Source organism: Clinocottus analis, unplaced genomic scaffold (assembly GCF_023055335.1).
Source record: "Clinocottus analis isolate CAN_PGR_092001 unplaced genomic scaffold, fCliAna1.0.p SCAF_1, whole genome shotgun sequence".
Lineage (NCBI taxonomy): Eukaryota > Metazoa > Chordata > Actinopteri > Perciformes > Cottidae > Clinocottus > Clinocottus analis.
Window position 1 is genome coordinate 20,540,176 of NW_027175820.1, and position 71,784 is coordinate 20,611,959.

Sequence of the window (71,784 nt, forward strand, 5' to 3'; positions counted from 1 at the left end):
CGCGCAAAACATGCCCGTTAGGAGCTGGCCAAATGCGTGACCTTTGCTCTTGCTGCTTGCAGCGTTCTCGAGAATCGCTCAAACAAAATACTTCACTCTCAACACAGCGCTTCCTAGTCGCGGTCGCTCAAACACCTGTGAATTACAGTTTGGTTTACGGGGAAAAACACACTAAAGTGACGTCCAGCTACTCATGATCAGAAACACCAGTAAAATACAGTCTGGACTATGGAGGGAAAAGGTATAGGCAACTAACTGCCTCAGGCTCAAAGAGCTATAGATTTATTTCAATGTTTAGATGTAAAAATTAGTGAATTATGTTATTATTCTCAGCCATCGTACCCTGAAACAAAGGCCCAGAAGCACTTGAAATATATGCAACTCAACTTTTACTCCATACTGTGTACTTCTACTTCAGGGAAACACATACATATACTGACAGAGAAAGTGCACTGGTAACATTGCAGGTTCAGATTTACTAACAACATTTTCGGAAAATAGGATTAAATATTTTTCACTTAAAAGTACAGCACTGCATTAGAATTGAAAGCTCCTCCTTAAACAGACGGTAAACAAATCTAAGCACTGATAACACATCTCTTTACGGCTTGAAAGACACAACTGACTGCAGGACATAACGCTTACTGAGTGCTATTACAGTTTTTTTACCAACTTTTTTTTTATTTCAGTGATTATTGGATATTAATTGAAGACAGTGCTGACTGCTTGTTGCTCTCTGATGCTCCTTGTACTTGCCTTTAGAATTATTATAATTAAGTGTCAAATCCTTTAAATACATTGTGCATAATACCGTCTGGCAGTTAACATCTGGAATCACAAGCGGGTAGAAGTTTAGCAGGGCTTAGCCCAAGTTTAATACAAAGCTTACTTCGCCCCCTAGCGACGATAAGGGCGGTCAAACCACGTCGCAGTACCACCGCCTCGCCGGCAGGGGGCGCTGGAGGCCTTCGTCGTGCTGCGTCGTTTACCCGGCACCTCCGTTCTTCCGCCTACACGGAGAGCCGAGAGCGCGATCAGCCGGTGCCGGATCAAAATACAAACAATGGGCAAGAAGCACAAAAAGCACAAGTCCGAAAAACACGCATATGAAGGTAATTAGGTCCGCCCACATTTCGAACACTCTTCCACCTGAACTATTTGTTGATTTGTTTTTAAATACGGTGCTGGAAACTATTGTTAGCACGGCCATAAACCTAGCTGATCAGCTAGCGTGCTACTAGGCTAGCGTTAGCTACAGGACTGATATACTTGTTTACTCCCCCTCACTTTTTCAATATGCCATAATTCGGTATGAATGCAAGGCAGGCAATGTAAGAGTACAATACAGCGTCAGCTGTCGTTGTATCGCCACTACAATGCCTGCTAGGTAAGCTAGCTGTGACAGACTATTGTTTCTAGCATCTCTCAGCTGTGAGCCATGAACAGTTACCGATCGTCAGCTCGATAATTTGTTGACTTCGTATCTGCAGAGTACGGAGAGAGACCACTGAAGCTGGTGTTGAAAGTGTCAGGAAACGAAGTGACGACGGGAAGCTCGAGTTTGGATACGTTTTATGACGAGCAGCCGGCGGACTGCGACAAACCCAAAGAGAAGAAGAAGAAAAAGAAGAAGGATAAAGAGAAGAGCTTTGGGTCTCCGGAGGAAGACAAGGGAAAGAAAAAGGTAACGCGACTGAAAGTCATAGAGCATCCCTCTTTAAGGGAGCACTTAGTTTACATGCATTGTCCTCGTGTTACATTTCCATGTTTGTTTCTGTAATTCAAGATGACAAAAAAGAAGAAAGGACCGGAAGTGAACGAGGAGGATGAACGGAGCAGAACTCCGATACGTTCAGAGCTGGATAAACAGGAAGGTAGTCTTCAATTCCCCATTGTCCGAGGTTTATGTCGACACTTTTCCTGCAAAACTTTCCCTGATGCTTTTGTTATTTTTTGCTCATAGAAAAGGAACAAACTCCTCTGCAGGAGGCTTTGAACCAGCTCATCAGGCAGCTCCAAAGGTGCAGCATTGATCATGTATTGTATATGAGATGAGTGTGTTAGTTTATTTATGAGCACTTGCACATTTAGCAGCCACTCTCCTCACAGAGTGCATGTGATTATATCGCTGACCATTAGCCTCCCTCTAACCCGACGGTAATGTTAGCACATGCCTTCTGCGGTGAATAAGTACTGTTCGTGTTTGTGTGTTTTCTCTGCAGGAAAGATCCCAGTGCATTCTTCTCCTTTCCGGTTACCGACCTCATTGCACCAGGGTACTCCATGATTATCAGACGGCCGATGGACTTTAGTACAATGAAGGACAAAGTCAAGAAGGATTGCTATCAGTCTTTAGATGAAATCAAGGTACGTGTTGGTTTAATACACATGGGTACTGTAGATGCACAGCGAGATGTTTATCTTACCAACTTTATAGTTTTAAATCAGGACTTTCAGCATTTGGATCAGGTATCTTGTGTACAATTAGGTGTGTCATATTTAAAAGGCTACAGATACATATCTAATCAACATTTAGATGAACAGTAGTATCTGATCGGGTAGATAACCAATATTTAAGGTCAAAAAGACGTGACGGAACAACCCGTAAAATAGCTTCAACTTGGGAAATGTTGAACGTGTTGGATCACTGTCAAACTAAGAGAATTCAAAACAAATGACTATAAAGCCGAAACACCCAAATGATTTGTTTGATGTGTTGTGTGTTGACGCAGATGGATTTCAGGGTTATGTGTGAAAACGCCATGATTTACAACAAACCGGAGACGATTTACCATAAAGCAGCTAGGAAGATGTTACACTCTGGACTGAAGATCCTGAACCAGGTATGAAACGGAAGATTCAGAAAAACAAATCTCTTTCAGGGATCATAACAACTAGACAGGATCGTCCTGTTGTTCACTTGAGTGTATTTAGAACATTGACTCTGATATTAACGTTCTGTCTCCTCGTAATTTAATGTGTAAAATGTTTTAAAACTACAGTTTACAGTGCTGATTAGTTCGACCTTTGTTAACAAAACAAGACAGAAAAGTCTCAAAGTTAAGCTTCTTTAAACCTCGATGGTATTTAATGCACCACATATATACATATTTCCATTTTCTACTCGATACGTTTTCTTCACTTGTTGCACCAGTGTTGTTCTTAACTTTATGTGGAGCACTGAAACAAAATGAAGTGGCATTGCTTTTGCTATAAAGCACCAGAAGAGGGCAGCAGATTGCCTCCAACTGTCGCAGCAGTCCCACCAATGGGTTCATGCAGCAGGTTTTCTTCTCCTTCCTGATCCTAAGAAAAATACAACTTTGAATCATCTTTCCAATAGGAAAGACTGGAGAGCCTGAAGCAGAGCATCGAGTTCATGTCCGGCCTCGACCCTTCTGCCAAACTGCCGGGAAAGACCGAGGACCAAGGAGGCACCGGCCTGGGTCAGAACAGAGAAGGACCCTCGACCACAGGCGCCAGCGAGAGATCCCAGACACCCGGCACTCCCAGGTCCTTTAACCGGCTGACTATAAGTTCATGTTTCTTAAAGTCACAGTCATATGCCACTTCAGCACAGCTGCTCTTAAACTCTGAGTGCCCAGATTCCAATGCGAGGAAGTGAAATGATAATCACGACTATTGGTTCACGACTTAAATTGTGCTATTTTTACACCATTCTGAAGTCTTTTTAAGTTGATCTTGAACTAAACTTTAGTTTCCAGCTTGTCTGATTCTTAAAACCATAAGATACAATAGTATTATCCTGTATTGGTCCCACAGCGGGGGATATTTGCAGTATTACAGCAGCAAAGTGGATAGTGCAACAATTGGAGACATTAGTAAGCATGTCAACACAGGTGAGGTGGAGGTAACTAAACCGCCGGACGCGGATGGAACCAGTTTCCCGCACACTGTTGGTTTTGTGTGAGCCTTTTTTCCTCTGAAACTAAAGTGAAATCGCGTTTCCACCGCTGGAGGCTGAGAATGTCAAGAATGCCTCACAGCATGCTGGGTCTTGTTCTCCCTCAAGGCTGCACGTCTTTTACGTCTGTGTTGGTGCCCAGCGCTGTAACAGAACCTTTTCAATTGAAGGCATGTGTCATTGACGGCTCGCTGTAAGAGGAACACCCGGGCAAAAAAAAAAAAACGTTTCCTGTGCTTTTTTTCTTCATTCATCCACTTTTTACCTTCCGTAATGAAGGAGTTGCTTTGTTTAAAATCATGATGGCGCTTATTGACGTCAATGAAAGGCTTCCAGGAGGAATGAAGGGAGAATGTAGGTGGTTTTTTAATGAACAGAAGCACTTGCACAGGTTTTCTCCTTGGCAGTGTTTTGCTGCAGTGTGCATGTTTTTTTTTTCTTCTCTTTTCACTTCATAAAAAAACCTTTTCATTCGGGACCGAAGTGTCTCATCTGTCTCGTCTTTCAAGTCGTGTTTCCTTTGCAGACAGGAAAAGGACTCCAAGGACGAGGCGGCAAAGGTAGAGAAAGAGCTTCAGGAGATCCGCAAGGTCATCGAGGAGTCTGGAGGAAAGCTGTCCAACCGAGTGCTGCAGTGTGATGTGAGGAAGCAGCGTGAAAACTCTTTATTTATTGTCTTTCAAATTGACATATCCACTATTAAAAAGAAATCACAAACCCTGCTCTTGAAAAATAAAGCGGCTCATGTTAAATCCCACTGTTGAGATAAGATATATACTTCTCTATTAGCTTCATATGGAAATAGATTTTTTTCATATTCTGGTCATGTGATGATGTTGGTCGATCAAACAAATGATGTTTGTCCAATGTTCTCAAGGTCCATCACAAAGTTGACCCACAACACATCTTTTTATGGGTGTTTGCTGCTATTGAGCCCTTTCATGTATTTGTTGTGTAGTTGGAGTTTGCCAGACGAAAGGCTGACGGCTCCACCACCATGACAATCCTCAACCCTGCAGATCCATCAGCAGGAGGTAGGTCCTTCTGGAATCATAGTGGAACAAACAAAATCCTAATAATTCTTTTTTTTTTTTTTTTCAATCAAAACAGGTCAAAAAGTTCACTGGTTCCAACTTTAGAAATGTGAAGAGTTGCTGCTTTTTCTCACACTTCTATTGATGAGATTGTAAACTGAACATCTTTGGATGTTAGAGCGCTGCTTGGACAGGAAAAAAAAAATGCAATTTGTAGATGTCATCTTGGACTTAGTTTGCCAATTATTAATGACTGATTTGAAAAAAAAATGCAGATGGGTCTTTAATAAATAAAGAAACTGCGGTGTGGAGATGACTTCTGACAGTTAGTTCAATGTCAGCATGTTCCCTGTTGCAGATGCCGGGTACTGTCCCGTGAAACTGGGCATGATGTCCAATCGGCTGCAGAGCGGCGTGAACAGCCTGCAGGGCTTCAGGGAGGACAAGAGGAACCGGATCACACCAGGTAACGCGCGGCTGCAGCTTAATGTTCCTGCACGTCACTAATATCAGACACTCAGCACCAGACCGATCGAGATAATAACAAGCAACCCTTCCCACAGTGTCCTACGTCAACTACGGGCCGTTCACCTCCTACGCACCCACCTACGACTCCAGCTTTGCCAACATCAGCAAGGAGGACTCTGACCTCGTCTCCTCCCTCTATGGCGAGGAGTCCGAGCCTCTGGGCTCAGACAGGTATGCGCAGCGTGACCGCGGACGCACTCGGGCTCTGTGGCATTTACACAGAACGTCACTTGAGGCATTCCATGCTGATTACTTTCCAGACTTTCCTCTTTTGCACTCGGCCGTAGACTGGGCCTCATCCCGACTTGGTTTCATCTGCTTTCTCCGCCGTGTATTCCACCGTCCCTCCAGGAGGTTCGGTCGTGGCGTCTGCGGCGTCAATATCGTCTTCTCGTTGTTCTTGGCCAAGAACGTGGTTGTGATTTTTACCCCCGCTTCTGCCTCAGAAACAATAGCTGTAAATGTTTTGTTCTCCGTGTGTTTGGCAGCTTGTCAAAGTACCTCGCCAAATCAGACGAGTACGTGTACAAACTGGCGGACAATGTTCTGGATGCGATTACGAACGGGGAGCATTCAAAATCCCTGAAGGAAGCCGAGCCGGTAAGCGTCTTATTAAACTCATCCAAGTGGGCTTTCTTTATGACCGAGTCAAACAGCAAGGGATAGAAATGTAAGATGGTGTCAACTGACTGATGGAGTTGTGTGTTGTGGTTTCTTCCGCCTATCCAGCAGGTGGAGAAGGAAACAAACACTCAAGAGGACCCGAGTGACATGGAGGTGAGAGTTGATACCCAGAAAAAGAAGAAAAAAAACCCCGTCCTGAGAGATACACGGTCTGTACAGTTCAGGGAACGAGACATCAAGTCCATAATGACAAAATATCAGCGTGTGCTGTGTAACACAAAGCCGAAGCCATCCACCCGCATCGGTGTTGGATGTGATGTGTGAAGAGGAGCTCCCGCCGCGGGGTCGTTCGGCGTACAGCACGTGTTCTCGCATTACGCCTCATGTGCGGGTACTTGATTTCATTTTGTCATTACAGACGGCCTCGGCGGGCTGTTGCTACGTCGAGCCAGCTGTGTCAACATAGCAGGGGCCAGCCTTTTTCGCTGGGATCCGTCCACGCACGGAAAGAACATTTTCCCCCCCTTTTTTTTTTTTTTTTTTGAAAAACACAGCGGTGCTACTCGCGCGAGGCCCGCTGTCAAAAGAATCCTGGAGAGGCCCGTGTTTTCTTCCAGTGCCCGCTGGCTGCGCGACTGAATCGCTCCTCAGAGCAGCGGAGGAAACCAGAGCGCGGGCCCCTGCGTCAGGCAGACAGAAACCCTCTGTCCGGGCTATTTGCTGTTCTTGGCCGCGCTCCAGCTCGCTCTCATCCCCTTCCGCGGGTTTTTTTTTCTTTTTTTCTTTTCGCTTTTGCAGCTTTTCATTAGGTTTGATTTTTAGTGGAGCGAAGAAGCAGCGTGACTGAAGGGGCTTCAAAGGGCCTGGATGCCCTTGAAGCGTCAGCTGTCTGGTGTTTTTTTTTCTTGTTTTTGAAACCCGTCTAAACGTGTCGTCTTCTCTCTCGTCTCTCGTAGGTAGCTAAACCCGAAGCGTCCAACTGCAACAGGCTGGACTTCCTGCACTCTGCCGCCGGCCTGCAGACGGCCGAGGAGCTCTCTGGGGGTAAAACTTCTGTCGGACGTAGTCTGCAACTAACACTGATTTTCATTATGGATTAGTCTTTTTGTAATATGTCTGCAGGTCTGGACAGTCTTTTTCCAGCTTCATTGAGTAACCATTTGCTCTGTCACAAAATTGTTTGCTGGAGGGAAATATCAAATGCATAGTTTTGTCCAAGCAACAGTTCCAAAGCCAAATTATTCACTTTACAATAATAGAAATAGGAAGAATTGGTAAATCCTCACATTTTGAGAAGGTGCACTTCGAGATTTTTGGGGATTTTCCACTTAATTAGTATTAACCCGCCACATAGATTAAAAAAAGATGACGCACAATAAATAGCTTCGTAGCTTATTCAGTTCAGAATCGGACAGAAAACCCCAAAAAAACCATTCAACATGTTTTCTTCGGGGTGTCATTTTGGTAATGAACGTACACGACTGAAATAACTACCCACTCTCATGGAAGATCCCAGATGGGATGTGTCCAACCCAGAGAGCAGGGCACGGGTTTCTGAACCTGGGCAGCCCTGACTGCTTTATGCGTGGTTCAAAGGAATATGTGAACAAAGACGGTCAGAATCACACCGTAAATGCTTTTTGTCATTGAAAAAAAAAGCAACCTTCATCTGAAGCAGTTCGATGAGCCATTAAGCCATCCCGCACCCCATTATGTATCCTCTTAGATGTTTCTAACAGCCTATCAAAGTTGATCCTCTCCCCTTGTGCTCTCTCTGCACTCCTACATGTTAATGTCAGGCAGAGAGGTCCACAACCGGACCGAGAGAGAATGGATGCATTGTGTTCAATATATGCAACTGAGGACCCGAGCAGCTAACGGTATGTGTGTTTCCCCCCACTCCATCTCTCCGATCTGTCACAGAGGCCCTGCACTTCCAGCAGAAATTGGACGAGACTACAAAGCTCCTGCGTGACTTGCAGGAAGCACAGAGGGAGCGTCTGAGCACTAAGCAGCCGCCTAACATGATTTGCTTGCTGGCACCAACTGCTAAGGAGCTGGAGCTGGGTAAGAGCCCCTCCCCTTTTGTTCCTGCTGGCCAACCATCGCCACCAGCTGTAGCCCTCTGACAACGTTCACATCTTAAGCAGCCACCCAACGCTGATGGGGCGGGTCTCCTTTTAGCTACGGACTGCAATTCAGTTAAGACAGCGATACGATTTTAAAATCACCAACGTAGACCTCATTCCCAGGGTTGTATTCCTCAAAGTGGCCATGCCCAAAAGCACCACACCTTAAATCTGGCGTTAGTGTGTGCTAAAAGATTTGTCACTATATGGAATAATGCACAGAGAACTCGTGCTGTTAACTATTTTGTTACTTTTGGACAGAGTCGGGCTAGCTGTCCCCCCCCCCCCCCGCTGTGCAATCATTATGCTAAGCTATGCTAACTGGCTACTAGTGGTAGATTCATATTTAATGGTATCAGTATTCTTAAAATACTCTCAGAAAGTCAAACTACTCCTGAAAGATAATGCAGAACTTCCTGTGGTGCAAAATGTTTTGGCTAAAGGTGGAATGAAAGGCAGAAATCTGTGAGTTTGAGAGTTAAACCTTGACCGCCTGTGATTGGCCCCAAAGGCCTCTTCTTGTCATGGATGTTCCCTTTTGACTCTTCCTTCGTCTGCAGCTGAGAAGGTGACGGGGAACTTGGCTGCGCTGACTGGCCAGGTGGCCCCGTGTGACGTCAGCAGTGTCTACGGCATCAGGAGGGCCATGGGCATCGCCGGTCCTCCAGAACCCTTCATTGACCTCACCACAGGTAAATACCCGCCCGGACATACTTGGAGAACAAACTACCATTCTGCTCGTCTGTGTGTTGAACACCATCAGTGATGGAATGTAACCAAGTGCATTTTATTGTTTTACAAGAGTTGATGTGCCTGTACTTTGTCTTTTATTATCATGCTCTTCTACTCTACTGCATTTCAGAGGAAAAACTGCACTTTTTATTACACTGCAGGTATCTGACATGCATGTTTTAGTTACTTCTCTAATAAAGAGTTTCCCATACAAATACTAGGAAGAGCAAAATAAGTTTTTTTTTTAAAATACAAAAAAATAGTATTTCAAGTTCATTTCCTTCTTAATCCATCTTGTTGGACGTAACGAGCATTGTGAAGGTGTCACTTTGGGCTCTGAGAACCTGTGACAGCATTTCCCTCCAATAAGGTTCATACAAACCAGTCAGTCAACCGACTAACGGAGAAAATAACCAGGAGATTAATCCATAACGCAGATAATCATAAATTGCAGTCCTTTATACTAAATAGCTTCACCTCAACCAACTCCAGGAATTCACAAGTAAATATAATCTAATGATATAATATATAATAGTATAACGGTCACAGAGAGAATTTGTCTGCATACTTTAAATGATTTAGATATATTTATACAGATTATACTTATATTGTGTTTTCTACAGTGTAATCTTAGTACTTTTACTTCAGTAAAAGATCTGAATACTGCCTCTATTACTGAATAGCATTTATATGTTGGCTTTTTGGGAAGTGAAGTCTGAACTTGACCTTACAAATACAGCGTGTCAGCAAGAACTTAGCATCCAAAACTCTTCAATGTTTCAGTTCAGGAGGCGGCTGAACCGATGGAGTCCTTGTCCGGTTGTCAAGATCCAGTTCCAGTCATCACCGTATGACGAGCCACCTTCACTGTTTGATAACTTAAGTTTTGTATGAAAAGTGCTTTTTGTGTAACATTTGTATGCATTTCAGTCATTAAACCTCTTTTTTTTAATATATACGCTTTGGCTCTTGTGAAATATTGTTTGACAAACTGCAGACTTAGGAAAACATTTATTACATTCTGGAGCTGTACAAAATTCAATGTCACATTTGTTCACATAAAGGCCAATACATTATTATTATTTTATCTAACCACAATTACAGAAAGTGATGGTTTCAAAAGATAAGGCCACAAGACGAGTCAAGTTTCAGAGACGCACAGCGCTGACATCAGTTCATCTGAGCAGGAGGCAGAAAACCCGTTGACGGCAGGCAGATTGTTGGATCACGCAGACTTAAGGACACCAAGGAGAGCGTTGCACGTTTCCCTCATTGCAGCATTTATGCAGACAAGCAGAATATGCACTTGAACAGATGATGTACATGCAGCACATGGATTTGTGTATTTCCTTTTGAAATGCAGAAACTATCGTTAAATGTGTAAAATTAAACGGTTGTTACTGACCACACAGCCGAAACAACATAAAGGATCACATGGAAAAGCAAATGTGTTGATACAGCAACGAGGATCTTCAGCAACGAGGATCTTCAGCTCGGCCAGAGAGTGAAACGTACTAATGTTATTGATGTGAACATGAAAAGAGCAAGGAAAGAGTTTTTACATTGTATTTTTATATTTATCTTCTGTACAGCCTGTTTCTGTTATTGAACCGGCTCCGTCTATCCGCCTCACATGTCATGCTCATTACACAGTAACGGAGCAGTGTGTCATCCGGTCTCAAAACAGGAAAACCAGATGGGTTTCAAATTATGATCCAAACAGAATCCATTGTTTTGTTTTTAAAGGACCAGAGGCCTTTCAAAAAAAAAAAAAAAAAATACACAACTGTATTTGGCATTAGTACAATACAATTCTTTCAAACAACATCTAAGTTAAAAGACAAAAAAAAAGTACAAAAGTGACCAATCACTAGACGTAAATGTATGTAGAAAAACTACTGACCATCTCTCCACCATGACCGCCACGTCCTGAGCCGTCCCAACAGCTGCGGAGTAGAGAGTGTTGTTTCGGTGTCATATCCACCACAAAGCAACGTCCTCCATGCGCTTCAGTTTTTCATTCATCACCATCGCAGGAAACAGCTGCATCACAGTCTGTTCTGTCTCAACACTTGTGGAGTCCATAAACTCTTGGCGTGAGTCCGTCTCCAGTTGTGTTGGCTGTGGCGGCCTGGCCTCAGCTCAGACCCATACCTTGCTGCTTGCTCATGTCGGTGCACACGAAGAAGGTTTTCAGCTCCCCTTTGCCCTTGACGTTGATGAGTCCCCGACACTCGCACGAGTAGCCCAGCTTGTGCAGCACGTCGGACGTTTCCACTGTCACCTGGAAGTGGACAAAGACAATTACAACTGCAGCTATAGAAACGAACAAAAGCCCCATTTGGAGCTGCACGTTTATAACATGGATTGGGTCTTGTTGCTCAATAGTCACATCTGGAGACACAAAGGAAAATTGCGCAGTCCCAAAATCCACAGAGGGATCAGTAACACCTGACTTCTTACTGATTACATGTCTTCATTTACGACTTCATTACTGCTGCATTGTTTTGTAGCTATAGTTGTATTGCATTTGGGAGCAGTGGCATTAGTAGACAGACACAAAGTCCTTTCAGGAGTTTCTGAAGTTGAAGCATGAATTGCTTTGCATCCATCGATGAGAGTGATGAACAGCAAGAGAGAGCAATTGCAGGGGAAAATAAAATTAAAGAAATAAAATCCCCTGTGCTTATTATATTGAACGGGAAACGTGATCTTTTCTGCTGCGGAGCCGTGCCTGCATGAACCAGGGTCGTTCACTGCGTCTGATAATTAACAGATAAGCTCACAAAATGTTGAAGGAAATATTCCTTCCAGAAAAACAGAACTTTACACCTTCTGAACTCCAGTTTCTCTCTTAACACAACCTTGTGAGTTTCATTTTTTACTGTTCCAACAATAAGCTGCTCTGGCTTGGTCGAAATAAATCCTAAATGTACAGTCAAATGAGAGAAAATGCCGTCTGTACATGCTGTTTCCCCCCCTGCCGTATCTCTCTGCTGTGCCAGCTGCCCGCTGCAGCAGCATGCTGGCGGCTCTCACTCCTTCTTTGGAGGCAGACCATTAAATTAGAACAATAATAAAATTACAAAAAAACGCTCCAAAATTGCGCCACTGGTCTTGGTTGTCTTTTGCAGTTCATCTTCAGGATCCTGAAGAGGGTCTCTGACACATCTCCATCCCAGTGAGGAGCAACACCTTTATGCTTTAATGCACACGAACTGTAGCTCTCTCTGGGCTATCGGCGGTGACAGCATCCACTGCCCACCCTCATATTTAATACAGCAGAATGATTTAGTTTCTGTTGGCATTGGAGGGCAGTTTGAGCAAATGCTCCACCAGCTTGGATTCTGCGGGGTCCTCGCCGGTCACATACTCCACGCTGCAGCCGCAGCCTCGAGTGACCTCTCTCCGGCTGCACATCTGATGAACACTGTCAAACGTACAATGTATGAAATCCTCTTTCATAACATAACATAATATCTTTCTGCACTTGGATTTTGGTAACGCAACTGGAAGCACTCGCTTACACTGATGTCACCGCCTCTGGAACATGGACAAGAAGCGCTCGTCACACTATATCCCTAATTCAGACACAATCTATTTCATTATCACTTTGCATCTAATGCGATGTTCTCATAAGTGGCTGAGGACAGGAATACGTTTTTTTTCTGTCACAAAAGCAGACAAACAAATATCGACCAGTGTCTGAAAGTGAATCTTTCTGAACCCGGAAAGAGTTTCTTGTGTTAAGCTCTGCGACACAAAGCTAAGGAGCACAATGTGAGAACTGGCATGGGACCATTTCACCGTCAACACCCCCACATGGAATAATGCTGTTTGCCTCTGTTGGGCTGTGCTGAATGTACCTGGATCTTTCCCAGCTCCCCGGTGCTCTCCATTCTGCTGGCGACGTTCACCGTGTTGCCCCAGATGTCGTACTGAGGTTTCCTTGCTCCGATCACTCCGGCAATCACTGGGCCATGATTAATGCCTGCGATGGAAGAAAAATCAAGTTTAACTCGTTGAATAATGTTATTGTGTTGAATTTAGAGAGAAAATAAGATTCTCAATGGGGAAAGAACATGTCATCCATGTACAGATCTCAGGCTGCTGTTTGCAAAAGTAAGACGTCACCGGTCAAAGAACAAGTCTGTGCCAAACTGCTTTTTAATAAACAAAAGTGGATTTTGTTTCAAAGTCACACAGTGTTTAGACTCAGCCGCTGATAAGCAGGTTGATACACGTTTCAGTGTTTATGGATGTTTTTATCTCCCAAGAAATGTAAATGTTTGAAACTTTTATGCTGTTGTCTGCTAAGAATCAACCGCCTGGTAACAACTGTGCCAGGACTGCAGACACAGAGGTTAAAGTTGGGTTATGTCTCCATTTATTGGCGCCACTTTATACATTATTTCATGTACTTAACTTAACTATCGTTATTTATGAGTGGAAATTTAGAATAAGCTCTTAAATCCTCAACATTACAAAGCAGATGCTTCACATTTCTGTCAAAGGTTGGAGAGGTTTAACTCTTCAACCTAATAATCAAGCGTCGGTAAATGTAACCGCTCTCATGGCTGGAACGCGACACAGATGCCAATCATGCCCATTGTAACCAAGGTAACCTGTTGGGTTGCCAGCCCTAACAGAGCTGGATACAATGCAGCGCAGTACACAGTCAATGAAAGGTTTGTGCTGAAGCCGACACTCACCCACACGAAGCCTGAAGCTATTGAAGGAATGTCTGTTGATGCCGTCCAACTTCCCAATCAGAGCGATGGCAAACTCCACCATGTTCCCGATCTGGGCCTGCTGCCTCTCCTTGTCCTGGAAGAACCGATTTAATAACCTCAATATGACTGCGTCAAGCTTTATGTCTGTTTTTTTATATGACAGGATGATGACTTCCTGAGAACAAGGCCAATTTGCCCCGGGTTCTGTCCCGGGTCTGACCCCGGTCTGAAGCAGCAGCTACTCCACCTGATTGTTCTCCTGACCCGGCGTCCCGCTGAGCCCTGCAGCCGCCATGTAGGTGCTGCCAATTGTCTTGATCTTCTCCACGCCGCTGAACTTTGGTTTGGACAGCAGCTGTTAGGTTAGAGAAAAACAAAAAAAAAGATTGGCTTCCTCATCCTTCCTTTCATCATTTACAGTGTTTATTCCTGTTGCTATTTACATTGCAGGGATTTAGCCATTATTCTGAAGAGTGTAGATAATAATACGGTTCTGTTTTAAGCCCAGCCGTCCACATAGTGGACATGCATCAACAGACCTACCGATAACAAATCGGGGGCTTAAAGACATCATATGATGTTATGTATCGTAAACAAGCCCTTGGTAATACATTGATGGATGATGTTTTTCTTGTCCTTATTTTGTGCTCCTGACCTCGTCAAAGTCAGCAATGATCTCATTCAGGAGCCTCAGGCACTCCAGACCCTCCTTGTTGATGTCACACTCTGTGTAAAATTCTTTGAAATCCGGCACCGAGGCGAACATCACACAAACACAGTCGTATGACTTGTAGTAGAGATCCTGTGGGGGGGAACCAAAAAATACAAAAAGCACAGTTTATAGTTTGACCCAGTATGAGACTGGACGTTGTTGGGCTTCACGTCTACTAGTTATGTTGATAATATAAGGACAACTCATAGTTTTGGGCTGAATTCTTAGAGTCAGAGTCATCAAATACTCAATTGTGAATTAGCATAAACGTTTGTAATGTTCATATTGGTAGTGTTGATAGGGCCAATTTGAATAAATAGTTACATTATTTGGCTCTATGAATACATTTTTGAATTATATCAAAATTGTAACTGCATTATAAAATAAAATACAACTATAAAATATATTCTCTTTAGGGTTATTAAACTCAACAATGAAAAAAACTCAACCCATTAGTGAAAACCTTTGGCTTGGATTACACTCTTAGGACAGGTCTGGACCACTCGTGAAATCAAAATACTAGAAAATTAATGAATGCAACAAGTTCTCCAAAATCACTCATACAAGCCACTCAAAAGCAAATCTGTTGGTTTGAGTGACTATAAGAGACCATCAAGCGGTGGGAAAATGTACCTTTCCATTGCTGAATGAAGTGAGCAAGCAATCATGTAATATTACATGAAAGGTGGTTTACTGGTTAGTCATTCATCACTCATCATATCCTCCATCATATCCCCCTCACCTCGTTCTTTTTATTTTCCCCGACAAACAGCGCTGCCACGTGTGCCGGCAGCACGTTCTCCAGCAGCAGGCGGTTCAGGTTCTCTCGGGTCTCGATCTCGTCCTGCTCTGTGCGGTTCTTATACTTTAGCAGGAAGTCCTGGCGGAAGCAGGACTCGTTCTAGCAGATAAAAACACACAGTGAGTGACAAATTAGGGAAACCGTCACATTCATTCACTGGAGCTTCCCTGGGTTTATTGCAGCGTCTTCATTTACTCATTTCCAGGAGTTCAATACGTCTCATCGACAGGAACAGTTTGTCAGTGAGAGATTCAAAATGAGGACAGAGAGGTAGGGATTGTCCTTACCTGTTGTGAGATGATGAGCATAGTGACCAGGAACAGGGTGATGTAAATGCAGCTCATCACCTGGGGGTGTTTCACGAGCCCTAACCATCTCAGGATGGTGTGATCTTCTCTGCTGTGGAACAAACGAAAACATTCATGGCTTGACTTTGCATCCATATACACAATTTCAACCATGAATATTATGTGTGAGCCGAAGTGAATAAATGGGATGCGTCTTCATGGAACTGTGACCGCCAGCTCTGATTGTCCCGTCATAAGGTGGCGCTCCTTATCAACCGACTCTCACCTGCTGCAGTTCCAGCTGTCCGTCTGCTGAGCGTAGAGAAAGTTTCCGTAGGCCACAAAGTGTTCCCGGTTGGTGCTGAGGATGATGATGTAGTACGCCGTGGAGGCCAGGGCGAGGAAGAACACTTTGAGCTCAAAGCTCACCCGGAGGAAGACTCCACATGCAACGAGCGAGAGGATACAGCAGAACACGGAGTACTGAGGAAGAGAAAGCCAAGGGATGGAGTCAAACAACAGTAACAGCAAACCTGATTAAAATGTATTTTATATGTATATAATGACCCCTATAAGCAGTATACAAACAATTAATGAAATAACATACTATCATGTAATTGTAAGCATAGGAAAGGACATTTTTATCAATGTATTTGTCTCGAGCTTTAACTCTTACCTCGTACTCAATTAAACAAATACTAGAACCTTTTGCAAATACTATTTAATCCAGTCTGATATGGAGAAAAAACATATTAAAAATTGCCATTTCTATATTGCCTATTGCTAACAAATCCATCACTCACAGGCAGGTAGAAGAACATGTCCTCTAATTCCTGCTCAAGGGAATCATTTGCGTGATGCGGGTCATCAAACGCCGTGGGGCATTCTTGCACAGTAGTCTTGACGAAGCACTGCGGGGGGATAAAAAAAGATCTGAGTGACAAGCGACCGCTGGACGGCGTGCTTTTAAAGTTTGGCATGGCAGCTATGAAGTGTGGCACCGCTAGAAATAGCGGCGTCTGTAATGGCCCACTCCACATGCGAGCGCGGTCTTACCAGGTTGAACACTGCCAGGATAACAATGACCGCAGTGGTGACGGTGGCCAGAGGGAGGCGGACGCACGGCCGCTTCACCACCGCCTCGGACACAGCTGGCAGCCACTGGCACCTCGACAGCTTCTCTGGAAACAGCCGCTGCAGAGGAGAAAAGAGAAGTGAGGAGATAGGCGGAGGAGAGGTGGAATCAAAACAGGCATGGGGAGCATGTGGTTTTTACTCATGCATCTCCAGACATCAAGTTTGAGTGAGTCACAGCCGGCTATTTCCAGTGGAGGAATCTGTCTGAGAGGAGAAAACACTCCAGGACTGATTGCCAGGTGTCATGGCCCAGGTCAGAAGGTTAGCTATTGAAAGCTACGGTGAATGCAAGGGATAGCTTTCATGACATGTTTCCATTCTCTCACTACCTAATTCTGGCTAGGTGAAGCACAGTACGCCCATCCTTTCCCCCCTGGCCTTTAATAACAAAACATTTGCCGATTGTAATCTGTTTGTGTTTGACCTCGGAGCCTCTTATAGATGTTGGATATCTTGATCCCTATTTTTGTTCTTCTCTCACAACAGATACAAACTGGAATTACTGCCTTTGCGGTTGTGTGTTTCCGCCAACGAGTCAGGTTGTGCTTAACGTCCTCATCTGTCCAAAATCTCATCACTTCCTCATTTTATTTTGTTAGACATTCGTGGGAAATTGTCATAATTTGCATAGAAATTATTTTGTTCTTTAGTCTTTATTTATTTTTTTGTGCCTTTGAACTTTGAGCACTATTATTTAAATCAGTTTGACCTCGAGTTCAAGTGGATGTTTGTGCAAGATGTAATGAAATTCCCTCCTAAGCCTTCTCTGAGATATCGCTTTTCTGAGAATGGGACAGACATGAGGTTACATTTGACCTTGACCTTTGACCTCCACATTTAAATCAGTTCATCCTGAGATATTAGAATAGAATAATGAAAACGCAATGCCTTTGGCCATGGCTCTTTGGATTTCATTATCGAAACTGATTAAAGATTAAAAATACATGCTCGAATGAAACATTTTCTTCTAATGTATATTTTAGTGTTTCTCTTTCAATGTGGAGGCTCGCTGCTTCAAATTAAAAAGAGACAAAAATGGGTGTATACATAACAAACCACCTGACCCAGAATGCCTGTATTTATTTTGAGATTCAAAACTAATTCCTTGACCTTGGAAACAGCAGTCCTAACAACAATGTTATCACAAGCACAAGAATAGCAGCTGTTTTGGAATTTGCTAAATCTTCTTTCCATTTTTGTTTTTAATTTAAATAAACTCTCATTTGTACATCGCTTGTTGGATAATACAGCCCATGCAGCGGGGGAGGAAGCAGATGGTGAGTAAAAGTACATCCTTCCTGAGGGCTTGACACTTTTATTCATCTTGTGGGGCATTCACACAACAGAAATTGAATAGCCGTTAAAGAATTTCACATTTAATTTTCACTTCCATGCACACGGAAATTGAATTCTTGAAATACCAACTTAGAGCAAAGCACTTGTCATACACATGTTGGCCTGGGCCAGCATTGCACAATTTGGGACTTAAAAAAGTGTTGCTGGAGAAATTACTATTTGTTTTTAAACTGACCCTCGACCTGCGTCCAATGTCGGTTGAGAGGTTGCTATAAAAGAGTGATGACAGATTAGCTGTGAGGCTTTTTTCCCCCCCCCAACTGAAATGCTAACCGGGACAAACTGCCCAAAAACGAGAAGACATTTGAACTTCAATCACCTGAATTTTAGTTAATATATCTCTGTAAAATGTCAACGTAAAACTTAACACACTGACCTGGAAGTGACCTGCGAAACAGATGGCCAGGGTCAGCAGCAGCACGCAGACCAACACTCCAAATGACATCCCCAACATCTGTCGACTGAGGGAGACGGGAAGAAAAAAAAATCAATCTCCCGTTTCTCCTTCTCCTAGAAACAATCATCAGCGTTTCTTCTTCCCTGCTGCTCTGCATCATAAGCGGCGACATCGATTTTTCTTTTTAATGGAACATAACAGAGGAAAGTCTGGTCATACTCACTCCTTTGTGACTAACATCTGAACCGAAAAGATGCAGAGGAAGATGAAGGTGGCACAGCCAACATAGTGTTTGAACATCGGCAAGTCCAGGGCTCGGTACTCAGAAGAGGAAAAACAGAAGTCACCTAAATCTCTTGTTCAGCGATGGAATGCTTGAATGGAAATTATGAAAATGTGGAGTGGTGAATGCTTCTAATGATCCATATGCAGATTTGTGTGAAACTAACCTGTTTTTCCAGATCTTTCTTTGGAAACCACAGAGCTAAACTGCCGCTCTCCTCAGTCTTCGACCACTGCCTGGCAAGGAAAAGGCAGTAAGGAAGAAAGAGAGCTTTAGGTGTGGGTGATATGGGCAACGTACATAGTGAACTTATGACAGCATTATGCCAACATGCTCACAATGAGAATGCTGATGTTAATCAGGCGTAATGTTTTACCGTGCTCACAATCGTACTACGGGGGGTATCAGCACGCCAACATTTCATCATGAGCACTGAACATAAAATACAGCTGAGGCCGATGGGAATGTCACTTATTAGGCAGGTATGTGGACATAACCCAAAATATTTTGTTTCATAGTAATCCATCCAGTAGTTCTCAAGATATGTCTCTCAAAAATCTAAATTACAACCTTATGGTTATGCTGGAAGAAAAGTCATGGAATAACATCTGTAGGATTCAGCATCTGGGAACTGTAAATGCCTGTGCTAAAATGTCCAGTTAATTAGCTTTCCTTTCTATCATTCGCTCAAGCTTGAGAGCTTTGAGCCACAATATCTCAGCTGGAGGAATTTCTCACACTGGCATGCTTGAATATCATTATTAATATCAAGTCATTTCCAATAAATCAAAAACCTGCTTTGTGATTCAGCGCCAATTTAAACGTTAGTCTCATTTTTCGATGCAATTTGAGTTACATTATTGTATGTAATGTGCAAAGTTCATAAAATGTGATTGGGCTTACTTGCTGCTGAGCTCGTCGATGGTGGTAGTCATCTCGTTGTGCAGCTCTTCATCAAACTTACTCTTCAGGGATTTGTTCCTGCACCGGAAATCGCAGCGACAATTAGGGAGAAGCAGACGGACAGACACTGAAACACGCACGCTGACTGGAACAGATGCTGAGAAACCAGATCGGGTCATGCGGGTTACTCAGGTCCAGTTTGGCTCTGCTTGAAGGCAACGTGGTTAATGCCATTCTGAGCATTAGTGAGAGAGGAGAAACATGGTTTGTGCCTGTGAGAGTTATGTAGAGGGAGTGTGCCGGATGCAGAGTGCTGTGTGTTAGACGACCTCTGTGGGATTCAGCTGGAGTGTGTCCGCCGTGCTTCTGCTTGGAAACCCCCCCGACAAGACTTCATCAGGAAGGAAACGCTTACACAGATGCACATATTCAGATACACACAAGCCGCAGCCAGTGATCAGTGTTAATAGGAGCATGTCAGTCCACTAACAGGTTACAGGGTTTCCCTTGGCTTATTCAAGTCATGTGTGTCCCTGAGGTAGCAGAGAGAAAAGAACAGTATGGCGCCACTGCTCAGGTTATTGTTAGGACACCAAGGCTCTCCACCAAGGCAGTAGTTCTCACCCTGCAGGCCAGGGGACACACTTTCTTTAGGATGTGGGGCTCACAGAATGATTGTAAAGGTTAGTGGAAATTATATTTGTTATTTGGGAAATTATTTGTGTGATATCTTTATTAATTATTGTAATAACTAAGACATTTGTGCCTTTTCCACTTCCCAAAAAACAACAACAATTTAACGACATTTAAATCATTGATTTTGAGAAACTGCATGAAGCAGACTGATTACTGGGTACAAATCTGCAATTTCAAGCAATGGTTAGCACTCTAATTATGTATTTAAAGTATCTAATATTTACAATTTAAACAAGTGGCTCTGAGCATGCATTCATTTGTTGTTGTTTTTCTGGGTCACAAGCCAAAAGGTTGAGAACTACTGCACCGAGGGAACAAGGACCTTGCAGGCCATGAAGGCCCCACTCACTTATAGCTGCTGAACGAAGGGGTAGGCAAGGAGAACGGTTCTTCTAGAGACTCATCAAAGCTGTCAGGGTCCAACAGTAAAACACAAACACAGATTCATCACAACAAAGAAGTGGGGAGCCTTAAACAGGGCCACTGATCAAATAATTTAGGAAATCCATCCAAAACAGTAAATAGCTACTAGATATCCGCTGTTGAACAACAGAAGCACACTCATAACTGTTACTTTTAACCACAGAAAACAATATGCCCTGCTACTTAATGTCACCAAGCGTGAGTGGGTGCACCTCATTTCCCTTCAGCCTCAGACACGTTCACTAGCTGTCGCCTGCGCTCGTGGAAAGTGAATACATGTATGAAATCAAATTTGAGATCTTTATTCTCACAAGGTGGAATGCTTCTGCTCTCACACACTTATATTTTCTAATCACATTACTCCAGCCCACAATGTGTGTGTAGGTGAGTCCAATCCACTAATCAGTAGCTGCACTTAAAATATCTTTTTACAAAAGGCTTTACTACCTGTGCCAGACGGGCAAAGAGAATCAACCATTGTGAACTACAACCATAATCATGCAACATTTGAAGTTAATAAAAGGGCTTGTTAGAGAGCTCAGCACTCACCCTGCTTTTCAGGAATGACAGCCAAAGTTATTGGGAAATGTTTTATTTGATGTTTGACTTTGAAAAATGGTAATTGGACTGTTCTTGTATAGAGCTTTTCTAGTCTTCCGCCACTTTAAGCGCCCAATTCCCCCATTCACACCCATTCATACACTGATGGCAGTGCATGAATGGGTGCCACCTGCCAGGTGCCACCTGCCCATCAGGACTATCTAACCATTAATACCCATTCACACACCGCAGAACAGCATGCAGGGTCAACTGTCTGGACACATCGACACAAGGACTAGTGGTGCCAGGGATCAAACTGCCGATCCTTTGATTGAAGGACAAGCCCGCTCTACCTACTCTAATGAGCCACAGTTGCCCATTAAGAACATATTGTCAAATGATGTTTGATTTTAAGAGTAATTTCATTCCCACTGGGATGTTCGGGAGTTTTAACGACTTAATAATGGACCATAGTCCCATGTGGATTCTGTTTGAGGGGGAAGGCAAAACGCATCATACCTCACCAATACAAAAACACAACACATCCAGCCTGATCTCTGTAAATCACTTCAGATTAGACATTCAATTGGATCTGAAACGCCTCATTTTTTAAATCAGGAATCAAATGTGAGCGGAAAGAAAATCAACAAGTTGTCTGACATGGCTGTTTGCTCCTCATTAGCACCATGATAACAGCATTATGCTGACCAGCTCGTGACATCAAACCATAAAAAAATGTCTACGCTTTCATGAAAAGCATTCATCTTATACATGATGATAATCCATAAACATGTGTGTAGCTGAACATTGCCAATAATGTAATGAGCACTTCTGTATTACATGATATTGTTAATGAAATTGTATAATGAAGCGATGACCATGTCAGATTCCAAGAGCAGATGATGAAAAACACTTGCAGCTATTGAGCAAAAGTGTTGTTACACTGTGTGTAAAAATAGTAACAGTCACCTCTCAGTGATCTTGGAGCCGGGTGCTGGCCGTAGAGGGATGTCCTGGAAAAGACAGGGACAACATCCGCTCAATATGAACAGATGATAATGTGGTTGTTGAAGACCAACCTAACGGAAACTCAAAGTCATTGTCATTGTGTACATTATTTACTTTGAGATACCCTTCAAAGACTGTGCAGTTATTCATCAAAAAGCTACAAAATCAATTGTTAATATTATTTTTATTCATGAACTTCCTCATACTGGCCTAAAGCCTTTTAACATCCTACAGCAAATAATTAACACAGCACCATGATGTATCATGTAGATTGCTGGCTTAAAAACAACAAACAACCATCTCTTTACCTTGCAGCGGGACTTGCCGTTGACAATGGCGTTTGGGCTGAAGCCCTCTCGACTCTGAAGATGGGCAAAAGGTTTGACGGCCCCCCAGGATTCCAGGTAACGGGTCATACGCACAGACGCCCTCATCTTCAGACCATCATTCCGGGGTTTAGGAGCGCTCCGGCTGTTGGATGATGGATCCTTAGACTTCATACACAAACACATGTCATTTAGCTGAGGCAAGGAAAACAGGGTGAGTATACATTCCTAAATCATGAAAGACATTAAAGAGCACTCAGGGACAGCTCTACGGCTCTGAAATCTTCCAGATGTGCTCATAGAAGTTTTTAACCGGGATCTGAATCAAGTTTTGTCGATTTTGGCAGAATTTCATCCAATTCTGCTGGATTGCTTAGAGCATGGTCACCTAAATTTGGTTGAAAGTGCACAATACATGGAAGCGTTCTGTTGAAAAGTGGGGAGAATTGTAGGCAGAGATATGAAGAAAACTATATATGAAGTGATGTTGTGCAGATGAAACTATACTTCTGTCCAGAACCCAAATAAATCTGAAATTTGCTTAGTTCAACAAGTGGGGAGAACCAATCAAATTGTGCACAATTATGATTGTTGTAAAATGAAATTACAGCAAACCATGATTCATAGCAGTTGGAATACAACATTCAAATGTTGACATGTAGGATGCAACATCATGCCAACAGAAATCAAGGAAGATGCAGACAAATACAGAACTTACCCGAGGATCAATGACCAGGTAGGTTTGGGTGTTGAGCTCTTTTAGGTAAGGGTCCCTGAGGTGGCCATTGCCGTCTTCTACTTCGTAAGCCTTGTTCAGGTGCTTCAGAGTCGCCTCTGTGATGTGGACACGTCTGACCGAGGAAAGAGCAGGAGAAAGCTTGTGATACTTTGCATAGCATGGCTCTTTCACACATTTTAAATGCCTTTAGGTATGAAAGACTGTGTATCTGTAGCATTAATATTCATCAAATGGAACATTTACAATATCTTGTAATGAAAAAAAAATAATTAATGATTATGTAAGGTTATGATAAAACAAGTAACATGTAAATTGTTATCATTGGTTTTATGCAATTCATCTTATTAGAGTTGCATTGTGTATCATCCCCCCAGCAACATTAACTTATGCAACATAGTTGCTAAAGTAAAAGTGATTTTGCTACTTTGGCTTATAAAAAGCCCCACATAATTATGATATTAAATCATCACATGATCTATAGTTGGACCCTGGTAAATACCACTATATGAAAAAATAATGACATTCACAAACTATTATACATGAATATGGACAAAGAGTTATGAAACTCATGATGTGAAATTAATACTGCCTACCCGGGAAGGCCTCCTGACTCCATGTGATTGGCCAGCGTGACATCATGCGACCACACGTCGAACTGCCACTTGCGAAGGCCAATGACACCGCAGAGCACGTTGCCTGAGTGCACGCCCACACGCATGTTGATATCCACACCTGTGGCCTCCCGTACCTGCCTGGATGATGTTTCATAGCAATACAAAAGCCCATTGTTGTCGAAATAAGTTGTTTCTGTATGCAGATCACTGTCCTTCAAGGAAATCACTATAACGTTGACAGCTCTTTCCATGTGTCGCTGTGAAGCCATATTGTATGCCTCCATGTGTCAATAGTCCTGTTGTCAACACCTGATTTAATAACATCATTCCCTGGAGCAGATTCAACATTGGCTCAGTCTTTCCAACTGGTGTAATACGCTCTTTAAAATGGCATGTCAAGTTCAACTTGTGCAATTCAAGGAAAATTACTGAGAATGCTTCACCTTTCTTGATTAACATAATTCATCTCAAAATGAAGTGTGCTCGCCACATCTCTTAAGAGTTAAATCGAGAGACACAATATGTTTCAATCAGGGTTGGTGGTAATGGATAGCAAAAACTCACTTGATGGCTTCACACATGTCCAGGCCCATCTTGACGCAGTTCTTAGCATGTTTAGGCAGAGAGACAGGCAGCCCGGACACACAGTAGTAGCAATCTCCAAGGATCTTGATTCTCATGCATTCGTTTTCCTACAAGCAATGGCAATGAGAAGAGGAGAAATATAGTTATTGGTTTGGTAAATATTCTAAAAAGCAAATATTTAAATAAAGTTGCCTGGTTGTATACACTGTGCAGATAGACAGGTTATGCCAACACATTGGAGCCAATCAATACAACCACAGTCTTGTATTACAGAGGTTTAAAGTGGCTTAGTTGTGGCTTGGTAAGAAGAGAGTGTTCAACTGCCCAGCATAGATTTTCCCAACCAGGATGAGGTTCAGCAGAAAGCTCACAACTCAAATTTCTACATTATTACTGCTGCAATCTCTTTAGGTGGTATACTGTCAACATCATTCTGCATAATGGCAAGAAGCAATTACAAACAATGGCTCACCTTGGCAATTTGGTCAAATTTTCCAAACAGTTCGTTGAGCATAATGACGAGCTCTTTGGGGGAACAGTCACTGGCCAATCGGGTGAAGCCCACAATGTCAGCATATAGAATACTGAAAGGAGGAAATAACACGATGAGAGTTCAACACGCAAAACACACTTGCATAAAAAAAGGGAAAACTAGATGTCTCATTCGCAGAGGCCGTCCTTTAATCAGAGGATCGGCGGTTCCATCCCCGGCCCCGCTAGACAGCGTTGATGTGACCTTGAGCAAGACACTTATCCCGAAAATTGCTCCTGTACCTGCGACTACAATGTATGAAAGTTAGATAGTCCTGATGTGGCACCTTGCATGGTAGCTCCTCTCATCACTGTGTGAATGATTCCTGTGAAAAGCGTCTTTGAGTATTCAGAAAAGCGCTATATAAAATCAAACCATTATTATTATTATTGCAAAAAAAAATTGTTGTTGTTTCTAGTATTAGACTACGTCGTTTAAAAACTCAACAGTTTGTAAATTTCCGAACTCTAAAATTAAACACTTTAAAGGTGTGCTACAAAAAAACGGTGACCACAGCATGCTTCAAAGTTCACATCCATGAGGGTGAGAGCTGCAGACTCCCCAAAAAGAGACATCCCAGCAACCAGTGTGCGTTATCGTTCCACTTCAACACAATGAATAACTGGTAACCACTATCCATGTAACTTCTGTCTATCTGTAATGCTGTGTGATTTACAGGCCCAGGCTGCAAACAAAAATACAGTAACTGATATTAGGAGATCAGCCCTCGTTTATTAACCTGTCAATCAACTTTACAAACGGATATGGACCACCTGGTGCACTGTTAGCAGTCAACCAGTCTGGAAAGCATTGAACCATTTGTGTCCTCCAAAGCTGGGCCTGACTGTCTCTGCACAACGTTGTCGGCCCATTATGATCCATTATGACCATTTTGGCCCATGAGTTGGGATGCAGGATTTCAGGCAAATCCTCCCATTAATCTCTCGTATACCCAATCAGTGACTCATTACAAAGCCTGTCTGGTTCAATGCTGGATCATAGCTTGGTCATCATCACAAGCTGCCTATCAGCGAACCGCAGAAGGACGCCGTTATCGCATCTAACCTCTCAAAGACCCCGACACCACCAGCTGGAAGTTCGGCAAAAGCCCAACAGAGACAGAGCACCTAACCTGCCACAGTGGGAACTAAAATTCGAACAATGAGCCTCGGAGACCATGGTCCTCACTCAGGACACGTCAGTAAGTGGGATGAACGCTGTGCATATAAACTACAGCATGATGAGAAATTACTTCTTTTTTTTTCCACCATGCAGGGCCGCCTCAGCAGCCCAGGATCCATCTGCCTTCGGGGCCCTTGTTGCATGTCCTCCCCTCACTCCCTCTCCTGCCTGTCCTTTTTGTCTCCCACTCATAAAAAGTACAATTGCCTGTCTGGTGACCAGCAGAGGGACACAGCTCCTGCACCTGTTTCACTGTCTGACTAACGGCCAGGTGCTTCATGAGACAGTACAGCTACAGACTGGCCTGACTGGGGTGATTGTAAGAATAGGTCAGCGTTGCCATCATTCAACACCTTTTTACTAAATGAACATAGTAGTATTCATGCCTTCTGTCTTCACAATGACCTCTTGATAAGAGACCACATGTTTGGTGTCCAAACCTTCTAATAGACAAGATTTTACCTCAGTGGACAATAAGCCAGTACTCTGCTGCATGTCTTGCTGTCTGTGTTGCCATTTCAGTTTCATGTTATTCTGTTCTGTCAATTAAACTGATCAGAATAGGAAATGCTCTTCAAAATCAAAGTGCCAATGCAGAGAAAATACATTTTCTATTCAAAAAAAGCCAATGAAGCCACAATGCAATTTTCCTCTCAAGAAACACTATAATGCAAGTCCTCTATTGAGCGAAAGCAGAGGCTGTATCTTGCATACATTTATCAACAAAAAAAAGAGCTGGTGAGTCATCTGCCAAAATTCAGTTAAGCTGACCCAATATCTGTCAGCACTTGCTAAATTAATAAAACCCCTCACGAAACAAAGAGCTGTGACTGGGTCACCGCTCTGAAAACAAACAGACATCATAATCTATGTCGTTACGAGAAGTGGTCCCAGAAACCTGCCTTTTGTGTGCATTTTCTAAGCATCTGTGCCTCATCTGTGTTTTATGAAGTGAAGCATGAACATAAGTGAACAACTGAGGTTTTCTATAATTAGGAATACAGATGAAGTAGACAGCTAGGGAAAAATAATTATGTGTTTTATGAAGGAACTTAGTTTGGCTGTAGTCGTCATCCCTTAACCACAACGTTTCCGGTTTGATCCCTGGTCTCCCCATAGTTCACACGTTGAAGTGTCCCTGAGCTAGACACTTCACCCCTAATTGCTCCCCGGGCGCCTCACAGGGCAGCCCACTGCTCCTTAATCAAGAACGGGTCAAATGCAGAGAAGAATTTCCCCCGCGGGGATTAAAAAAGGACACATTATTATTTATACTTTTTAAATATCAAACAAAGCAAAAAAGGAATCCACGTTCAGAAAAGACAAGACCATAACCCATTTGTCTCCTTTTTTAAAGTCGTTTTAAGTTACGTTTTCACAAAATGAGTGTCTGATTGTAGTCTCATTCTCCTGTTACCAATTGTATGCACTGCAGGTTTAGGCCACAGAAACGTGTTACTTTCAAATTATCAGGCATACTTATTGATGACTGCTCCATAAGTCATGCCTTTAAATCAAGTGCATGGTTTGACGAGCAAAATAATGACCCCATGATGAAGTGATTCTTAATAACAATGGCTATTTAATGATCAATTAACTCAAAGATCTATGGCTTTCTCTGTATTTGAAGGTGGTTTGGGGTTGTACCTGACATTCTCGTGCCTCTTAACATAAAGACTGTGGAAGTTGTTATCTTTGACCAGTCGCTGTTGTTCTTCTTTGTCTTTACAGTCTTGCAAGCGCTCCATGATGGCGAGCTTCATCTTCATGGAGATGTAGACTGGCAGCACAGACTGCAGCAGGTTCTCCTGCAAACATGAAACACTCACGATTAGTTACATCACTGCAATTTGGGTGTGCCAGATTTATTTGACTGCCACACTCAATGTACAGTGATGAGAAAAACAGACAGACACCCACACACACAGAAACACACACACACACACACACACACACACACACACACACACACACACACACACACACACACACACACACACACACACACACACACACAGAAACATAATCACAAGCTCAGACTCCCAGACCCACTTCATCAACATTGCACTTTTTAATATCCAGCTATGAACTTTTGGCTCATCAAGCACTCGCCAATCACCTGACAAGTAAACAATGAGCTTTTTAAAAAAAAAAAGTATTAATGTGCCAGTCTCCTTCTTTGTGGCACTACTGTAGGTATGTCTCAGAACTAGCACCAGTCTGTACCTGTGATGGCTCTATTGGGGCTTCAGTACTGTTAAGCTTTTAAGTGGTATTTAGAGCATGGGTGGTTAATGAAGGAACCAGCATGTTCATACAGGTAAATACAGTGATACCAAGTACATTCAAACACAATATCACCGTGCTGCCATGATAGTCAAATGATGGTCAACATGACAAGGAAAAATATTCCACACTGTAGTAGCATTGGAGTCAGTAATAATAGTCAGAGGCCAAATAAGTGTTCAAAGTTCAATGGCTTGATTAAGACAAAGATCTGAAGAGGCAACTTCTCCAGACATTATTAATCCCTCCTCAAACCACCAGAGGGGCGTTTGAAGAGGTTTGTGTCTGATCACACATTCACATTGAAGGGACTCTAGTGCCTTTGGGGACAAAATGCACATCCCAAAATGTAAATCATATTTTTTTTAGGGAGAATACTTTCTTTATGTTTAGGCTACGGTTAGGTTTAGGTTAGGGTGAGGATGAGAATGGTAGTGGTTATGTTTAGTGGTTAGGGTTAGTCTCCAAGGACTGAATGTAAGTCAATGTAATGCCCACAAGTCATGAAAACACAACTGTGAGTTTGTGGATGATTTTGGCTGACCAAAAGTTGATATAACTGTGCTTGAAGATGAAACATGCATTTTTTCATTTCAAAAGGTATTCAAGCATAAAACCCTACGAGTCATAATTATGTACTTCAGCCAGTCAAATCTGGATTTTGTCAAATTAAAATTGACAAATCTTTCCTTAATGTTGGCTCAAGGTTGGTCAGGTGGGATTAGGAGTGTGTGTGTGTGTGTGTGTGTGTGTGTGTGTGTGTGTGTGTGTGTGTGTGTGTGTGTTTGTGTGTGTGTGTGTGTGTGTGTGCGTGTGACGTCCAATTCAATTCAGTTATTTTCAAAAGAGATTTAAATCTGAGCTTCAGCCGAGCCACCTAAAGACATTCACATGCTTGTTTTGAAGCCAGGGTTGATTTGGCTCTCTGTGTAGTCTAGGTCACTGTCTTGTCTTCTCATTTATTAGAATCTCCCGCATTTCCCAATTTTATGGATCCTTCCTTTTGCAAAGAGGAAAATGTGTTTTTGAAATTGACATTTCAGTCCAAATAAACCAAAAGCTAAATAACCTAAATTGGATCATCTCTTTTAGATCAGCATGTGATGACACAACATGTGGGTCAAGAGGGTTAAATGATCACTTAAGGCAATGTATTTTGTATGTTAAGTTATCTATAAGAATGTGCATATAAACTACTCTCTTCAGTTTACCACTGACTCTAAAGTATGAAAACTCATCTCTCATAAAGTAGCTTTGTTGAGGTGATCGTGGACAACTGTAAGATATAGTGCTGCTGTAAATGTTATCCATTGTATTACAAAATATAATATATTACTTTATTATGAATGCATAGAACCAGAAAAAAGGAATGTGTTGTCACTAAATGCAGTGACGTACATTAACTTTGATTTATGTGAAAACGTGTCAGCAGGAATACACCTCCTGCTGAAATGAATGTGGGAACTCAATGTGAGTTCCCCATTGGTTCCCCATTTGGAACGGTTTTGGATTTTACCCCACCATGCTATTATGTCCCTGTTCTCTTTGGCTAGCTTTGAGCGCCAGGCTCCCTTTTTTCAGCCCCAATTCAAATACAGCAGGAGGTTTCAAATGTTGACGATTATATCATTCCTTCTTGTCCTGCTAGGCAACACAACAGCTTCCCTGTCTCCCCACTAAGCAACAGTAATAACAAATGACTGTTTTAAAAATGTCTCTGAAGTCAAAGAGAGTCAGCGCAGATGCATCTAATTTAAAAGGCATCACAGGGAAATCTAATTTGTGAAGGATTTGTTAGTCGCAATGAAAACATCCATGGGAGAGTCAACATGTGGCCAGCCAAAGGCAAAGCTTAGAGATAAAATACAATTTTAAGAGGATGGCAATAACAATCACTGATTAGTTATTTTCATCATTTGTTCGTAATGTTTGTCTCCAATAAGTGAGGTTACTGAAATGCAGATGATGCAGACAAATAAAAAAGGTATTACAATGCTCAGTTTAGAATATGCTGTACACTTTTCTTAATAAAAAAATAGTGCATTGTCTTTTTTTTTCCAAGATTGTACAACGGACAGCAAATCATTACTTGATGAGAGTTTGTATGGATGTAGTGTGGGCCTAACTCAAGCATATGTGTGTGGTGGGAGGCACCACACACATATCCTAAAGCCATACAAAAGCGAGCCAAACTTTGAAAGACTTTGGTAACAAACTGCAGGCCTTCATATGTAATGGTCATTTCTCCAATGTCGGTATTCTATGTGCGTGTGCTTCACAAACCTGTTGTCTTTTTTCTATCTCCAGCTTCATCCGCATACTCAGGCACCTCAGGGTGTCTTGAAAGGTCTGCCTCAGGGTTTTCTCCATCAGGACCTTGTGGAAGGCTCCTACCACACTGCCACACAGAAACACCACTGCGTTGGACAGCAGCTGCAGAAACAAGACAAGACAGCAGGCGTTGGAGCGCAAATGGAAACACATGCACTTGAGAATTGAGAAATCACTTATTTAGCTTACTAGAGGCTTTACTTTTGAGTTTGTTTTTTTTAATCTGACCCTGGCCAAACATTATTGTCTAAACTATGCTAATTGCTATGGTTAAAGTTGATGGTAAATAATAGTTATACATAAACCCTGAACTCCTTCATTGGAGACATTACTTTAAACTTCTGGCTTCTTTAAACACACGTCTGCATCGTGATTCAGAAACATTACAGAATTGTTTTACAACATAATGGCATGGTTTTGATTAAACAGTTTTTACCTGGTTGGCAAGGTAAGGAGTGAGGTTATCATCATAAAGGGTGAGGCGCAGTGTGAGGACCAGGATGTGGGACAGTGAGGAGATGAAGCTCAGCACCACAGCGTACCACAACTGGAATGGCAGCATGGTGTACACGGTGAAGATGATGAAGAGGAAGAAAGGCACCTGGAAACATAAATGTTCCATTATTTCAAGAAGCCACAATTAAAATCAATCAAGTCATCTGGTGCCTTAAAAGTGTGGTCACACATGTCACACAACCTGGAGGAAAACAAATTGAGATGTATGTTGTTGTCTGCCTGTATTTTGGGGAGATGAGGGTACCTGGTCCCAAGGCAGGATGATGGGGCTGCTGAAGATGAAGGTGTAGCCCATGGTGAGGTGTGTTGCCCATACGATCAGGCCCAGCAGACGCCTCCATCGCTGTGAGAGCATCTCCGTACACACCAGCATAAACACGGCCAGAAACACACACAGGCTGCCGCTCACCACGCTCACAAAGGCACAGTGATCCTTTGCGCTCTGCTCCAGCAGCAAGGGAGGAGGAGAAAAATAAAACGCACATTTTATTACAGTAAAATCAGTTGATAATGCAAATTTATCTCATCGAGTATTATACTTCAGTATCAGTGCAATTCATGATATGGGGGAGTTTTAATATCAAGACAGTTGCCATTTTTAAAAATGTGTTTTTAAAAAAACCTTATAAAACTTGTAGAGGAACTTTTCACGGTCTGCAAAAGTTGGCTGCATATTTACACCACTACAAGCTACAACCTTAAACACTGGTTTTCATTAACACCTTTACAAATCCCATCAAAATACATAAACATTAGGGGCTTTATACTGCAGGGTTATTCTACCTTTGTGCATGGTAAGTCTGTTATTTTGTCCACCCCTCTTTACTTACATTAGAACTTGTGGTCAAACTAGTGAAATGCTTGTTTTTGACTGATGAAAATTACTCTGAAAGTAGACCTGATATAAGATGCAAAACCATTGATATTAAATGTTCAATATTGAATTCTTTAAAATCAGTCTCTGCAACACGTCCTTTTTGCTTTGGGCAATCATCTTTCTGACAGAGTTACTGTACAGTGAGAGGAAAGAGCCAGGGGAAAAGATCATGTGCATTTGTATGTGAGGAAGCATGTTTGTGTGAATATGTGTATGTTGTGCATGTAAATATATGCATGAAAGCAACAGCAATGTTTGTCCAAACATAGATGTAAAATATCTTGGTGTAAGAGGGGGGAGGGGGAAGAGAGAGAAAGAGAGAGTGTTGAAAGGAGAGCACGAGAGAAAACAAAGGGTTAAAAGAGAGCTCAAGAGTGAGACAGACGCACAAAGTCAGTGTTAATAGATCTCTCCTCAGAGAAGGCCATCTCTGCATTGTATGTTGAGCTTTCTGGTTTCCATGGCAGCGTTGCAAAATGCCAGATCTCCACTAAAGCACTTTCTACTCCCGGCGCCGCTGTGGGTCTTGACAAAACCTTTTTGCAGGCGGAAAAATTACAATGATTCTATATGAATAGGAGCCAAAAACATGTGAACAGATCAAGAATGTTCAATGCAAAAAAACTTGCATTTGCACACTTTTAATGTATTACTCCCTTTTATGATATAACATTCTGTATTTATGTCTGTGGTATCGGCAGGTTCTTACTGATAGACAGATTAATTTATATACTGTTGATGAACAATAATATTTGCAGCGTGCCGTGTGCAGTATGTTCATTGTTTCTTTGCACTAAATGTGCAAATGCTCTTGCTGTTTCTGTACTTGTGCTGCAGTACAATACAGTCCTTCAATAATGTCACAAGAGCCAATTCCTCACAGCTTTAAACACTGTATTTATGTGAACAGTGAAGAATGCATCAACTACCAGATCATCACCACATTATAAATTAAAGGCAACAGTCAAAGCCTTGGTGGCTCACGAAAAGAAAAATGTGTGAAATTACAAAACAAGAGCTGATGTATGGAGGAAACTGCAGGCTATAATGACACACACACACACACACACACACACACACACACACACACACACACACACACACACACACACACACACACACACACACACACACACATTCAACAAACATCCTCTTAGAATCAATTTTAAGAACCTAAATAATGTCAACCCTTCATTCAATCAGGGCCACAAGTGACACTTGAAACATCGGCTCAGCCAGTTATCCTCTCAGCATTGCTCTTCATCTGATGTGGATTGGAGAGGAGTTATGTAAGTTGACAGTGCCTTTTGACACTGGTCGCATCCCCCCCATAGGAACCTTGACCTTCCTTTGCATTTAACAACAGCGTTATGCAAGCTCCATCCCAACATTTTCTCTTAACTCTTCTGTACCCCTGGCAACTGTGTGTGTGGGAAGACAGCCAAGAAGAAAAGAAATAGAGGGATGAGTGATGGTATGTCAAGTGATGGATGAGGTTGTTATTTTGTGAAGTGTTGCATATTTAATTTATAATCTTAGTAAGTAACTCAAATAAATGAGACAATTGCGGGACATAACAATGTGTGTGTGTGTGTGTGTGTGTGTGTGTGTGTGTGTGTGTGTGTGTGTGTGTGTGTGTATTAGCGTGAGACTAAATCAATGAGCGAGCGCACTTGTGTACATAAGGGATCGAGTCATTTCAAAAGGACTGTGTGCATGTGGAAGATCATTATGTACATGCACAATGAAGAGAGAAAGGGAGTGTGCCAGAGAGTCAGCAGTAACACAATAGAGGGAAGGTTACGATGAAAAAGTAATTTAATCTCCGGTGACAGAATCTGTCAGTGTCCTATATGAACCGTTGGACTGACTGAATGCTATGCTGCATGCCGTCATGCCAACATCAACAGGTGATCCGCCAAAGCCAATTTAACCTGCCTTTTTCTGTCGGATTTGCAATTACAGGCTCTACACTTTGACAGCGATGCTGTCCTTTTTCTTCTATTCTGTTTTCAAAATCAACCCTTAAAAGAGGGGTTTGGTTTTAAGCGTAGCAGGGTTTTATTAAGCATGGAGACATTGCTATCAGGATAGAGAAGACGCTGCGTCGGCAGATATATCTTTGAAGTATATTCGAGCAAAATAGAAGGGCTATACTAGCTGAAGGGCTACTGTTCTGAGGCTCACCCTGACCCCCCTAACCTCACTGTGGGGAAAGGCAAGACAATTTCCTGACAGAGAAGTATCACCAGCATTATCAAACATGTACATAGTTTAGTTTAATAGATGCATTTCCAACCTGTCCTTTTTCTCTAATCTTGGGGAAAGCGACTGAAATATGCATCCTCCCATTTTCATGTCTATTTCAGCAATGTCCTCCCTCACATTCAAACAGTTACACAATCACTCACTCATTCACGCTTCTAGGCAGCTGCACTGGGAGTGAAGGGGAGTTGAGTGCATTATTTAAGTAGTTGTTGAGGAGAGTGTTTTTTATTTGTCACATTTTCACAGCCAACCTAGAGATTCAAACTGACCATCCAGTCACATCCTACTTCTCCAAACATGAGGCAACTGCTGTTGTGCTAATGTGCCACATTAGTCCCCATACACTCCTCTCTGCACCATCAAAGCAATATAAAAATGCTCAAACTGTGAATCTCGAAAATAATTATCAATGCATCTTGATTTCCATAATCTCTCTGCACGAATTAATACAACTATTAGAAGCGCCTCTCAATATAATGCAGGCCAGTTTGACACCATAACCTCAATGCTTAAACGTATAATTGAATTAACACCTCCACCTATAGCTAGCTAAAGTGAAACCAGGGCTTATGGGTCCTGTTGCAGAATTAAGTACACCTCATTCAAAGTCCCATTGACATTTATAGCTACTCTAATCACTAAAAATACAACCTTTCTTAACCAGTCATGTGGCTTGCTAAATATGTTCAGATAAGAATAATAAGCCGTAAGCCCTAGATTTTCCACTTGACAGAAGAGGCAACTTCACAAGTGAGTCAAGGGGTCTTAGGGAGCTCAGACAAGTCTCTAATACCAATAGGACGAAGAAAGGAAGTTTTTAGACAGCAGATATTATAACTATAAAACAAACACCGCTGTTTTGATGGGAACTGTAGTTTTCTTTTGTTCTCACAAAGTAAAAGTTGTTTAATTTTGTTCAGTTACAGAGGCTCACAAGTAGTACACAGTTGCATTGGATTGCATTTGACTGCATTAAGGTATATAAAAAGTGGCCACAGACCTTACAATTCACACCATATAATCTGTAAATCACCTGTTACAAGAACTGATCATGAATAGATAATATCTATCGAGGGCAGATGTTGTCATAGCAGTTCCAGGGTCCTGATCTTGTGCATTAAGATAATACAACAGGAAGCCTGGACAAGTCCAGGCTTCCTGTTGTATTATCTTAATTTGAATAATTGTGATTCTTGTGAATGTTATTAGCACTAAAGCACTAAATTAACTTGCTCTCGGAAAGATACTATCCTAAAACAACTTGACTTCCTTGCTCACATCATGGATCAGAGGCAACTATGTGTTACACATGTTTGTCCTATGACAAGTTAAAATATCTGCTGTAAGAAAGGTTGATAGAAGTAAGATGACATCTGTAAACACAGGAAACAGAGATTCCCTGCCTACTTTAACTATAACCTGGGCTATACTGTAATTACCAGGGTTGGTGTGTGTGTGTGTGTGTGTGTGTGTGTGTGTGTGTGTGTGTGTGTGTGTGTGTGTGTGTGTCTGTGCGTGCGTGCGCGTACGTGCGTGCGTCACATACAGTGAGTGAAACATTTGCTGCTCAACTTCAGAACAGATTTGAATGCAGCCCCTGATGTTTATTCCTAAATCACTCCATGAAGCCAATTTTGTTGCCAGTTTCATTATTTACGAGCCACAGTAAAGTCAACTTTTAAATCATCCCCAAAGAGAAGCACTGTGTCAGAAACAGAGAAGCGCAACAGTGAAGTTACTTGAGTCCAGAATTGACTGTAAATGTCACAATGAAAACAGGCAACTCAACTAACATAAAGCTCAAACATATACATCTCACTAACGTGAGTCTCTGTCTCTATGTCTGTTCTTTGAGTGTGAGCTCTTGAGAGCTACAGGAGATAGATATATATGTGTGTGTGTGTGTGTGTGTGTGTGTGTGTGTGTGTGTAGAACGTTATGTAAACACTGTATAGTGTACTGAGAGAGGACCCTTATTAACTGTTCTACCACTGCCGGGGATATCTTGCTCTCTGATGGTCTCTGCAACAACATCGTCGATGCATCGAGCAGTAGCGCACTCTCTCTCGTCGATATCGGTGTGGGCTGTTGGAGCCAAATGACACGTATACCGGGGCATTGCTGGGGGGATGCAACGCTGTCACAGCAGGTGTATCGCTCAGGACCAGTGTCAAAGTGAAATCAAAAGGAGGAGACTGTTCTGTGCGCTCGTATCATCTGCACACACCTGGTTTGTATGTGCAGAGGTTTTGAGACTAGTTTCAAGTTCTTTAACATTACAAGCACAATCTCCCCTTCAATAATGCTCATTGAATATGTCAGTCTATATTTATAAAAAGACAAGTTTGAGTAAGATCTATAATTGGAAGCATGAACTTAGTTTAAAACTAAAAATTGTGAACCATGAACATTAACTAGTTTATTTTAATCTGTGTGAACCGAACATTGAGCTCTTGGGATGTCAGAATTTGCACAACACCGTTCAGGACCGCAAGTACGATCAATAACTTCAAATACTCCATGATACTCAACACTCTACATGACCAATGTAAAATATGCAAACAGGGCAACGTTTTTTTCAGTTTTTCACAAACACACGGCTGTGGAGACTCACCAGTCGAAGGGCAAAGAAGAGGATGAGGAGGAGTCCACAGGAGAGCATGGAGAGGCCCAGCAGGAGCACCAGCGGCTGATACTGGCTGATGCAAGAGAATTTGCGATACAGCGCCTCATTTTTCAGCTCCTGGTTGTTCAACAGATACTTCCCCTTGGCTGGCATGGCTCACACTTCTTACAGAGGCATATCAGGTGTTAACGTGGAGCCCGAGAGAGCAGGAGAGTGTGAGAGCCAGAACTTGTTGAAGAAGGAGTCCACAGTTCCAGATCTGTTCGGGCCCCCCTTGCTAGCTCATGACGCTCAAGTAAAACTTGGATACCTTCGGCGTGGCATCTTGAATGTTATTGTTGCTTCTCTCACAGCTTCGTTGTAACTCTCTTTACGAAGTCGTCCTCTCTGTCTCTCTCTGTCTCTCTCCCCTTCGCTGGTCCCTTTGTGTCTTCTATCCTCTGTCTGGTGTTGGCAGGCAGACCTGCTTCATCCTTTGCCAGCTACTGTGTTGCTCCCTGCAGTGGGTTTGAGTAATAAGCCTGGGGCTGGGAGATACGGAGTAGGAGGGGAGGGGAATTTAAGAAAGGGGAGGAGAGGGATAAGGAGGAAGAGCAGGAGGAAAACGGGAGCTGGGGAGGGCAGCGACAAAGGTCATCAGTGATCCCACCAGGTTTCAGGATGTAATGGAGCGCTGAGGTTGGCAGCTCCACTCCTTACAGGCAGATGGAAGGAGAGGGAAAGAAGAGAACATTATTTTACTTAAGGTTTGGTAGCACACACATATATAAATACTAAAAAACATTGAAGTGAACAGAATTTTTTTCATGGGCATATATATACACAACAAGGAATATTGCTTAATTCATCTGAAAAGGAAGCTGGCTGTAACTTCTGAAAAGGGCAGGCTGTAATCAGACATTACATGTGACTCACTGGGAATATTGTAAGAGTGAGACATAAATATCTGGATCTCTCGATGAGCACATCCTTATTCATACCTGGACTCTTACATTTCCACATCCCAGAAAGCCCTGTCTATGTTTACCCCGGGGTCCTGGCTCGGTTTGGCAGGAACTTTCATAGAAGGCACCCGTAATGAAGAGCCACACTGCTAATGAGAGCTGTCGCTTTGGAGCCATTTACTGAACAATACAATGTTGTGGAATGAACTTCCATGCAGCCACAAACAACTTTATTTCCCGCCAGCTGAACGAACAAACAAGAGAACCAACACAACTGTGATAAAAGGAGACAATAGACACGCAAAACCAAAGAAAAGGACTAAATACTTTGTGTGGACTGGTCATATAAAATCTCTAACTGTTTGCATCATTGAGAGATAAACCAGTTTAAGGATGATTAACTTAACGTTAACAACAATCTCAGCATCTGTCGTGACTAATTCCATCAAGGAACAATACGTTGTGAGCTTGCTGAGTGAGGGACCATGTTGCATTAATACTACAGTGTGCCTGATGGAAGATACCAGTGTCAAAAACACTTTCTTCAAACAATGGAGCTGCAAGACGACCTGATAATCCCACCAGTCCTTAGACACCACAGTATGAGAGGAGAGACAGGCAGCGGATACATTCATCCTACCTGTTGCTGAGATTTAAAACGGGGTTTTCCTATATAGCTAAAAAACTTAGGGAGGGCTGAATTGGCATGGAACTACTCAAACTCTCGTTAATAAGAGCTACATATACAATAATTTGGGGGAGAGGAGTAGACAAGAGCTTGAAACTCAATAGAAACAATATGAACTTCGCACTACTGTCAATAGAAACCTAATTTCCTCACGTTGCTAATATCGCTATCCTAGTGGGTGTTGGGCACTGCTTCATGTTTGTCCCTCACATAGCAACTGTGACAGATGCTATGCGCCATAAAAAGAGAAGGCAGAGCAGAAAAGGGGCAAGACACACACACACACACACACACACGCACGCACACACGTATGCACGCACACACACATCCATAGTCTTTGGGAAACGTCCCCTGCAACGCTTCCATCTTGTAGTGATAAAATGCACAGTCACAGTAAGCGGTGTGATGAGTTTACAACCACTTTTAACTTTCCTTTTCAATGGCGATTTTGCTGGACAGAACAGCATCTAGCCGGCTCTCCCCAGCCTCAGATAATACACCACCGGCAGGCTGAGGGCAGTAAAAGCAAGAGGGAGAGCAGGGAGGTAAAAACAAAAGCTCGTACTGCCGGTGAGGGATCGCGTCCTACTTTTGCATCAATAAGAACCAGCTGGCCCATAAGAAGGGAACCCTGAGTAGATGTTTACTGGCGTTTACACTGAGAGAATCATTTACCACATACCTACTAAATGCCAGGTGTAGCTCTTAAACCTGGGAACAACTGTATGCAGTGCTGATGTTACTGTAAATGTCATCGCGATTGGTAGACAAAGCAGGAACAAAATATGTCAGTCGCATATAGACTCTATTTTATGATCACATGCATGGGAATGCACATGCAGGTAAAAGCAACAAAAGAAAAACATTAAGGGGCATCAAAGGTCAGGCACATGAAGCAGTTAAAACCACTACGGAGACAGTCCAGACGGTATTTATCTGACAGGGAACAACAGTAGACCTTCAAGGAGACAACTATTCAATGGACCACAGGATGTGCTTTTGTCTATCTGCCAATGTACCTTTCTTCTTGGAAGAAACTAAACAAAGCCATCAGCTGTTTCTTTCAGCGTCATGGCTCGGTCTAGATGGTTTTCCTTAAATCCATGCTTCAATGAACAAATCTCTGGAATTGTATTGTTTCTTGGAAAGTGGCACACTGATCGACCAATTAGTGATGAGTCAGAACCTGGCCAGACAACAACCTCAAGTGCAGAAGGGAAGCTACGCTGGCCCATTTTTGGCTGGACCCCGGCCCTATGAATGCAGAAGTCTGACATTGAGAGACTAGTCGCTAGTTACTAAGTGAGTTACAACATAGCGTTACACGATTGGTCAAAGGGTCTGAGGAAGTTAAACCATTGGTTGGTCGAGTTGGCTTTTCTCCATTGGGCGCCACTCTTTCCGAATGAAAAGGCGCAGCAAGGTTTCTTTTGGCAACAATATGATTTGATCTACTTCCTCAAAACCTACCCAGGCATTGTTGTTGCTGGCCAGTACGTGTCTTTAGAATTTTTTTAAACCTGTGAGTTACGAGCCTGTCATTCTAAGACGTTTCTATTCAATGGGTTGCCTATTGCCGCGGTCACTCTTGAGCTGGGGACACTGAGGTGTCCATAAAGCTTTTCTATCCCCGTACAAGCTCGACCCAGAAATAAATACAATAATTGGAGCTCAACAAATATTTTGTAATATTTAGCGGAAAATTCAGCATGTACCGAAAATAATCGCATGTGTTTTTCAAGTGCTTGAAAGAGTCACAGATCAGACAGGCTAAGGTGATCAGAGAAGAAATGTGCTGTAAAGTTGTCAAGTGGTTAATGTGCTATTTAGTTTCAGTTCACTAGTGTATAGCCTAGTTTCCTCAACAACTGAATACAACAAGGAAAGGAAGTGAAAAGGTTAATAGAATGCTCTTACATCGACGATCCAGGTCAGATGACCCAGGGACTTCAGCATTTAAAAGGGTTTGTCTCGTCTTTCAACAGCAATTTGACACTGCAAGACCTCTCATTTACCAGATGTGAAAGCTCCTGGCCATGATGGGGCTTTTTAATGCTCTGACTCTAAAGTTGCCATGGCAAAAAAAAAGCAGCACCATAAGACGTGTGGTTGGGCCATAGGGCTGAGCTGGGAGAACAGACAGGGATGTACGCTTCAATAGAGCCGAGTCTCTCAGCGAGCTCGGATGAATAGCTGAAACTGTGCTGCATTGAGTGCCAGGTCTTTTACTCTGAAAGCTTGGCAATTTGAGAGAATCACATAGCGGCCTTGTAAACTGGCGTCACTGAATCTTGGAACAGCAGCCGTACAAAAACCGACTAACGTCACTGTGTGCTTCCTGCTGAGATGCAGGAATGTACAGACCCTTGTGTCAAAGAAAAGAGACGGTGGAGTGTAACAGACACTGGGATCGGCCTGTAGTCTCTGTGTGTGTATCTCATAGACGGCTTCAGAAAAAACGACAGTGTGACAATGATAATCGGGAAACCATGCTGGGTGGGATTTCATTACACGGGGCGACACTGGGGAGACTAATAAATTACGGCAAGTTACTTTTCAAAGCCAAAGCGTTACACATGTCATTGAAAGTAGCAACCGGTATGTTTCAATAATGTTTTTTAAATCATAATTTTTACAAAGTCGTCATTTCTATGGTTTTTTAACGCACGCTGACATTTTTTTCTGTTTATTTGTTGTTTTTTTTGTTGCCCCATGATTAGCAGGAGTAATTAAAGCTTAAGCCAATATTTTTGGATAGGCTTTCTATTCACAATAAACACAGTGATCCAACGAAGATTCGACAATACAAAACATGTGTGCTGTCCACAGGCGCTGTTGATTTTTATGTATCCAGAGTCTCTACATGGGACCGGTATCTACATTACATTAATCTGTGGTTGCAAGCAGTCCGTTGAGCAGCCGAGTGACATGTTTAGCCTCCAAGGAAACAAAGCAAGAGTCGGTATCTGCTGTCAACCTTATAAAAAAAACACCGGACGATGCCAGATGCTAAGCAAGTAAAGCAGTTGGATGAGATATGTCGAACAGCTCGACACAATATAGTTATACCTTTACGTGACACAAAGTGGATGGTGACACATTTTGTATTGTTTTGGCTCAGTCCTGAAGCATATTAGACTTTGATGCTTGAAAGGCCATTAGTTATCATGAATGAATTTTAATTTGCCTCCGACCTGAGCCCGATTCAAGGCCAAGAGATTTTTAGAAAAAAATCAATTTCAATGAAGCATGGAAAGTTCGACTGCCATTGTCTGGGGAAATTTTATTGTTCAATGCTGTCTGGGAACGGCCAATCCGTGGATTCTTTACGCCCAATAATCACATGGGTAATAAATGCATCTTATCGACAGATCTGGTCACATCTTCACCAAACCTACACCCAATTCAAAGCAATTTCATGGAGAGCTAACAGGCAGCTTTCTTTCCCAAGCAAATCACCCTGCTTTTATGGCCGTCTTTGTGCTATTCCATAAGCCTGGACAAAAAAAAAGGGACAAAGAGTGACCTCTGTAAAACAACATAGTGAACGAGCCCATGCTCCACAGAACAGGGGTTAAAGGTGATGCGAGTAAAGGTCAGCCCAACCAGAGGAGACCAGTCTTGTGGACATCAGCTGGAGAGCTGGCTTGCTTCGGTCAAGCATTCAAGTAAAAGAAACACTGAAAAATGCTGTTTAATGTCTTAATAACCCTTTCACACGGTCAAGAGTTCAAGGCTAATTTAACCCCTCCGTGTGAGGCATGTTAATCTCGGGTTGTCATTCTTCTTTCATAACTTGATTTTTTTTGCAAAACCATGGAAGACAGAGACTTACATTTTATACGTTCTAAACATAGACCGAGTTCATTTCAGTTTCAATACTCTCATGTACACGCTCCTCCTTGCTCGCCCACATGTGGGTTCTTTTGTTCTCTCTCTTTGTTGATGTACTTTATTTGGTCACTTAAATGTCAATATCATTAAATGGTTGTTCTGTCGGTGGTTAAGACGCCAGTAAATGTCCAACACATCATTGCAAACAGTATATAGCCCGTGATCTTGTACCCAGTTTCTCACAGAGTAGTCAGTGTGCAATTAGTCATCAGCGCCAATTTATTTACACTTTTTTTATTTACACTTTACCACGAATTTCAAATTGTTGGAACTGATATTTTTTATTGAAGATATTACTTGGCAGTTTATTATGAATGCAGATTGGGGAACTTGTAAATGTGACCTTTCAGATAAATCACAAAATGTCACATTGTTACAAAGGTTAAGATGTTTATAGAGGGCAAGGCCTTTTCAGTTAGTGTACTTTTGAGGGATCAATCGCTGACAGAGTAAAAGCTTTATTTTTAACAATTTATTTTATATGCTTCGTTGATTTACTGGTCTTTTGTTGGGAGGCTGTTCTTCTAAGCAAGAACAATGATTGTATGAGGGAAAAAAAGAGAAAGGCGTTATTTGGAAAATGGTTGTTGTTACAATAGTTGAGACGCATTGCCAACTTTAAACTTTTCTTTAATACATTTTGCCATATTTTATAGAAACATTTGGTATCCTTTGTAGACAACACAAGACAGGTAAAAGTTTGTAACAGATCCTTGATTTAGAATTGTTGTGTGGACAATGCAGCCCGTAATGCAATGGCCATCTTTTTTAAATTTCTTTAACTAAAACATGAGCCATTAAGAAGCCATAATATTTTTCAAATATTATTACTTGCCATGATATACATCAATAACTTTACAAGACAAAATTGCCCCGTGTTATTTTTAGTTTGCACATGGGACAAATTCTATGCCGGTCAGAATTGGGTTGGGGTCTCGGCCATGTGATCGTGCAGGAGCTTGTATCAACAGAGCCTTTCAATAAACCGATGACTGATGTATGTACTACAATGCCCAGGACAGATTAGATTAGGCCTTCTGTCCTTTCCCATCTCTCCTCCCAGTACTGTCTACTGGTATTGAATTAGCCACATTGAAATGCCATTGCTTATAATAAATACAGGAAGTGCAAGCAACTCGGAAGCTGGCCGTCACTGCTCAAGTGTTTCACATTTACTTCCACAAACAGGAGCCAATTCGCACCACCACAAGTGAAACCATAAATTCTGCTGCTTGACACAAACAGCAGTCCACAGAGGGGTTTATTGATTTAAAGATACATAGAAGTTTGATCTAAACATATCAGCCATGGGGCAAATCCAATATTGAAATAGCTTTCATTGGATTAGTCTATGCCATTTCCTTCTCATACGCAGTTTGGGTTTGAAAAAACTTGCACACTCACAGAGGAAAACTGTTGTCCCATCAGTCATCCGGGTCATCCTGAGCAGAATGTAATTAGATGAGTTTGTTATTCAATGAAACAAGTTATGGTTAAAAATAATCCAAAAATATTTAATGTTATTTGATAGCAAAAGCAATAAACAACCAACCTCATTCAACCCCTGGGTGTTGAGGTCAGGAGATTTACACAGCAGCAGCCGACAGAACTTATTGCTCATCTCTGAACCTTTGACTCGCTTTTGTCTGTGAATTGTTGTTTGTTTCAGACAAACTCAATAAAAAGTTTAACCTGGTCAGAGTTGGAATTCTCAAGTATACATACATATATGTGGGATGTTAGAAATATTATCGTAGCTTTTTTTTTAAATCCAGCTCAGTTCCACAGGATTCTATTGTGTACTAAAACTATTCCAGTGTGTAACACACACAACATGTGTACAGTCGTACACACTGAAAGATGAGCTTTAATGACATTTTTTTACTTCTTTTGTTGGGGTTTTTTATTTTGGTCAGAATTTGGAAACAGGCTGGGTGGAAAGAATGCGCTACAATGAGAGAGACCACTGTTTCCAGTTGGTGTAGCCAGCCACATCCCCATTTCAGGTTTCGCAACTGGACCTGCTTCATCCTGTAACTGCAGGGCCCCCTCTGTACGGACAGCCCCTTCAACCACCACCAATAAGAAAACCATAATTATCCCTGTGTGCGCCAGACAGCCCAGCTTACTACTGGCAATGCCGGTCAAAGAGAAACCTCAACATCTGCAAGCAGAGCGCTGTTTACACAGCTAAACAAAACGACTGCAGCAGAAACGGGTGGCAGCAATAGATCACTCTGATGATGGTTATTTTCCAGGATTCTATAAAGCCCCGGCTGGCCATCTGGTGCATGTTTTCTACAATCCACTGTCATAAGTAGTGTTGTTTCATACTGTACATGCCCACATAACTGCACTATTTGACCTTCACTGTCAAACAGCATTTTGTTTAGGAGGCTGACAATCATTCGAACGCCACACGATAATATGTGCAACATCAAAAAGATTTGCAATGTGAATCACAGGTTTACAAGCTGTAGTGTTTTAGGCCCATTTAGAGAAGCAAGGATTAAGTATTCCCTACATACAAGTGCCAGGCATTAGAGGGAAACCTATTCTGAACGATGATCATCTTCATTAAAACATGTTATCTGTTATCTTTGGGAAACCCCGACAATGGAGGCCCCACCAAGAAGGAGCAACGCTGTAAGGACTTTCACTGTAGGAAAATCCCTGTTGAAGCGCACAAGTTTGACCTGCAAACCAATTCTTCTGTGTGCGTGTGTAATGCTCCGTATCACCACCACGCCCTCATCTGTCAGCTGTGATGGCTGACCTGCATCCTGTGGCACAGTGACTGAAAGAGGTAACCTTTGAATGGAAACACATGAGGGAGAGGTCTCCTCTATTTCTGTCACTAGTTCTTGTGTGTGTGTCTGTGTGTGTGTGTGTGTACATATTAAACACAATAGCAGAATATTTAACAGTCAAGTTTTACACACATGAACCAATGAATAAAGTTAATAAAAACACAGCAATATGCAATGGGCCACTGCCTTTTCCAATTTAATATTGGTTACAACCCAATTGTGTGCCAATACATTCTGTCTGTAAATATATTTTTAGATTCTAAATATTAGCTCATGGATGTTTGTACAACAGGGTGAGGTCTTTGTCCTCATCAAATGTCAATTAGGTTAATGGTACCTTGACATCAGTGATTTGAACTCCACATTGACAATGGAATTACATAATATCTATTACACAATATCACAAGACAAATGAAAGGTTACCATTCTGCTTTCAAACGTACTCTGTGACTCAGTGTGTGTGTTATGATATAGGGGAGGTATAGTGGAGGTATATTGAGCTATAATAATAATAATAATAATAGGTCATTGGAATATATTGCATATTCTCCTTTGTAACCTATCATTAGTACACACACCTCATCAACGACCACTATACCAAAGTGGGTGTGAGAGTGTGTGTACGTGTATGTCTGTGGTTGTGGGTGTGTGCGTCTACCTTATATTGTCTCAAAACCATTCAATCAAAAGAAAGTTGGCATGTGTGACCTCAATTACACCAGGTCAAAGTGAAATTAACCTGTAATATAAATGGACTCTGCTTTGCATTGCCAACATGTGCTGTTGATATAAAGTTGAGTCCAACATTAAAAACAAAAGGTGTAAGGAATCTTGATGTTTGTAGTTTTATCAGAACTTTGGCTCTCTGAAGAAATCCCAACAATATTCAGATGTTCAAAAGTTCTGTCTTCGTTGACCGAGGGAGGGGTTCCAACAATGTTGAACATTTTAACGAGGCAGGCGGTTTATGGCCAACCCCGACTGGTAGCATTTGGCCAAAGTTCCTGTCGCGCTCTATTTTCATACATCATTTGTTCCACCAGCCACATCTAAATATCCCTATAATATACCTATACATTCTCTGTATCGCAGCAATGTGTGAGAATATATTCTGCTCAACATAACCATGTATGTGGTTTACTTTCCGCATATTACTCCTTCCACTGTGGATAAGGTCCTCTTGCGTTTATACAATGTGTCAGGGAGAAGTGTGCTGCTGCTGCTTCTGCTGTATAACATTTCTCTGTAAAAAAGCTACAAAAAGAAAAAACTGACAATGAGAAATACAAAGCCAGACAACGTGGCGATCACACATGGACGTGACCAACAAATACAGTACTACCTTTCGAAGAGTTTATTCTGCTCTGGTACATGGCATGAGACAGATAAGACTGGCAATTCCCACACAGCTTTTACTAAAACACAACACAGTAATTCTCATACTGACAGATCTGATGCTCGAATAAAGTGTGCATTTAAATAACTTTAGACTAAAGCTTTTAGAGTGAGGGGATTAATATTCCCTGGGTGAGTCCATGCGCAGACTGTGACTTCGCCCCTTGCGATATTTATTTTTGCGTTAAGATGAATCAAACGATGTGGCTATCGACCCATTGCTGCATCTAAGTCTCTCCTTCTCTTCCTGCGGTCTTCAAGGTCTCCAACAGAAGCATGGCAAACAGAGTGGCAAAATGTTATGTAAACAAAAGTTGGCTTGGTTCAAACACAGCAAGGCCACATCCTCCACCTTTTATCAAACACATTCCAGGATTTAGATGAAAAAGGTGAGCCTGCCATTTGAGAGTCCGACTCGATTTCCAATCAAAAATGCACAATGCTAAAATGACTACATTGCACAAATTGTTGTGTAGGTTTGCATTTGAGCAGCACCTACCAGAAACATCCTATTGATGGGAAAGCTAAGCGCCCAAGCCATGCTGCATGTACAGTATGTTCTGTGTTTTTTGCTTTTTTCCCACATTGTGTTATTTTCTATACTTCAGCTGTTGCAAACATTTGCAATGGTCCAAATGTGATGGTTTACCGGGAACATCCTCATAGACAAAGAGGCAACAGCTTTTAACGTACAGCAATTGTTCAAGCAGTGCTTGTGCGTGGGAAGCCAGGAAGGATGCACTTGCACATAGTTAGTCAAAGCATCTGTGTGCAGAATAGAAGGGAATCTAGGGAGAGTAGTATGAACATGTGTGCATGTAACTGTACTAAGAGTCCTGCAATTGCATTGTTGTAGGGGTCCAGGAGGACAACTGCACACAGCAAATGCTAACAATATGTTTCAACGCCACAATCATTTCCAGTGAAAATTATATGACAATGTGCATGTAGTGGTTTGATTCTCCTTCAAGTATCAACTTCTTTAGTGCCGACTCTTGGTGTCATTGGGTGTGCCAGCAAGGAGGAGTCAGTTGGTCTGCATGGGCTAACAGCTGCCTGGCCCCGACTCAAACATAGAGATCCAGTGAGTGTTGTCGAACACACCCTGTCCACACGGCCTCATGCACACTTAAGTATACTACACAATACAGCCAGAGCCAAACAACAGAGTAGAGGCACAGCCCTTGATGGCAGCCGAGAGTGATACTACAAGAGGGGTGATGTGACAAGACGTTCAGCGACACTGCCATCTATCAAAAAAACAAAATGACTGACCTTGAGGCAAGCAGCTAAACCTTAAGTGTCTCAGCAATGTTGCTCAGAGGCCATCAATATCCCACTTTGTTGGTGGCACAGTTGCTCAGTGATTAGCAGTGTTAAATCACGGTGTTGGATTTCCTTCCATGCCAAAAGACAGGCACGTTAGGCATTAGAGAGTGTGAATACTCCTGCTACTGCCCTTGATCAGGGCATGAGCTTCAGAACTGGAGCTGGTCCACCGGCTCTGAGCTACGACCGCTGGATGATTACAGTTAGGATAGGTCAAATAGCCTGGACACATTTCCCCATAGACGTATTGGAAATCTTATTAACACTTTAACTTTCACCTGAGCTTAACATTTCAAACCCAACCGCCACAAAAAAAAAGTTGATTGAGTGACTACCTGGTTGTAAATATGGTGAATGGCATGAATAGCTGTGCTGAGACAGATAACATGGGAAAAGAAACGCTGACTGTATGTGCTATAAGTGTTGCATGGAATGGCACATTCTCCCTAAGCCTTCAATTATAGTCGTGCAGCAGCAGAGAAGTCAGACGATAGGAGTGACGCAGAAGGAGCACAGAGGGATCTCATTACCTCAAATGCCTCCTGGGAGTTATGGATGACTGGAGTGGAGGGAGCCAAAGGATTTCACTAATAGCATTGTTATCTCTCTACTGAGTGTCTTCATTAGCACTTTTAACATTCGTGTTCCCATCCTTTTCCCTTTTTATTCAACTGGTGTATGTTTGCTTCACCTCGAGGTGGCCACTGGCACGCTACTCTTCCATGACTTTCAATGGAGGGCCTTGTCTGTGGCAGCCTTACAGTAAAGGGCATGGCTGGAGTAGTTTGACGTTTTGTAGAAGCCACCTCCTATGTTTTGCCACTGTGAGCCAAAGAATGTGGAGGAAAGCATCGCCGTCGAAGGGCGACACATTTAGGAATGTCTGCAGGTTGTAGCACCCTTCCTGGGGTTTTTGTGGCTGAGTGGGACGAAGAGTTTTTTGGCTAAGTTGGGTGAAGGCGAGGTTACTCCCACTTGGTTTCTCAAAAGGACTTGGCTTGAGATGACGGGTGTTTCACTGCAACCCCTCCCAAATATGAGTCACAATGTCTGTGCTACACACAGACAAGTCATCCAGGTGTGAAGAACTCATCCAATGCAATGAGGATACGAGATCCTGAAAAGATGATTTTATTTATTATTTATTTGATTATTCTTGCTAAAAACAATGCGGATTGAAATAGCATGGATCACATTTTGGTACTTTTTACATTTATTGTGTCTTTTTAGTCCTGCATACTTCTTTTTTTGTCTAAGAATCCAATAAAAAGATCCCCAAATATGGGTCCCCAAAGTCTTTTTGACTTGTCCCTACTGAAGAAAGTTTAAAGCAAGGCAAAAAAGGCAATTTCCTAAAACAGCTGTATGTTACTCATACAGCAGTACAAAGTGCATTTTGGATTGTTTCCAGTCATGTATTTGGAGCGCTGGTGAGACTTCACAGTGCCTGAACAGTGTATGACTAATACACTAACGATAAACTACAAACAGTGCTCATGTTCATTGCAATGAAGCTCATTGATACGCTTTTTACAGTTTTTTTGGCAGTGAGGAATAAGCTACATGAGGCTTTGGATACAGACAATACTTCGATCAAAGTACTGTTGGTTTAATTCTTTTCATGTAATAAATTGATAAGAAAACTATAGAATACCACCAGACTCATCCTTTAATTCCTAAGAAATGTGTTTTATTCTGTTTTTAGTAAAGATTTCCATCCACCAGTTGTTTATAACTCTTGTTAGTTAAACACACAGTTTAAAAACTGCTGCTGAACAAAGTGCAACAACTACCAAGAGAACCCATCTTAATCAAATTAAGCAACAGAGAAATCCAACGAAAGACACAAGTGTAAGCATTTGGCCAGATTGTCAAGTGATTGCAGCCTACCTTAGTTAAGTCCCACACTTTCACTTACTGCAGTAACTGAATACATATTATCTAATTCTTGGAAGAAGAAAAAAACAACAACCCTAAACAGTGATTTCAGAGAGAAGCAGACAGGAGGGTCTGAAATATGCATTGATTTAGCAGCAAAAACAGGTGAAAACAATAATAGATGGGAGCAAAAGCCTCCAGATCAGAGTGTAAACGTGAACCACAACATCACCAGCAATCGAGACAGAAGACAGATTTATTAAGAAACAAGCCTGTTCCTGTAAGATCAGGTTGGTGGATACTTGTTCATTGTTACAATCATTAAAAGCATGAGTATACATTCAGTATATACCCTTTAGTAGCCAACACTGAATAGAATTTTACTAAAAAAGGTGCGCTCTGGATTACTGTCCTTATAATACAAAATGTGGCAGCCTCTGCAAACTTGTTGCAGAACTGTGTGTGTCTGACTGTCAATTATCCAGTAGCAGATTGCATCATGCAGGCAGGAAGGAAGTTTCAGAATATTTTAGGTAAATGGTACAATTGTATTCCTCCCACTCCGTTTGCACTCTGTACCGTTGTACTTTCCCAGCTCTGCTTCTCTCCTCGTCTTGCCAAATCTGAATTCTACAGAGCTCGGATGTCAAACAAGCTCGCGGCTTTGCAATGCTCCGAGATCTCTCTTTAGCGAAGGCCGACCGTACACTGTGACATACAGTCGACCGCACACCATCTCACTTCCTTAGCGACGGTGACTCATTTCCCTAACAGCGCAGCAAGGACAGCTTCATAAAAAAAGGGAACCTGCACAATTAGGCACAGATGGATGCAGTTATGAAAAGCAACCCCTGATTTTAAGTTATGGCAGGGCAAACAGTGATCTAGTTAGGCTAGATAAGCATGTGCCCTTATTGATTTAAGGGTGCATGGTTTCTGCCCTTGTAATGAGCAGTAAGTGTCTCTTAAAAGGCTGTAAACGTGAAATCCTCCTCTTGTATACCTTGGAGAGCAATGTAGCCTCAATGCATTTCGGCTCAGCAAAAGCTTTTTTCTTGTACAATTCTTGTGTCACCTGGAGGACAAGATAACGTCATGTTTCATTAATGAAAGAGCATCTTTTTAACTACGCAACATCTGAGCCTTAAGCTTTGGGTCGCTCCACTGGACCACTGCCTCCAAATGGTGCCAGCAGCCGCAGCCTGTGTGATCCTCACAAAGGATGCAGTCAGTGAGTGAGTGTGCGTGTTGGGTGACACAGCAGCAGAAACCAGATCTTTCAAAGGCAGTTGTTGCCATAGCAAAGTCAAAAGGGTGTCTCAGCAAAAAGAGGAAGTGAATCATTTTAGTATAATTCTGTTGACTAAAATATTTACTATTTAAACAAACAAGTACTTATGCATTTGTACTTGTAGATGTCACAACACTCCCTGTAATCAGTGTGGGAAGGTCTACACTTCAATGATGAATTTTACCAAAACAAGTGGACTAGTAGTAGTACAAATCGGAGCATTATACATGCTGCAACAGGTTAGCCAGAGATTCTTCTATAAATTGTATAAGGAGATGCCAGTAAACTGCCCATAACTTCCCTGTGATGCTTTATAGCAATCTGACAAGTGACACAACATATCTGCCCAATAAATTTGGTAAATCCAGTCGAGAGGTTTTTCCAAAAATATACCTCTCCAATCCAAGAGTGAGAACAGAAACAGAACAGTTGGATACTAAAACACTGAGAGAAGGTGTGGTATCTCTTCTATGCAAGATGATGCATGCAGTTACATCTGTTCCTAAATCCCCTCCAAGCTGTGATGGGGAGAGGAGCTGCGCTCACAAATATCTGAAATGTCTTGACAGTTGTCAGATGGTATCGTTCATTCCTCAATTTACAATAAGGTACAGGCTAATAGAGTTTATAGTACTTCACAGGCTCCATCCAATAAACACATTCACAGAAGTATTGTCAGGAGTCCATGTGAATTGCTTCATATGTTGTTGTACTTGTGCTCCCACATCCATACGATTTCATCAAAAAGGTTTTAAAAGATTTTAATACCCTGTTAAATACAGCATGTGTGTGGCAATTATTGATCTCAATCCTTCGGCGGTCATGTTCATGGGGGGCCCCGCGGGACAGAAACATAACATCTCATAAACATGTCATGAAGGAGGGCAGCACTGCAGCTCTGACAGACGGAGGGTCGACGAAACCCAATAAAATTCGGTGAAGAAAGGATTTCGATCGGCTTCATTTTTCTGACACCGATCCTTACAAGCGGTTCGGGACATCCTCCACACATTTATCTAGTATAGTTTGAATTGTGCCATTCAGCCCCTATCCAGTTGCGTATCCCCCTTTTATTGTAAGGTCTCCACTGTATTCATTTGATAGGACACCTACCAGAGAGCCAACATCAGCTAATCACACAACCAGCCGAGCACAATGAGCGCCTTGTTGAAACAGCAAAGTGTCGCAAGGCTCCATGTGACACGCAAACAAGACACATTTCTGTGACAGGACACAAAACAGCATGCGCTGAGTGCAGAAAATCGATGCACCGGTTAAATAATTTAGCATTAAGTCACATGTCCTCAAATATGAACGATCAAAAATCCTGAAAACGGGTAATCACAAAGATGATTCCGCCTGAGAGCTGTTTACCGGCTGTACCGCTCATTACTCTCTTCCCTCAATGTCCTGTTACTAATGTGTTTTACAGGTAAGCTGTTTTTCAGTTCTAAAGTGAGTTTTGCAAACTCTGTGTCTCAATGGCACTTCTCCAGATGGGATGCTCTCACAAGCATTACATAATGTCCTTGAACCACAGTGAGCACAAAGAAAAACAGCGAAATTGAAATAGGGGGAGGGGGAGCAAGACACCCACACATCTGCACCATCCATACTCAAACGAACATTCACAAGAGGCATGCATCGGCTCACACTGGCTGCAAGGCATTTCAACATATTCGACACAGCACTCGATCTGCAAGTAAGCCACACAAGGTTATGCCACATGTATCCATGGAGCTCAGAGCATTCCATGGACAACACTTTTCTCTAATCCCAATGCATTATAGGCACTTCTTAATGCAAATGTTTGATGGATTGTATCTTATTGGATACAAATAAATGATTCACGTCAAGCGTGTGCAGACATTGACATTTTCTCACCAAGCTGCTGAAGGCAGATTGTAATTAGTGTTTCCACAAGAGGGTCTGTGGGCGAGGAAGGTTCCCAGGAAATGGAACAATTCAACAGACAATAGGGTGAAGAGGCATTTGTCTAATGGCACTCCACAGCATCCCATCTCAGTGCCATGGATCCTCTCAAAACGGCAGAAGTAAAAGAGGGCATGGCCTTTAATGGCCCCTCAAGAGCTTTCCCGAGCTAGATACATTAGCAGCCTTGATCGAGTGGGCCTGAAAATTAGAGTTTACATGGTGTCAATAGAATATAGGATGAAAACACAACACATAATTATGTGTTATAGTGCTATACGATTTTGTAGCATTACCTGAAAAGTAAAAATGTATTTAAAAAAAAAAAAAAAACTTGATTCCACCTCATTTTCTTAGAGACAATGTATGTTTATTGGACTTGCATCTTGTTATATAACCACGGCAGTTGAACATGCAAGACTGTGTTGTGAGGCAGTGCTTCTCCTTCACACACGCTGCAGTGGCGATGATCATCACTAATATACTCTGCGGCACTCCGCCTCTCATAAGTTGACAGTGTCGGTTAAGAAAAAAACTTAAAACAAACCAGGGATCGTTTTACAGGAAGTGATGTAATGTCGCAAAGAATTTCTATTTTGAATGCTTACATTGCTTGTCATATGGCAACTTAGGAGGAGGATGTAGGCCTTGTGTGACTTTGTTTTAGTGAAGACTCAACTCGTGGAAGTCACTGCTGTTCTTCACTTTACTGTTTTGGGAAGAGGGAAAAAAAATGGCGTAACAAGCAAAACTGGTTTTAAAGTTATGTGTTTTCTTAGTAAATATGTGCTGTGCAGAGGATCTGCTGTAATTCATGCCAATGTGAAGAGTGGTCAATGTGGATTTGAAAAAAAGTAATTAATAAATATTCGGAACTGACAGATAACTGAAGTGTTCAATTTGAGAATAACATTTGGTGTGGTGACAGGTATGAGTGTGTGTGTGCAAAGAGGTGAGTGAAGGATTGGTTTGGCTTACAGGACTGCATACAAATACTGTACACATATCATCCACACATCGGGGACATTTTTGAGTTTCCACTTGACCCCACCCTGTGCACTCGAAGAAACACACACACACACACACACACACACACACACACACACACACACACAGAAATGAAGCATGCCAACCACTGAGTCACTGCACTGCTCCTCGGGATATTCAGTTCCTTGGAAAAGCTGTTTATACTTTTGCTAATTGGTCCTTTTCAAAAATCAAGAAGATTTGTTTTAACAATATGTTAAATGGAAAATGATTAGCTGGGAAACCTTTTTAAAAAAGGTGATCTCCTTTTAACATTTTTTGAGACCCGTTATCAAATAATAGGATAAAGAAGCAATGCTTTGTGTTTTATATCAGGAGGAAAATACTCAATCTTTCCTTTCTGCGATACATTTGATTTGTTTTTAATTTTGAGAGTAGAGATTTGTTTTTTTCCTCGTTTGCAGGGGTTTTAGGATGAGACATGAGACACCAGATCTTGCCACATTTAGTTATAATTCTATTAGGTTGAGGTTGCTAATAGAAGGATGCATTTGCATGGTTTCAAACTGACAAAGGGTATTGAGTGAAAAGAGGTTGAAGTAAAGAAAAATAAGCATTCAACAAAGAGAAAAAACAAAACAAGTCTGCTCACAGATTCCAATCGTCAGTCAAAACAGTGACATTGGGTCTCCCGCCGATTTGATGACGTCAATGACAAGAAACCTTTGAACTTCGAGGGACTTCAGAGAACTCGTTCCCAGTGGCGTCCGGCTCGTATTACTTGTTTGTCTTCAATAGGGATTGAACGCTTACTTCAATTTCCCAGCACAATATAGAGGGAAATCCTGGGACTGAGAGATGGAGAGAGGCATCACCCAAGTAAAGGTCATCTCCACCCTACACCCAAGCCTCACACACAGAGACCAGTGGGTATTGACATGAGGTTTGGCTCCCTTTAAATAGATCAAACGAGCTTAAGCAGTGTAAAAACAATCCAGACATTTCGGTGGAAATGAATCACTGACCAACGGTGATCTGAAGATCAATGTTTCTGCCCTGTTTTCTGCACCTGTTTACATCCTTGCCATGTTAAAGCTCTGGCGTGACAGGTGTTGTCAAAAGCACATTATTAACATTGTATCAGAAATAGTCCTGAGGTGATGCAGGTACCTAAAATTGGACCTCTGTGTCTTCTAAAACTACTGTATGACATCTCAATATCACATTGTACAGGCAACATCATTTATGTATGTGTTTTGTGTTAAGTTTGATGTCTCTCTTAGTTTACATTGAAAAAGCAGCAAAGGAAAAGAGAAAGAGTGTTTCTAACATGCATATCAAAGGCTGTGCTTGAGGAAGGATTAGCACTGATCTCCGGCTGGAGGCACCACAGTCTGAGTTAATGAGTCCTATTAGTCCCCAGCGAGTGCTTCAAGGATTACCACACTGTCCACCGAGGGGAACCTTTCACATTTTCAAGCCTGAGGACAGAGAGAGCGCGGAGAGTCTGCTTGAAAGTGGACGAGAGAAAGGGAGAATGAAACATGAGAAACAATGAGAGTGATGATGAGAGGGAGGGGAGACATCAGGGGCGTTATGAGTGGCTTGGAGCGTTTGGAAAACATCGTCATGGGGTCTAATAACAACATAAAATGCCTATAATGTGAGCGATCCCACCTCTGTGCGTGAGAGAGAGTTAAGAGAAGACGCAGCTGGAGGGCATTTCTCTCCCCTCTTCAGCGGTAGAGAGAGGTTCAGTAGGTTTGTGCCTTCCCCAACACTCGGATGAACCCATGTGCTCATCTTTCACAGAGCAGGTAGTTAGAGGATCACAAAAGACGGGTGAGAGCGGTGCAAGAGTGTGTGGCATCAAACCTACTTCTCAAGAAAACCGACAAGAAGTCACATGCACATTTCCTGTGGAGGTTCCCCATATTTCCTGTCAAGGTCACAGTCAAGATTGAGACCATCTTTGCACTATGTACTGTATCCTGAATACATGTGTGTTTGCACAGTGTGTGTATACAAAAATAACAAATTTCAAGGTTTTGATTGTAGAATCGTAACAAAACCAAAGAGGAGTACAACTAAACAGACCAAACTTTTTCTTCTTCTTTTTTTTAATATTATTATAATCGTTTTAAATCGGTCAAGAAAATGAAAGTATGTTATTAAGGAATCCAGGCTAAAGCCTGGTGGGATAAACACCGCACCAAAAGATAATGATGACAATGATGCTTAAATCAATGCACATAAGTCCTCAAAAGCCAAAATAATCTGATTCATTTTGTCCCAGAGGTTTTAAATGCATCACGTGTTTTACTATACGGCCGTGACATAACAGTGCAGCCAATTCAAATGTAATTGGAAAAGAAAAGATTCTCTAAAAAAATAAGCTCTAGTTTGGACAACCCTACAGAGACCCTTGAAAGTCCTAAAACCATCACTTTGGTAACCGCTACTTTACGCTGTCTGCATGGTCCGCTGAGGCTGCATGACAGAGGGGAAAAGAAAGAACAAAAAAACAACTCCACCACCGGTTATTAAGAGACTCGTCACAAAACAGCAATGAAAATAGCGTCACTCTGAACAGTACAGATATGTTCCGGGCTTTTTAGTTTGTTTGTTTGTGTGTGTCTCTGCTGCACAACCTCTCAACAGACAGGTCCCTGTCCCGATCCATCAAACTGTGAAATTAATCTAATAACATGCACAATCACAACAAGCGTCACATCATTTCCGAATGAGATACATCTCAGCGTCACAATGGATAATTGCACACCAATTGGCAGATGCCAATGTATGTGTCACAATCTAGATGACAGCTTTACTATGAAAGGGCCTGGGCATCGCAGCAACTGATCCATGACCAAGAATTTCTCCCCAGCCTACTGTGGTGCCCCTCTGTGGTCCATTATACTCAAAACAAATGAGCTCCGTAGCTCAAAAACAATGCCCTGTTTGATCCCGCTTGATTTTTAACCCTATACCACATTTTAATAATAGATATTTGTGACAAACCAGTTATTTTATACTTACTATTTCAGTACATTACATCAAATATTTGCTGTTGGCTGGAAAAACAAAAGTGATGAAGCTCTGTCCACGTCACAGAAAGCCAGCTACTGGCCCGATAAGCTACCTCCATTTAGAGCAGAGCTGACAAAGGGATTAGTGATGCAATCATCCAAATGATAAACACCCTACACACACACACACAGAGTTGTCGTCATCCTTGTGCAGATGGCGACTCTATGGACGCACACGTCTATCTATGTGTTTTGCATTCGAGTGTCAGAAGAACTTTTATCATCTAATTCTAGGGCTTTAACTTTTTTTTTCATTCTCCTGTTCTTTGCAAACTTGACAATTAGGAATTTAGTTTACAGTGCAAACAGCTACTGCTATTAAGCTTTTTGGCAAACAGCTGTAATCAGCACAATTGCATTTTGAAGAAACGGTACTTTGTGTTTTCACAAGATATTTGGCGAGCAATCTGTTGCAATCTCTTGTCCCCACTAAGAGAAACCTCGAGACTTCCTTTCATCCAGTGTTTAAACTACACGATGATATCAGCAGTGGTCCACTTTAAAACTCATTTAGGAAAAGTTAAGGTTATGGAATTGAATTGGAGAATTGTGGCTGGTGTTTAAACTGGGAGTGAAATACCTACGTTGACTATATTTAGCCAAGTTATGACATAAGACCAGCAACAATCAGTCAAGTAATCAATCAGTCTATATGCATACAATTAATCAGCAACTTGTATCTGTTTGTACTTCAGTATAAATGGTTGCACGCAGACACAGCAAATGCATCGTTGCTCTGCAAAATCTAAATCCAAATGGGCCCACGGTGTATTTACAGCCAAGCTAGCCTTAAAACTACGGCTCCCAACAGCCATTGGGCTGTCTTGACATAAACAAACAGTACATCAACCAGTTTGTGACAATAGACAGTAGTCCCAATGAATATATATATTGTTGGCAGTGATTACCCGGTGTAAATATTAAGTGCTGTGAACAATTTAACCATCTTTTATTGGGGAATGACACACAAAAGTCATACTGTGCATGATTGCTTTAACTGTGCTTGTTCAACAATATAAAGCTGTCTGTGGAGAAATGACTGAAGGAAGACAAGCGGTGCACAAGCTGCATGAAAGGAATAGTCTATAGTCCTGTCATTCCAAAAGATATTGTTTCATGTGGGAGGTCTTTGCTTTTGGAAAAGACTACCATAGTGCCTCTGAAATGAGAAGGTTTCATTCATTCGGAGAAGACAAACTCATTTAATTTAGCATTACACACACACACACACACACACACACACACACACACACACACACGTATATATATTTCTTGCCCTGGGGTCATAATGACAACACGTCACTGGTATATATATATATATATATATATATATATATATATATATATATATATATATATATATATATATATATAATGCAATGGCAGTGTGTATGAGGCCAAAACGTAAGATAACTCTGATATGAATATATACAATTATCACCGACATTGTTGCGCACGTGTGTTCCGCTCAGTCATGGGTGAGCTTTACCCCACACACAAACCACATGCTGGTAGCCGCATAAAATGCGTTTCTGTCACACCGACGAGGAAGGAAAAGACAAACCGACCGATTCCCGCTCTCGTAGCCAGCCGACGGTTCAGCGTTGAGACACTTATCGAGAGACAGTTATCACCGGACGAACCTCATCATCACGTTTTATAGGCGAGAAAGCAAGTCATCAACTTTGAAGCTCCGAGTGAACTCACGACAGTGTGAAGTGAGGTAGCAGCCTCGCGGGCTCGTTAAACGCCCCCCCCCCCCCCCCCCCGAAATGCACCAACATCAAAGAGTGTGGATGACAAGAGCAACCAGGTGAAAAGGCGACACGCAGACAGTCAATTGTGGATTTTACAAATGTATATATTTGACTTTGAACTCAAGAATGTACATAGCAGTAAAGCCTTCGACATGTATTGACAGGTGAAACCCGTCGGACAGAGAATGCCGTCTTTAAACTGTTTTTTGTTTTGTTTTAGCGAAGCAACAATTAACCTTTTTCCTTGTGCGGTTTGACAATTGCCACACTGCTTTTCAGGCTCTTAACGTCCCCAATGAGCCGGTATTCCCCCCATTAAACGAAGTTTTAGTGTCTTACCTGGCAGATTTAAGTAACGTCCCGTTGAAGAAGAAAAAAATAAAAATAAATCAGCATAAATGACCCGTAGGTAGAGGGTGGGAGCGCGTCTTGTGGTCCCCGCGCGCTGCTCCAAGTGAAGATGCCCCTCCTCCACCTCCCTCACGCGCCTACCAGCGCGCTCACACACGCGTTCTTTTTTTTATTTTCCTGAAACACTTTCCATACGGTATGGAGTTTGCGTTGAACCATTACGACTCAAACGGAAAAATAAGTCAGAACAAGACAACAAAAAAGAAGAAAAAAAAAACTGTAATTGTACTGTTTTTTTATTGCATGGATTGTAGTAGCTGCAGAGAAACAACGTTTCAGATGAGTACAGTAGGGGTTTGGAAGGTTTGAGGCCTCCCTGCAGTGACGAGAGATGGTCAGTGGACATTCAAATGGCACGGCTAACTTTATTCACCTTTCTCCTTGTCCGTCTACCACAAAACCTGCGCTCACATACTGCATTTAAACCGCAACGGGAACACCGAGGGCTGGGGTGGGGGGCAAGAACACGTTAACTTTCCAACGCTTCGCCGGCCGTGAGTTGGTGCATGGACTCATCAAAATGTGCTTCACTGTCTTAACACAGAAGATTGAGTGTGCTCAGATGTCAGCATGTCATTCTGTGGCTGCAGCTACCATTGTGGAGTAATAGTATATCATGAAGGATGGGTGTTATTGCTGGCTACTGTATTTTGTTGTTTTACTCTGATTGTTGTCACATTTGGGCGAGAGGCAATAAGAGGATTGTGGTGTGCTTTGGTGTGCAACTCCCTCAAGCAAGCACTTGACAGGTTTCACTATGTTCAGCTGCTCATCAAGTCGAAATATCAGAATTATTATCAATCACAAAAATAATAACGCAGAAATTAAACATCCAAATGCAGTATTCAAGCCCAAACTCTGTGGATTCAGACTAGGAGCAATGACTCCATCTACAGGTTAGTTGTTGAACTGCAACGACAGAGAAGGGTTGACATATTTAAGAAGTATTTGTTGCAGTGATTATAAAACAAAATACAAAAATCAGCTCCCTTTTAAAGTAAGTAGACCAGCCACATATTAAAACAGACTTTGCAATGTAGGACTTGTAAAATGGTCTCTCAAAGTATTTCTAAGTAACTTGGTCACTCAACTGTCACTGGAGAAAAAAAAACAATGAAATAACAAATATTTGTAATTTTACTGTACCTGAAAATAACTTTGCACCCAGCCCTTCCCGCAATATATGCAACTTCAGATATAGGACTCAAAGATATGGGCTCTAATGTTAATACATTTATCCATACTATGTTCATATAATTAATAAAAAAATAAATACACTTAACAAATACAAATTATTTTTGCAGTGGGTAAATTACCAAAGGAACAGATTATCACCCACAGTTGTATTGTTAACACATTTCTTTTTCAAGTGTAGGATTTCTCAATAAAACCACTATCCCTCCCCTTTCCCTCCCAACCCTCCCTCTCCTTCCATATTAATTTAAACCTCTTAAAGCCGCTAAACTGGTGTGGCTGTGCTATTGAGCTGGGTGAGATCAGACTCCCTCCAGTCATCTATAGGGCTGTATGTGAGCATTGGCTCACTAAAGGCTAAACGTTAACACTGTAGCACACTCATAGAGAGCAATCAGAAGTAAAAGTAGATGCTGATGATATATGTTGGCAATGGGACCAGAACTAGCTCTTGGCTTTGGCCAAAAAGCTGAGGGCACAAGATGTGCACGTTTACATGTCTTAAATCGGTATATCTTGTAAAAAGGTAATATGAAAACATTTTCTTTTTACTTGTATTTTCTTTTCTTTTTTTTTTAAATGTTTTTTTTTTTTGCTTATGTGTTTTTTTTTTGTACAAATCTTTGTATAACCTGTTGAGACATAACAAAACAGATTAAACCAACAGAAAAAAAATCATCCAACAAAAAAAAATTCCCATGCATAAGTTATGTCCCACTCTTACTGATTGCATTTGTAAGTTACCATCTTAATAAAATCTGTTTGTCTGTTGATCAACATGACATTTTTGATTTTGTACATTTCCAGCCATTTGCTTTTTTTTCTTCTTTTTTTTGAAAGGGGATACAATTTCTCATCCCATTTTCCAGCAGGTGGTTCCAGGTATTGCTGCAGAGTAGATTCCAGACACCAGACCTGTCTATTCCTGTACAGCAGGAGGCGCAAGAGGCATGTTGTGTAGATGCTGGCTGCAGGAAGAAACACCACTCCATAAAAGAAGCTATTGGGAAGCAAATGAGCTCGTGTCCATAGTGATTTCAGTTCAAGTTCAAGAAATTAAACTCCGTTTCCTATAACAATTCTTTTTTTGTTCTTTTTTTTCTGCTCAAAATTGTTGCTTGTCGCCCTGAAAAGCTTGACGGAGAGACAGATACCGTAGATGTTTGAATACTTCTAACAACCTCCCGAGGCTGGAGTCTGGCAGCAGAAGTGGGACAGGGCAGTCAGTCAGTTGCAGACAAGGACGGGAAGAGGGAGACGGCAGGGAGGAGAGGGGCGGGGCAGGCGAGTTCACCCCTATCTGCAGAGGTCTTCCTGTGTCGAGTCCCGCACATTTTTCCTCTTCTTGCTGTTGCCCTGGTGGTGTGGCTTGTTGCTCTGATGACTTTTGGTGCTAGAAGAGGAGCTCTGCTGCCCATGGTGGCCGCTCTTATTATTAGAACGAGACATCCTGGCCTGGGGAAAGAAACACGCAGGACGAAAACAATGCGAAAGTCAGGATGCACGCAGGACATCTTTTGGGGATTCAATACAACGTGCTGTAATGCTATCGTTTCATTCAATTGCTCTTTATCAAGCATATTGCATAAGACAATGCCACCAAATATGTTCCCGCTATCTGTACACCAGTGACATGTTCAGTTATTCAGGGATAATGTGTATGTATATGTAAAAGGTAACGCTTAGACCAACCTTTCCACCCTTGTTGCTTCCAGAAGGAGTGCTGTTTGCCTGGCTCTGTGGTCGGTTATTATTGACGACAGTAGACTTTTCTCTGTGGGCGCTGGAGCCCCGGCCAGACTGCTGCTGCTTGGCTGTCTTACACGGCGTGCCATCAGAGTCCTGGGGAAACCAGCAAAAGGATAATTAGGATGCCATAAGCAGGTTGTCACCATGACGTTTTACTCAAGCCCAATATTTGCGACGTGTGCGCGCACAAAAGACTGACCACGTCGCTGGAGCTGGATGATGAGGCCGTGGAGGAAGGCGATAGCGGAGAAGAAGAGGGAGAGGACCGCAGTGATGGAGAGGAGGAATTGGAGGAGGTTTTGCTGTGGGGAGCAGACGGTAGAACTACAACAACATCATCATCATCATCATCATCATCATCTGGAACGTTGTTGTTGCACTCATCGAGCTGCTGGGACTCAAACAGCGTGACATCATTTCCTATAGAAACGGAGAAGGGGAAAATGTAGACACAAAGGTTAACCGAGCCCTGTGACTGTAAAAGCTAGTTTTAATAGGACTTCAAATATCCTATGAATTAAAGAAAATTGCAAAAGACTGAACATACTGTTGAGTGGCAGATCATTCTGAGACTGGCTCCCCCAGTTCTTTCTGATCCATTCCCTGTACTCATCCACTTCCTGTGTTACCCGGATTATTCGGCCCAGTATGCTGTGATGAGATAGAGCAAAGGGTAGACCTCTTATACCAGTGTTTGCAAATGCTTCTCATAATGACAGAGTATTTTTAGAGTATGATGAAACAATCTAACAAATCAAATACTTAGATTTTATGATTTGCAATATACACAACAGCGGCAGTTTATTGTTGTGAAATCACAACAATAAAGGATGCCGTCATCGACCACTACTCCAAATCTTACCTCTCTGTCTCGTTATTGGGGTAGTACTTGGCAATGGGTGACACGGCGTGGCTGAGCACCACATAGGCGTAGTCGAAGGCCTGCTTCACTTGCATGGCGCCGTATGAACTCCGACCAACATCGTTGTCTGTTGGAGGCAAGGCAGACGGCGTAAACGCTAGAACACGACAACCTGCCAATACACGTCATTCCCTTTTATCCGTTGAGTTCACTGTTCCTACCAGGCTGCAGTGGGTCCTCGATGTACAGCATGGAGGGCCTGTAGCAATCCATCATGTTCTTCTGAACCTCATCTTTGGCAACGTAGCAGCCTCCATCTTTTATCCTGATGCCCGTTTTCAGGTAGTTGAAGTGGCGGCCGTAAAGCTCAAAGAATTCAATGAGCAGGACGCCCATGTTGATGTTGGGGCTGCACACATCTTCCCTGTAGTGAAGCTGGAAAACACGCAGCGCAAGAAGATTTATTGCAAACGGTTACGGGAGATTTTAATACTTTTGCTGAGATAGCATGATAGTCTTTACATTGCATGCTCTGAATACTGCATTCAGTGCTATCTCAGATTGTTTTTTATACAGAATTGTAGATATTTTTAAAGACAGAATTAAAAATACAGATCTGTAAAGGAATGAGCACCACATGTCATTAAGCCAATAAGAACGCAAACTATTCAAGACACATTTATCAATGTGTTGATAAGAAACACTATGAGCTCTTGTGGATGATTAAGTGTATCTGACCTGCAGGAAGCTGACAGCCATGAGGAAGAGACTGTAGGAGCCAATTCCACCAGTAAAAACCTCATTGAGGTCCCTCTGCAGTAGGAACTGCTTCAGCACCAGGACCAGGTAAGGCAGCACGGGGTATTTCTACGGGACAAAACATAGACACAGTGAGGTCATAGTGAGAATGTGGATAGTTACAGCACCCTTAGGAGGACAACAGGAGTTTTAAGACAAAAAAGTGCAGGACCTTAAGCGGCTGTCATACTGATCAGTGAAAAATTTAAAATCTCGTGGTACTTTGTCAAACTGGATTTCCGCATTGTCACCATTTTAAAAAAGAAGCAGAATGATGGGATTGGTTTACGAGCGGGGGCTGTCTGTGACAGGGCTGGGATTACTTCTCGCGGTAGTGATAGATTGCTACCCGTTAAGTCCGAGACAAGCTGCACAAACTATATATACACTTAAAATAGGAAGAACACTGGCTACTGGTGTACAGGCCAGAATACAGGAAGTGTTGTTAACTGTACCTCTTTGAATTCCTTGATGAGCCGGGCAGCTTTAACGCCACTCTTCACATTGAAGCTGATGTCCACTTTGACCTCAGTGAAGGAGTCGGTCAGCTTGATGATGGGAACCTGAAACACACGATACAAATGCTGATACTGAGGAAAACAATCACATCAATCAAGTGCTTGGCTCAAGAGCCTCCTGACATCTTTCTGTAAGACACTGAGTCAAAAAAAACACACATGCAATCATCCACAAATCCACATTTTCTGATCTAATCCATTGCTAAACTACTTAAGCAAAGATTTCAAATGCTAATCTGCTTTTAGAATCCCGAACAAAAGTGAAAGGTGAAATGCAAACAAAAGCTTTAATCAAATCCTTTAAGTCCTGATATAAAATAAACTCTGATGTGTAAAAAAAAAAAAAAAAAAAATCAAAGTTCCAGGCATACTGCTCTACACTTGAGGCATTTCCCTGGATGCACGTCTGAATACAAAGCCTGTAGTATGCCAACCAGTTTAGTGAGGGTTTAGGAACTGTCAACATCGATGTGATTTATAGCTCGTAAAACTAACCAACATCAAATACCTGAATATGACAGTCAACGTCATACTGATTAATGACTGACAACAATGATTGTTGACTATTATAAATCCTATTTGGCCAAATGCAGCCATTTGTACACCAACAGATTAATGGAACTGACAGTATATGAAATACTCGGCAAGGAAAAAGACTTAAGACTCTACACTTGTGATTGATTACGGTCTTACCGTGGCTTTGTCCAAAACTTTGATAGAGTTCTCATCTGCGACGTTCCTCTTCCGGAGAGCCTCTTCAAGTGTCCAGAGTGGGAGCGTCTCCCACTTTCCAAACACTACCAAGTCAATGTCACTGGTGGAAGAGAGACATGACAGGTATCACTTAGGTCCACTACATTACGCACAACTTAAACTGTACAATAACTAGTTCAATAATTCAACTGCGCAATTACTGCGTTAATACTGCATTTTATTTTACATAGTAAGTCCAGACTTTGTAACGCATCACTTGACTGAATAGAAGCACAAACTACATGTAGTCCTAAATGTACAAGCACTAACAAAAATACCTTTCTACTGAGAAACACACCAACAGCTAATGGACTAATCTGTGTGTAACTTTTGAAAATGGGAATCACATTCTTGCTCTTACAAAACGAAAAGCACTCCCTTGCACAATTCCGCACACTCTGAGGTTTTGCTGCTACAGCCACCACATAGCCTGCTATGACCAGCAGTTTATGGAGGCTAATGTTAGCATTCCTCTGGTAAAGAAAGAGTGTAACTGCTGTGTAACGGACATTAGTCAGTTTGCTGACTTCATAGCTGCCCTCTATTGTTACATTTTGTTTCAGTATTTACTCATGTACTGTAAGGCAAGACCCCTCTAACTTATAATACACTAATATTAATTATAACTACCTGCCAATTCAGAGGTTTAGTGTGTAATTTCAGCAGTGTAGTGTTTTCACTACATACAGAATGTCACACACAAGCATCCACTACAAACAAGACATGCACACAGACAAACAAGTGTGCACGCACACAGTGTAAATGATCTGCGCTGTGTGACTTAAATGCAGGAAAATAGACACATTTGTTTCCTGAACCACAGAAGCACACCAAAGCAGATTCACACACATTGCCCGATGACATGCACGCATCCGTTAACAGCTTAGTTTCTTTTAAGTGCTCAGTCGGGTGTGAAGAGTCCACTGATCCAGGCGACTTGTCTGTGTCCGACATTTATTTGTTGCGAGTGTGTATGCGGTTGTGTGTTTTTGTGAACGTGTGGTGTGGCTGTTGCTGGCCTTTCTCAGAATGAAGTCTACTTTTTTTTTTTTTTTAAAGATCCAGGATCAACAGTGCTAATAATTAAACAAAAGCAAATGAGGTGTTGGCCAACACAGAGAAAAGTATTTTTGTTAGGGAGCCAGTTCACAGTTAAGTTTGGCAAAGACGAAAAGAGAGCAAACATGTGTTTGAAAAAGGGTGTTTAGGAAACAAAATGGCTCACCTTGTTGGCAGATAAAGACCAGTGCTGAAACTCCCAAAGACTTGGACCTGGAGTGATAAGAAACCTAGGTTAACATGTATACAGCTATCATTTTGTGGATTCAATAGATTACATTAATGTATGCATATCCTACAGAACCATCCAACACCTGAACTATTCTATCAATTTATTTTTGACAGTTGCTTTAATCTTTTAATATCTTCTAATCTATACTACTGCACAGACTTGCCTGAAATTGTGTCACCAAGCACAGATCAACTTGGCTTCTAATTTTCCCACGCTAAGCTTCATTGCAATAAAAAACCTGTTCTCCTCGCTGCATAAATATCACTATTTTTCAGCTTAACATGGTGTTGATTTAATGACAAGCCCAAACAAACAGCAGCAGAGGTGTGGTACAAAAACTACCTATCAGGGGTTAATTGAAAGCGTGTGTAGTATGACTATTATAACACTTCAGTTGCATTTCAAATAAGGGATTAAAGACCAGGGTGGCTTCAATGAAACAAGCAAATCCTCCACTAATGTGGAAGTTGGCTATTGTGCTGATCAAAACAGACTTGATGAAAATATCTCCAGCCTTTTAACCTTTATACAGTGCACAAATTGGTGTGTGTACAGAAATAGAGTTAAGCCTTGACCCTACCATTACTCCCTCAAACCACCTCCCTGCATCACACATCAACTAGTAGTACAAACTCTGGTTTACAGCCCAGTCACATGTGCAGGGCTAAGCCGATTAAAGAGCCCTGTTTGTGAATGAGTGTATAGCAAGGGTGACAGGTTAGGTAACTCCAGGTGGTCACCCTGGTGAGATATGTTATCTTGACTTGACATTCTGCAGGCAAACCTTTGCTGGTAGCGTGAGTGTGATCCGTGTACAACGTTCACAACGTGTTTAAAAAGCATTTCAAATGCTTTATAGAAATACAATAAAGAAGCTTTTGTGGGCATTTTTACAGCTGATCCAGAAATAGCCGACAAGATTGTGATTTGTCTGGTCAGTGTCTGGTCGAGGTCTACGCCTCTAAGTTCATCGACTAAACAGGATCATGTTGAGCAGATGACCGCGCTGACCTTGTCCATTCCACAGTGGAAAGGCAATAAAAACAAGGCAGGCTCGGAACAGCATTGTGCCCCTTAATTTAGGAGCAGCTAAGCTCACTTTGAAGCCCCCTGCTCTATCAGCATGATCGGAGTCAGCGTGTAGTAGAATGCCCGAGGTGGTGCTGATAACATGGCCCAAACCGAGTACCGTGCAGCAGGGAGATAACAGAAAACAACAGGATGCTTTATGACATTAGCTGACTGTGTTGCAAATTACAGAGGTCCCTCCAAGGTGTCCAAAAGTTGCCTGTTCACAGTACTCAATCAATGCAGGCATTATGCTCAGTTTTTATAATTGACCAAATATTTCCACTATTACACAAATACATTTTGTTTCTACCAAAACAAAATAGCCTCCAGTGTTTAAGTAGCTTTCAGATTACAGCTCAGACTTTCTGGAGGACAGCTGGGGGCAGTTTTTAGCCTGATTTTCGGAGGCACGCTGGAAGATCTGGTCTGTTACGCCCTGCAATTCAAACGTAAAACCACAAAGAAATATCTGTTTTTGGTGTCGGTGAGGAGGATGTGTACCTCAGCACTGGGCCACAGGTCGTGGATGACTCCCTTGATTCTGTCCACTACCTCCAGTCTCATCTTCTCCTCTTCTGGCCGTGGGGAGATGTACTTATAGAAGTCAATGACCTCCTCGTGTAACCTGTGAATGACAGAACACAGTGTTGTGAAGAGTGCGACACTGTTTTGTGTGTATGTTAATCCTGTGAATTAAATATCCTGACAATGAAAATGTTCTTTTGCATTGGTGGAATTATCGGTCTTCAAAAACTCAAAAAGCTGGATCGTGTATCGCGTCTGATTGCCAAAAAAGTCAACCTTCTCTTGGCTAAGTAAGTTTCTAAAAAAAAGAAAGCAGGCATTTCCAATTCTCAAAATATTTCCATGATCAGCTTTTATTCTAGAGGTACAAGTGAATTCATGACTATTATTGGTTGGAATATATGAATCGGAGTCGTCAATCAGGTGTCTGATACGGGTGGAGGTTAATTATTACTGAAAATAAAAAAGGGTCAATAATACTAGAGAAAACCTGGAAAGCAGCTGTGTTTTTATCATCGCAAACCAACCATTTATTTGTGGGGTAAAACAGTAAGGCAGGGCTGAGGAAAAACAAAAACAAGAACCTGTACTGTGTCCCTGTGTTATGTCAGTAAAAAAATAAGTTATCTCAGTAAGGGCAGGCTACACAAGGGTACTGCATTCAACCTTGGAACAAGTCACTCTGCCCACATAGGCTGACCTTTACAATGACCAGTTTGGTCTGTATACACATAGATGACAAGTCTTTGTGGGTGGACAAGAACACAAACATAAAGGAGAACACTAACACACACAAGCATGTACACATGCACAAAAACCCATAAAGAGCCAAATCAATCCAATAATAGGAACAATCCTCTTGGCAGAAGAGAAAGAAAATGTTTTGCTATTTAAAAATAAAATAAGGCTGCAAAGTAAAGCCTGCATAGACCACAGAAAGTTGGACAAGAAAAACACTTGCAGCTACCAACACTAACTGACTGACTGACTGCTGTTTGGATAACCACCAAAGAGCACTGTGTGTGCGTCCAGTGTCTGGGTGTTATGCAACAAGAACACTTCACCTGACCTCAGTCAAAGTTCACTGGGACTCACCTATATTATTATTATTATTATTATTATTATTATTATTATTATTATTTGTTAGGTTTTAGACAATCTGGTAGAAGCCCAGGCTACGGAGGCAACACTGAAACGTTGCCTGTCTGTTAACCACGAGGGGGAAAATACGAGCACAATGTCAGATAATGTGAGTTTATTACAAAGTCACATTTAAAAGAAGGAAAATGCTGTCCTAAATGTAGTGAATATAATGTAGGTTATCACTAAACTTAGGATAAAAGAAGGACTGAACAACCAGAAAGTCCATGACAACATGGATTTTCTTCTGTTAAATATTGAATCCAAATGAACTGCAATTGTAGTGTCATCAACAAAAATCAGTACAAATTAAGCGTATAGTGGATGATTTGGTCAGATTAAGATATAGAGCCACTGGAAACAGAGTTTCTATTTGCTTTGTGTGGTTGTTTGTTAATTCTTAAACACTTTGTGCTTTTAACCTGGCATTAAATGGGACTTCTATCTTGTTTGAAGTGTGACGGGCTGAAGCTTTGATGCCCCGCCCACTTTTGTCTTTCTGATAACAGGCTGTTTCAATTTCATTGTTGTTCAATTTGTTACTTTTCTATTAAGGACGAAGAGGAAACAGTTTTAGTTTACATTTACTGCACCTCCTCCAACCACTGCACATTTCAATGACCTAATCCTCTTTTCCCTGTGCACACGCAGAGAGTCCAGCCTCCATCACAAACACATTAGGTTTCATTTTAGGAGAAAAGAAACAGCAGCTACAGTCTGCATTACAAAACACAACATAAGTTTTGATTTGGAAGAGAACACAGATGTCTGTAGCTGACTTATGCATCATTAAGACACCACAGCCCAAAGCCCAACACCAAATCAACCACATTGTAAGAGCAGTTGAATTGAAGGATTGTATAGGGTTGGGGCTAAAATGATTTCACTCAGCTTTAGTGCATTTTCATAAATATTAACCTCTAAAGAGGGCATTCATATTAATTCATCTTTTTGGTTTGATTCTTTTAAGGTGCAACAAATTACACTATAAAAAACACAACTGGTAAAATGCATTTCCATTCCACAACAGCACCAGTAAGTTTCATTTTACAGCAAACAGAATGCTACTGCTCCCTGGTCGTCACGTGTTAGGAGCAGTCATAGAAATAATGTCTCATGCCACACCTTGCTAGATCAAGTTTCATCTCAGCCCTGCGCATGCTTAGGGAGCACATGGACCCTTGGCACTGTTTATCTCTTAATCCCACTTGCCTATATCATTGTAATATTATGTAATCTCAAGGAACAGATTTCCAGAGCTGAAGGGGAAAAAAAATGTTCTCTCGCTTGCTTAGCATTTGGAAGAATAACAGAAGGGAAATGAGAAGAAGGGCTGCAATGGAGGATACAACAAGTGCTAAGCAGTCTTCTAACAGCAAGCCATGCAGTGACACACAGCTCAGAGGACATGCAGAATTGTGCTTCTTTGTTTCTTAATGTTCACACTAAAAGTAACGCTTCAAAAACAATTATTTTCAGAACTGAGAAAAGATTTGGTCTCCAAAACATCAGAATACAATACAAAATACCCACCATAGTTCCACAGAGCCTCAGTTAAACACCTAATGTTAAGAAAATAAATAAAAGAAAGTCGTCTCATCTGGAACCATCCATTGTTTGGCATTTCTGCTTGAAAATGATAAACAATTTTCCGTCCCTGTAGTCAATCAATCTCAATTGTGTAAGCACTGATTTTTAATTTGGTATCGCATCACAGTCATAACGTTGGAATTATTGCTAGCTGTAGGTGACGTGCATTTTAAGGCAGCATTGTACGGTCATACCCAAAGTATGGGCATGACAAGACAATGAGCTCATGACTCAGGGCAATTTAAAAAAGGTCATGCGTGAGTGATGCAGTAGACCATCAACCATCTAAAAACATTTGCTCATAGAACATTTCTTATTACAAAAATCCAAAGAATAATTTCTTACTATACAAACCAACAAAGAAAGTGCACGTAGCCCATTATATAATAGATCCAGTACTGGGACCGCAAAAGTAGGATCAGTGTATCCCTACTGCTATTGCAATCCTCTGTTGCATGTCAATTATTGCATATTATTATGAAACACTGCTTCACAATGAGCTTCAGTAGACCCTCGACATTCCTACATGGCTTCTCCATGAATGCACTGCAACACCTCGTCAGAGAATTATAATGATGGACTTTACACAGCTCAAAGAAGAAGGAAAATGGAAAGGCAATAGAAAAAAAATTATGAGCATGCAAAGGTAAAAATAGAGAAAGGCATAAGTGGAAGTTAAAAGGTTCAGGGCCAGAAACACCCAGAAGGTGAACAAAAACATTGAGCGGGAGGGAGGATTGGGTGTGGTGCTGAAATG

General features: G+C 41.9%; 3 protein-coding genes across 8 annotated transcripts in view; 1 reads left to right on the top strand and 2 right to left on the bottom strand.

Moving 5' to 3' along the window:
- Window positions 1–988: 988 nt before the first annotated feature.
- On the top strand, window positions 989–9,928 carry brd7 (bromodomain containing 7). 3 transcript variants are annotated; one of them, XM_068567980.1, is made up of 17 exons: window positions 989–1,112; window positions 1,491–1,684; window positions 1,787–1,874; window positions 1,964–2,021; window positions 2,223–2,367; window positions 2,733–2,843; window positions 3,344–3,513; window positions 4,452–4,566; window positions 4,884–4,959; window positions 5,318–5,425; window positions 5,523–5,658; window positions 5,976–6,087; window positions 6,217–6,264; window positions 7,068–7,155; window positions 8,035–8,178; window positions 8,801–8,932; window positions 9,756–9,928. In XM_068567980.1, exons 1-17 carry the CDS (start codon window positions 1,064–1,066, stop codon window positions 9,824–9,826), a joined length of 1,845 nt encoding a protein of 614 aa, XP_068424081.1. In that variant the 5' UTR covers window positions 989–1,063; the 3' UTR covers window positions 9,827–9,928. The 3 variants fall into 3 exon arrangements, with proteins under 3 accessions (XP_068424081.1, XP_068424155.1, XP_068424240.1); XM_068568054.1 differs by having other exon boundaries at window positions 6,220–6,264; XM_068568139.1 differs by lacking the exon at window positions 989–1,112 and adding an exon at window positions 1,193–1,387.
- A 523-nt stretch (window positions 9,929–10,451) lies between these two features.
- adcy7 (adenylate cyclase 7) lies at window positions 10,452–59,637 on the bottom strand. 4 transcript variants are annotated; one of them, XM_068568500.1, is made up of 27 exons: window positions 59,465–59,637; window positions 37,120–37,825; window positions 31,605–31,802; window positions 31,281–31,445; window positions 30,797–30,946; window positions 27,875–28,035; window positions 24,986–25,097; window positions 24,493–24,620; window positions 23,908–24,066; window positions 23,294–23,426; window positions 22,558–22,743; window positions 22,211–22,254; window positions 20,628–20,687; window positions 19,583–19,660; window positions 18,846–18,915; window positions 18,620–18,636; window positions 18,376–18,460; window positions 16,563–16,700; window positions 16,310–16,417; window positions 15,793–15,989; window positions 15,507–15,618; window positions 15,160–15,318; window positions 14,361–14,507; window positions 13,953–14,060; window positions 13,685–13,799; window positions 12,839–12,963; window positions 10,452–11,256 (listed from the first exon to the last, which is right to left on the bottom strand). In XM_068568500.1, exons 2-27 carry the CDS (start codon window positions 37,282–37,284, stop codon window positions 11,110–11,112), a joined length of 3,267 nt encoding a protein of 1,088 aa, XP_068424601.1. In that variant the 5' UTR covers window positions 37,285–37,825; window positions 59,465–59,637; the 3' UTR covers window positions 10,452–11,109. The 4 variants fall into 4 exon arrangements, with proteins under 4 accessions (XP_068424601.1, XP_068424440.1, XP_068424365.1 ...); XM_068568339.1 differs by having other exon boundaries at window positions 15,507–15,615; window positions 18,620–18,717; XM_068568264.1 differs by having other exon boundaries at window positions 18,620–18,717.
- Window positions 59,638–61,796: 2,159 nt separating this feature from the next.
- tent4b (terminal nucleotidyltransferase 4B) overlaps window positions 61,797–71,784 on the bottom strand; it is a 17,194-nt gene continuing 7,206 nt past the window's right edge. Inside the window, exons 2-12 of the mRNA XM_068568634.1 lie at window positions 68,274–68,397; window positions 66,636–66,682; window positions 65,351–65,471; window positions 64,595–64,702; window positions 64,080–64,208; window positions 63,563–63,776; window positions 63,342–63,468; window positions 63,027–63,130; window positions 62,679–62,899; window positions 62,423–62,572; window positions 61,797–62,185 (exon numbers count right to left, since the gene is read on the bottom strand). Of these exons, the coding sequence (XP_068424735.1) occupies window positions 62,027–62,185; window positions 62,423–62,572; window positions 62,679–62,899; window positions 63,027–63,130; window positions 63,342–63,468; window positions 63,563–63,776; window positions 64,080–64,208; window positions 64,595–64,702; window positions 65,351–65,471; window positions 66,636–66,682; window positions 68,274–68,397 (1,504 nt within the window). The 3' untranslated portion in view covers window positions 61,797–62,026. The remainder of the gene's footprint in view (window positions 62,186–62,422; window positions 62,573–62,678; window positions 62,900–63,026; window positions 63,131–63,341; window positions 63,469–63,562; window positions 63,777–64,079; window positions 64,209–64,594; window positions 64,703–65,350; window positions 65,472–66,635; window positions 66,683–68,273; window positions 68,398–71,784) is intronic.

Bases quoted from the DNA above. Each gene is read 5' to 3' on its own strand.
- adcy7 (XM_068568264.1), bottom strand. From the start codon at position 37,284: ATGCCAGCCAAGGGGAAGTATCTGTTGAACAACCAGGAGCTGAAAAAT. The intron at 22,255-22,557 runs GTAAAGAGATGG...TGTCTTTTCCAG, and splicing joins ACGGCAAGTCCCGCTGCAAG to GACATCCCTCTACGGCCAGC. The intron at 18,916-19,582 runs GTAAGCCCAATC...TTTCCTTGCCAG, and splicing joins ATCGACGAGCTCAGCAGCAA to GCAGTGGTCGAAGACTGAGG.
- brd7 (XM_068567980.1), top strand. From the start codon at position 1,064: ATGGGCAAGAAGCACAAAAAGCACAAGTCCGAAAAACACGCATATGAA. The intron at 2,368-2,732 runs GTACGTGTTGGT...GTGTTGACGCAG, and splicing joins AGTCTTTAGATGAAATCAAG to ATGGATTTCAGGGTTATGTG. The intron at 5,426-5,522 runs GTAACGCGCGGC...CCCTTCCCACAG, and splicing joins GAGGAACCGGATCACACCAG to TGTCCTACGTCAACTACGGG.